The following is a 61,450-nucleotide window of genomic DNA, read 5'->3' as shown; positions in this document are numbered from 1 at the left end:
CTGTGGTTAAATGAATGATTTCATGTTTTGATAACAGTATCATTCGTTACAGAATCCTGTGATTTAAAGAATGATTTCATGTTTTGATAACAGGATAATTCGTTACAGACTCCTGTGATTTAAAGAATGATTTCATGTTTTGATAACAGTATCATTCGTTACAGACTCCTGTGATTTAAAGAATGATTTCATGTTTTGATAACAGTATCATTCGTTACAGACTCCTGTGATTTAAAGAATGATTTCATGTTTTGATAACAGTATCATTCGTTACAGACTCCTGTGATTTAAAGAATGATTTCATGTTTTGATAACAGTATCATTCGTTACAGACTCCTGTGGTTTAAATAATGATTTAATGTTTTGATAACACCATCATTCGTTACAGAATCCTATGATTTAAAGAATGATTTCATGTTTTGATTACACCATCATTCGTTACAGACTCCTGTGATTTAAAGAATGATTTAATGTTTGATACCAGGATCATAAGATACAGAATCCTGTGATTTAAAGAATGATTTAAGGTTTGATACCAGGATCTTAAGATACAGAATCCTGTGATTTAAAGAATGATTTAATGTTTTGATAACAGTATCATTCGTTACAGAATCCTGTGATTTAAAGAATGATTTCATGTTTTGATAACACCATCATTCGTTACAGAATCCTGTGATTTATAGAATGATTTAATGTTTGATACCAGGATCATAAGATACAGAATCCTGTGATTTAAAGAATGATTTAATGTTTGATACCAGGATCTTAAGATACAGAATCCTGTGATTTAAAGAATGATTTAATGTCTTGAAAACAAAACCATTCGTTACAGAATCCTGTGGTTTGAAGAATGATTTAATGTTTCGAAAACAAAACCATTCGTTACAGAATCCTGTGGTTTGAAGAATGATTTAATGTTTTGTTAACAAAACCATTCGTTACAGAATCCTGTGGTTTAAAGAATGATTTAATGTTTTGAAAACAAAACCATTCGTTACAGAATCCTGTGGTTTAAAGAATGATTTAATGTTTTGAAAACAAAACCATTCGTTACAGAATCCTGTGGTTTAAAGAATGATTTAATGTTTTGAAAACAAAATCATTCGTTACAGAATCCTGTGGTTTAAAGAATGATTTAATGTTTTGATACCAGGATCATTCGTTACAGACTCCTGTGATTTAAAGAATGATTTTATGTTTGATCGGTTTTTTTGGTGAGGGTAGCGGGCAATGTAATATCTATTGACGAAGCTGTGCAATAAAGAACATGATAGTATATTTGTTTGTTTGTTCAGATGAATGTACACGCTTCTCATTAGGACATACTTTATCAAAAACACTGACTTAAGAATAAAACATGCTCTCTCACAACGAATTACACACCTTTTAATGATTTCTTTACCGTAAAGATTAATGTCTGCCCACTTTATAGTGCATGTACAATTATCCTAACCTCCCCTTTTTCTCAACACAAAAAAGAAATAGTTCAAAGAGCTTGGTTAAAAAAGCATTTATTTAATCTAACAATCTATTCGATATAAACACCGACAAAGTACTGGTGCCATCGACAGTGTGATAGAGCCTTCTAAAATGTGATGAAACCAACACAAACATTCAATAAGTGTCGATATTGTGGAAGGCAAGGCACAATGTTGCTTGTATGATTAATTGGGCCAACAATAACTTTATGCTAGTGAAAATAAACACAAGGGTTGATCATTAAATAATAGCAACATTAGGTTTTAGCAATATCATTTTGAAGTTCGAGGGGCATATTCTAATTAACGAGGTGCATATTCTAATTAAACATGTGGAAAAAATATTCGTAGGGTCCTTTAAAATATTCACCATGGACCTCTACACACTTTTCCAGCCTCAGAATCCATTTAGAAAACGCATTTTGAACTCTTCTTTTGGGTATACTGTTTATACACTGGAAGAGAGCGCTTCCGACGGCACTACGGGTTTAAAACCGGCGACCGCAAAGACAAGATTTGATTATGAATTTAACCAAAAGTCACAAGGAGAGAGGTCAGGGCTATAAGTGGGATGTAGCACAACCTTAATTCTCTGCTCCTTTAATTAAGCTTGAACCCAGGCTGACCGATACGTAGGTGCATTGTCATGGAGTATTGGATACTGCGCACTCCGGACCTTAGGTTCTTTGTAATGTAGTGCTGAACTACAACAGTGAGAAAATAGTCACGGTAAAATTTTTCAGTGACACTACCCCTCACAGGCACAGCGACACGGGCCACTATTCCATCACTGTCAAAAATAGAGCGTACATAACTCTTGCTACGTCGAGCAACAACTGAACGATCGCTGTCATTTAGTTTATTGTTGGGCTCAAAAAATAAATCCACGTTTCATCCCCTGTGACAATTTCTCTAAGGCTTCTAGGGTCTCGATCTTTGAACCTTGTCAATAAGGCCGAGGCTTTTTTTCAGCTTCCTCCAAGGTATATCTTGCATCTTCATTAACTCTATGGCTTTGTCACTGCTGATATCTTTTTCAGCGATAGTGGAAATTGGCCGCCCAGGGCGGGGATCATCACCGTTCCTTAAACATTGACACCCACCTGACTACGATACGAAATGGCTTTTTCTTCATAAACTAAATCTAGGTCCGTGTTTATTTCTGAAGCGTATTTACCCAAAAACCCACGATTTTTGCAATAAGCTCTTTGCTTCTCTTTCGAATCAGGATGCAAGCCATGTTTACAACCAGTATACATAAATGACCTGCTCATTGTGCGAGCATTACGGTTACACGAGTGTTTTCAAAAGTGATCGGCCGGAAGTGTATCAAAACTATGGGCAATAAATTGGCCAGCTCTTCATTTGAGGATATTTTGGTTCCCTGTCTTTTTATCTCAAGAGCTCTGAAAGTAAGAAACAACCATATTATTATCGATGTTTTATAATATCAATTGTTGAATTGTATGTAATATATATTTGCCAATTTCATTTGATGTTTACAGATGTTTGATGTTTATGTGTTTTCCATACAAAATATTTTGCCATTTTCATTTACATACACTTTTATGTATTATATTTTCATTATTATGTAATATATTATATTCTGTTGTCTGTTCTGTAAGTGACAATAATATTCCCGATTTAGATAAAATCATAGAGTTCAAACTAAAACTAAATGTTTTTCCTATCCTATGCTAAGTTACTTTTTGATGATTTTTTTTTCACTAAAGATGCCGATAATGTTATAAAGTAATCCATCAATCGTTGGCACAATATTCTGGTTATTTAATGTATCATGCTTTTTGGATCCAGTGATAAACGTTGATGATATCAGAGTGTTTCTTGTGTTACATTTTATTTGTTTTGACGTGCATCATGTTCCACTGTCAGTTGTGTGTCTGATAAATAATGTTGCGGCGTCCTGACTCGGAATTACTTGGCGTTTATGCACCTTGATGTAGAGTGCAGATAAGAAATTCCTACAGTACGCTTAGTTTTCTGAATTTATATAGTATATCTAAATTTTCTTGATGTTTCATGTAAAGGATTTCTGTACGCTCATATAATTCTCATCTATCTCGGTAAAATATTAAATATGAGAACACCAAACCCCTTTTGGAACCTTTAAAGTACATTATCGCATGGTTTGGAGCATTTTCTTTGTTCTGTCTAATCCATATACTCGGTACACTTTCAATGAGCATTTAAGATATGAAACAGTACAGTTTTTTCATTGATTCATATAAGATAATATATAACAGTTGAGGGGTTTTTTGCACCTTGTGTGTATCAGTGTGTTTTTTTCACAGAGGTTCCAATGGGGCAGCAGGGGTTCGAACATTCCCAGCAGCAAAAAAGTAAATAAATAAATATAAATTTTTTTTATATAAACAAATTTATTCTCTTATATCACTGCTAAAATATAAAGGTACATCCGCAGAATGAATATATTATTTCCACTGAAAAATCCCTTAATTCTTGAATCAACATTACTTTCTCCACAAGCCATCACTAAACATTGGACGTCTTTAACTAGTATTCTAGGGTTGTATATCTTGTTTTTATTCCCTTTTTTCTCTTTTTTTTAGACAGCGAAAACAACTTCAAAAAAATGCCTTATATATATAGCTGTAAGGTAGCGTACGACAACATGAGCTGGTATTGCTTCATTTTATCTGGGTTTTCTATTTGAAACAAAAGTGAAAGGGCACAAGGGAGAGAGGTGCACACAGTATTTTTTTTTTGCTGATTTTTTTATGAAACTCGTTAGTTACAGGGCTTTAACACTGGCCGGGGGACATCTTGAGATATTTCTGCAACAGATTGTCTCGGCCTTACGGCCTCGCCATTTTTTTAGCAGAAACATCCCTCGTTGTCGCCTCGGCCAATGATATATCCTTGTAACTTACTCGTTTCATATACTAAATCTATTTCTATCTGCAGCAGGTGTAAAATAGTATAATAATATTGGACGGTAGATCCCAATTACCACTATCAATAAGGTACACTTCCATTCAAGTCGAGCTTACTTTTAAAAAAAATGCCGCGTTTAGCGATTTTTAAGGTTTTCATATGTTCTAATTAATATAGACAGAAACCACGAGAATCATGCACCATCATAATCAGTACGGACAATACTACTCTCTTTTACAAAATTACATTTTTTTGCCCTGTCTTTATATCGCATGTTATTTATGATTAAAGGTTTAAATGGTATCATTGTTCATGAATTTTGAGAGTCGAAAAAAAGGTAGCATTGAAAAGATATAAGGTAACATCTATACATGTATGAATCTTTCGCTCTTTAATATATTAACAAACGAGAGTTGTACAATTTAATTATGAAGTGTCTTCATGTGTTGATATTTCAGTCTAGCAGGAAATAAAATTATCCAAGTCTAGCAGTTCGGGTCATACACGTTTAAGACCGCTTATGTCGGGTCAAAAACTTTTATAATTAATATTATATCAATGCCGTGTTGTGAATAATTAACATACATGAATAGTTTTTTAAATGTTTGCAGTGAGTGTATTTATTTGGTATGATTTGAAATTTTTGTAGACAATGTAATTAAATTCATGAAAATATTGTATTTTCAAAATAATGGTAGATTTTACAAAATTCTTACCCCCTTTCTTTTACCAATAAGTCAACTCAGTTTCGGGTACTGCGTTGCTGATTTTAGTATTTAATTAAATGCGCAAGGTTTCCATAATTAACCAAGTTAATTTTAAGTCTACTGTATAAAAAGCTTTTCGTAAATTAATACACGTTGATAATATCAACCATCTTATTGAGTGTATACTACTAAACGTTATCATAGTAAAACCAATCTAGCAATAATAAACAGTTCAGTTCAGGTATATTTCTTTCATTGTACTGACATAATCCGCTGCGGCGAGATAGAAAACATGGAGCTCGAGTCGCTTGATAGTGAAAACAGTGCTTTTATAGAAAATGGACAAGTAATTGGAATTAATGGTGAACTTGGAAAGAAAGCGGGAAAAGATGGCGAAAGAAAAACAGAGCGTGATAATTGGGGGTCTCGTATGGAATTTCTGCTCGCTATTATAGGGTTTACGGTGGGGATAGGAAGTATTTGGCGGTTCCCAATTTTGTGTGCCAGGAATGGGGGCGGGGCATTTCTTATCCCTTTCTTTTTCTTTATGATAACATGTGGTGGACCGTTATACTATCTTGAAGTATGTCTAGGACAATTTACGGGACAGAGTGCTGGAGCTGCGTTTGAATTTTGTCCGCTATTCAGAGGTTAGTGTGAACATGTTTAGTTTATTTCATTTCTTCTTTCCTCTTTTTTGGCCATTGAAATTAACGTATTAACATTCGCTCGTCAATTTGTCCTTTCGATAAAAAAATCACAACTGAGTATTTTCATCAGCTATACAGTTTGCATGTAATTCACGTAATTGTGAAACTATAATTCTTGTCTCAGGAGTCGATGGAAGAACGAGATACATTTCTGCCTGTCCGTGCACTGTCTGGTCAGTGCGGTGATTTCGTTATGGCGCCAAAAAACAAAATGTCGAAAAGACTGTATAATTATTGGCTTTTGTGGAGCCAGAGATGTAGATCTATGTCCCTGGAGGGGCTTTGTCTGAGTGTCCACATATAGCCTGTATTTTTCCGGCGGTTTAGAAGTGTAAACCGCCATTTCACGGGGGTGAGGTCGGTGTTTCATTGTTTGGTACATAATTGAGTTGAACATCATGTATATATAAATCTACAAAGTGTAGCTTACAGTACTGCTTATGTCTTGATGAGCGTTATGTTATTTCAGTCAGTTTTTTTAAACTGCGTGTTTCAACGGACAATCACGACGTTTATACATAAAATTTATGAAGGGCTGTTGGCAATTTAAGAAGTTATTTTATTTTTTTCTGGAAAACGGACCAAAAATAAATTGCTATTGATTTAAATTAAGAGTGCTAGCTCCCTTTTTGCTGTTTGTTTGTTGTTCTTGTTGTTTTTGTTTTTTTGTTGTTTTTTTTTCAATTTTGTTTGTTTTTTTCTAGCTGTAAAAGGCTGAAAACCAAATTAAATTTCATTGTACTTATTCAAATTATAAAGATATAAATATATAATTTATACATATAGTAATAAGACCGCATCCTTTATTGTCAGGCTATACACGTCAATGATATCTGAGAATATCAAACCTTATCTATGTCTCATGGAAAAAAAGTTAAATTGACCGGAAGTCGTTTGTCATTTAAATGAATAATTTTAGGATTAATGACTCATATGATACTTTATTTATGTAAAATATGTAATTTTAAACCCAAAGTACTCAGAGGTCGTCCTTTTTGACATTTATTATCGTATTTTTTTCTAAACATCTTTTTTTTATTCGTTTAAATCGTGTACAAATTATTATCTAAATATAGGTAAGGTATTAATCTTATTTTGTTATATGATTTAAAATTATTTCTGTTAAAGACGTAATTAATTGTGTTCAATATATCTCTTTAGATATTTAAAATAAGTTTTTAATCTACTCATGTTAACCATTTAATTTAGAAATGTTGTTTTAAAGGTCAGGCATTTATGCTTTAAACCAGTCTTTATGTTCCTCCAGGGGCCCTAAACATGACTGTATCCGTTAAGTTTAAACCCCAAAGTGTTTGCTTACGATGAAATAAACCGGATTTAAAATAAGATTGAGATTTGATATTGTTTTATTACCTCTGTCTTTTTGTTCAGATCTCCTGAATCCGTACAGAAAAGAACATGTATAGAAAATGACAGCTGTAGGCTCTGACATGCTAATGCAAAGCTTATATTACATTCTTTGTGACAGCTGAATGCCCTAACATGCTTATGCAAAGCTTATACTGCATTCTTTGTGACAGATGAAGGCTCTAGCATCTTATGCTAAGCTTATATTGCATTCGGTGTGACAGCTGAAGGCTCTAACATGCTTATGCTAAACTTATTCTGCATTCTTTGTGACAGATGAAGGCTCTAACATCTTATGCTAAGCTTATATTGCATACTTTGTGACAGCTGAAGGCTCTAACATGCTTAAGCTAAGCTTATATTGTATTCTGTGTGACAGTTGAAGGCTCTAACATGCTTAAGCTAAGCTTATATTGTATTCTGTGTGACAGTTGAAGGCTCTAGCATGCTTAAGCTAAGCTTATATTGCATTTTGTGTGACAGATGAAGGCTCTAACATGCTTAAGCTAAGCTTATATTGTATTCTGTGTGACAGCTGAAGGCTCTAACATGCTTAAGCTAAGCTTATATTGTATTCTGTGTGACAGCTGAAGGCTCTAACATCTTATGCTAAGCTTATATTGCATTCTGTGTGACAGATGAAGGCTCTAACATGCTTATGCTAAGCTTATATTGCATTCTGTGTGACAGCTGAAGGCTCTAACATGCTTAAGCTAAGCTTATATTGCATTCTTTGTGACAGCTGAAGGCTCTAACATGCTTATGCTAAGCTTATATTGCATTCTTTGTGACAGCTGAAGGCTCTAACATGCTTATGCTAAGCTTATATTGCATTCTGTGTGACAGATGAAGGCTCTAACATGCTTAAGCTAAGCTTATATTGCATTCTGTGTGACAGCTGAAGGCTCTGACATGCTTAAGCTAAGCTTATATTGCATTTTGTGTGACAGATGAAGGCTCTAGCATGCTTAAGCTAAGCTTATATTTGTATTCTGTGTGACAGCTGAAGGCTCTAACATGCTTAAGCTAAGCTTATATTGTATTCTGTGTGACAGCTGAAGGCTCTGACATGCTTAAGCTAAGCTTATATTGCATTTTGTGTGACAGCTGAAGGCTCTAGCATGCTTAAGCTAAGCTTATATTGTATTCTGTGTGACAGCTGAAGGCTCTAACATGCTTAAGCTAAGCTTATATTGCATTCTGTGTGACAGCTGAAGGCTCTGACATGCTTAAGCTAAGCTTATATTGCATTTTGTGTGACAGATGAAGGCTTTAGCATGCTTAAGCTAAGCTTATATTGTATTCTGTGTGACAGCTGAAGGCTCTGACATGCTTTAGCTAAGCTTATATTGCATTCTGTGTGACAGCTGAAGGCTCTGACATGCTTAAGCTAAGCTTATATTGCATTTTGTGTGACAGATGAAGGCTCTAGCATGCTTAAGCTAAGCTTATATTGTATTCTGTGTGACAGCTGAAGGCTCTAGCATGCTTGTGCTAAACTGATATTGCATTCTGTGTAACAGATGAAGGCTCTTACATGCTTAAGCTAAGCTTATATTGTATTCTGTGTGACAGCTGAAGGCCCTAACATGCTTAAGCTAAGCTTATATTGTATTCTGTGTGACAGCTGAAGGCTCTAACATGCTTAAGCTAAGCTTATATTGCATTTTGTGTGACAGATGAAGGCTCTAACATGCTTAAGCTAAGCTTATATTGTATTCTGTGTGACAGATGAAGGCTCTAACATGCTTAAGCTAAGCTTATATTGCATTCTGTTTGACAGCTGAAGGCTTTAACATGCTTAAGCTAAGCTTATATTGCATTCTGTGTGACAGATGAAGGCTCTAACATGCTTAAGCTAAGCTTATATTGTATTCTGTGTGACAGCTGAGGCTCTAAAAGCTTATGTTACATCATGCTGTGTGTGTAAGGTGACAACAAAAAAAACACATGACATAATTTTGAGCTGAAAACAAGGAATGCATAATAGTCAAAACAGCCCATGCCCTGGAAAGACATCATATATCATACTACAAAGTTACGGAAGGGAAATTTTCTCGAAATATTTTAACAATCATGATCAAATTAATTTAAACTGAATTTCGCACGCATAAACCTTAAAATGATTGTAAATGTTGCTGTGTCACTGATATAATTTTATTTTTATATGTTCTTCTACTTCAATTTCAAAATCGAACGATTGTATTTTAGTTTTTTAAGGGAATATATTAATTATATTTATTTTGCGTGACAGTTCTGCTGTGAAGGAGATAGTCATGTCGCCAAGGAGATAGTTCTTTGGTTATGGGCTATGGTTTTATTTGAAGTATCCTATGTGACGGTTCAAACTCTCGGGCATACTGAATTTTTTAAAAGAATGTACACATATTCAATTTGTGATCTTGCTTTGGAAATGTTGCGTAGTTTTAAAATATAAAATTTCTTCCTGTATATCGAGGTGTAAGACTCTTAGCAATTTGTATATCTTGTAACTCATTTTAGAGGTTTTGACACATTACATAAAACAAAATCCATTCGTTTATGTTAGTCAGGTCTGAAGCATTAATTATTGTTAATCTAAAACAATCATATGCAAACATGGTCCAGACAAACGGTTATTTTTTTCTTGCGCCTTGTACCAATATCCCATAGATCTATGGCCCCGAAAGCTCTCTTGATCCCCGCCTTATGAACTCCTCCTATAGCAATACATTGTTGAAATCACCTGTATGTCCATGTTTATTAATTACTACCACATGCATGTCGAATTTCTGACTTTAGATCACGTACGTAATTTTAGTATTTATTCTTTCACACGTTTATTTCCCATCAATTGCTGGCTTCATTTAGTACTAACTGATAAAGAAAACACATCTGTGAGAGAAATAATAAAGACATTCAAATGACAGCAGAGCAAATAACAGTAAGAAAGTCGCGCATATGAAATAATTATGTAAATTTTAACTATAGAGCTAACTTGTTTGCGACATGACTACCTCCTTCCTGGCAGGCCAGACTTGAAGAATAGATGTCACATCTTATTTTGTCATATATTTAATAAATAATTTTTAGTTCTGATTTAGATTTTAATTACATTCTAGATAAAACATTTATTTAAAAGGTATTGGTTTGCTGACATAGTGAAAATATGAGGCAATACCAATTTTTCATGATGAAACAGTCCATTTTAATGCTAAACTTGCTAAGTAGGAAATGCCGCAACAACTACAGTTCAAACATAAATTCGTCAATTTTACGTTCACTTGAAGCTAATCAAATCTTCATGGTACAGTATTCTATGAATTTCGATGTTTGATGCAGACTTTACAAAAAATATATAATTAGTCAACGCTATACCTTCAACCTTTGTTGACGATTATAACGGCATTCATCATGGAAAAACAAGTGACGTTTTACTAATTTAGAGAGCGGAGCAGTAGATTCGAGGTATCCAGGGGATTCCTTATTGTTTATATATATTATTGTCGGTAAAAATTAACATATTTAAGCTTTAGAAAAGCTGAAGGTCGTTTTATATTCGACGAGCGGAAGAAGCGATAAGCAATTTACACCTCTGAAAGATGTAGCTGTTTTTTACCAGGCGTATATATTTCACGTTAAGTAAAACTTGTGTTTGTGAAAATGGAACACGATTAGGCTTGAACTCATGACCGCTCTTTTGTAGATGATTTTCTTTCTAGGCAGAGAACATTCTCAGTATTTCTGCCATACTGTCGCCGTATTTTTAACTCTAGCTTATACATGATATATATTTATATTTGACAGGAATAGGTTTTCTCATGGTAATGATATCGTTTGACATACTCTGGTATTACGTGTCTATCATGGGATGGATCCAGTACTACTTTGTTCAATCCTTTCAATCAGAGCTACCCTGGTCCACGTGTGGAAACTGGTGGAACACTGAAAACTGTAGAGGTAATTACAGAATTAAAATTAATCTATCGTGGATGATTTGTGAGAATGCACTGTTTTCATCTTGTTGCATGGCTTTGTTAGAGAGGCGAAAGAAGGACAAGGTGTCAACCGGTTTACTAGTATATGGCTTGTTGTTCTGTCGTAACTTTTTCTCTACCGACATCGCGCCGCGCAATAAGACGAAAACAAGTAATTTGGCGTGTTGCTGCCGAAGAAAGGACGAAAATTGATATATTCAGCCATGATACAAATTAGAATAACAGAATAATATAGATACTAATAAAAACTTTTGAACATTATAAGGTACATTGTTGAGTACAATACTGAATTCTATTGGACGAAAACACTGCTGCTATATTGGACATGGCGCGAGCAGAAACTGACATAGGCTTTGCAGATGTGTACGAGCCTAATAGAATCAGTGTTGTTCTATCCCATGTTTAATTACCTCTTTGTTTTACACCAACATTTTTTACATTTTATCAGAACTTTGTTACTTCATGTACAGTAAAATTTGATATGGATTTTGGATCGGTTATATTTTATAAGGTATGAAATAAATTGTCGAAAGTTACCCATGTACTTATGTAAATTTAAAAATATATGTTTAATATATACATTAAAGTCAGCGTATTATGTTCATGTCGAGAAATAAAGAAATAGTATTACATTAAAGAAGTAAATACTGGTTTGATGCAGATAAAACTAAAAAAGATTATATTTAAAGTGGATTGGCCTGACATGGGATTTTCGTTTAAAGTGGATTTGTCTACAATGGGAGCATTTTGTATTTCAAATACTGATAAAACAATTAATGAACAAATGAATCATTTGCCTATTCTTATAAAATATTTTTGGGAAAAAAATGTGTTGTTAGATTTTTAAGCGATTTAGTATGAGCATTCAAATTATGTAAGGTTGCTGTTGGTAAGTGTGGGTATCACATATCTATATGTAGCAGATTATGAATTGTTCTAGAACAATTATATAGATAGCTCATAGATAGCAGATAGTCATTTTATATAAACTTTCCTTTCTAAATGCTCATAGATAGCAGATAGTCATTTTATATAAACTTTCCTTTCTTAATGCTCATAGATAGCAGATAGTCATTTTATATAAACTTTCCTTTCTTAATGCTCATAGATAGCAGATAGTCATTTTATATAAACTTTCGTTTCTTAATGTAACTAGACGTCTACTTCATTTCTTACATAACACAGCAGATGTTCTCGTCACCCGTGACAATATTAATATAATAGCTTATGAGATTGGCCAACGGGGCAGACAACAATTAATTAGACAGAGAATTTGTACAGTCGTGTTTTACATTCGAGATAAATTTCTGTAACCTACAAAAAATGGTTTATGCAAATACAATGTATTGCAATTGACGCTATTGTTAACCTTTTCACCCCGTAGAATTGGCGATGTTAGTTCCAGTAAAATTGGAATAGCAAAATATTAGAGTCTGATCGCCCTAAACATGTAATTACTTACATGCAAATCGTTATCTGTGTAATTTACGTGCATAAAGTTATAATATTGCTGAGAAGGAACTATTTATCATCTCCATTATATGGTGTTCCGTTAGGACCATCGCCAATAAATACAGAAATATGAAACGCGAAAAGTCAAAAACACGGATTGACGAAGACGAAAACACAAAGGGACAAAGATGAAAACGCTGAAACACGAAAACACAAAGTACGATGTTAAGGAGACCACACATTTTAATTAAATATATACGTTCCTTAATTGAGATAGGCACAAAAATCTTACTGCAAAAAATATCTATAATACATGTACAGTTTAGACAGACTTGGTTTGTATTATGTTGGAAAAAAATCGAAATTTAAAAAGTTACCATTTTGGCGTGTTACAAGAATTTATAAATAACACATCAGTTTGACTTTTCAAATAGGAGAACAAAGTAGTATTAATATATAGTATTAACAAATTCGTACACTTTTCACCAATACTTCAAGTACTTTGATTCCGTATTACTTAAATTGGACAGCTATTCCAAAGATAATGCATTTACAACTAATTGACAGGTACTCGTCACAATAAATTGACAATGCCAGCAGAATAAACCTTATAAAATAACTTAAGCACACGATTACACGATTTTAGCAGATGAATCATGCAATTATAAATACGTAAGAACTCAAAAAGTACGTCAATTTCAAAATTGCATTCATGCCTCAAGATAAGTCAAAAGCGTAGTGGTGTTGGTAGTCACCTACATTATATGGGTATAATACTGCAAAATCTTTATTAAACTACAATAGAGTATAAAACAAATAAATGGTTCTTCCCAATCGTCCATGTAAATAAACACGTTTGTTTTTTTTATTTCGAACTGTCCAAGAAAAATGATATAGATAGTAGTTATTTTGCTCTTGATAATGAGGACTTGCACTTATCATCAGTGGTGATATTGACAAATGCGTGATAGTTTACAAACATTGTGTATGAATAAATTTGTCATACTAGAGACATGTAAACAACACAATTAATTAACATTTGTGCATGCAACAAATGCATGACTTTTTTTAGCGTAATATATCAAAATTAAATTCCCACAAGAGTACGATATCATGATAAATAATGAGAAGACTACCTTCACGAGATGAAATGATTTCACAAACATGTACTTTCACTGAGATGTAGGGAGACCTGGGCGAAATGATTTTTTTTCGATTATTGATATTATTTAAAATCGACTTACAAAATTTATTTATCTATTTTGCAATTCCATGACGAATACTATATAATATAACATTGCAAAATATACATCTGGTTTTAAAATTAAACAACCTTCAGCTTTTAATTTTTGTCGGAAAAAACAATTCTGTGTTGTTTCAAACAAAGTAATTCATTAACTTTATCTCGGAAAAATGCATCATATCACTGTTTAGCATTCTTCAACACGTGTGTTATTTATATTATATTAACAAGATTCCATTCTAAAGATATAAGATCGTTTACATAAAGAGAGAGGACTGGTAGATTAGAGGTATCATTTTTCACCTTAATTATTTTCATTTGACAATTATATGAAACGTTTTATCTAAAAATAACATATTTAACCTTTGAAATAGAGGGCGCTTTAAATATGTTGTTGTCAAAATCTAAATTTTCTTACAGAGTATACATTAATAACTTCTATATTTTTGCGGCCTGTGAAGTCTTTTATACATTGCACATGAGCTTTATATCAACTCCACTGAATGTGCTGTCATCAAAATTTTGTATGGCACTCCACGTTTCCAGTCCGACAACTGTTGTACCATCACTAACATTCTCTTGACAAATGGGAAATTTCTCCATCTACAACCGAACAGAGATTTCATATAATAGCAATGATTTGTCAACTTATAATACAGTAAAGATATATAATTTACAAATATAAACAAAGCCTCTGGCCACATTAAACTGCCGCTCACCTGCGTCGCCAACAAAATAAAGTGTGTCTCTACATTATGTTTTGTTTTTGCTTTAATATGGTCAGTCAAAAATATCTTACCTGGCAAATGTTTGTATGAACTTTTTACCAGATAGTATACAATATAATGAAATAAAATGTATATATTTATTTTCTAATATTTAAATGATGATTTCATAAATAACATATCATTACATCGGCAATGATATGATAGCATATTATGTTTCATTAGAAGCTATAATGGTTATAAACACAGGGTAAAATGTATACTTGCGTTTCTTACTTCTTATCACTGAAAGATTAAGATGATTAAAGAGACTAAACTGCAATGCTTGAAATAAAATATTTAATTCATTATGAAATATGTGAATTTTACATAATTATATAAATGTATTTACATGTATGCATCTACTTTATGTATAAAATAATTTCATGAAACAAAATAATGAAATAATGCACGGAGGGGCACCTCCACCAATAAAGCTGGAAAGTCGCCAAATGATCTTTCCTGCAGAGTAAAACCAAACAAGATGATGACTAATGATAAACTGATAATGGCTGATTATCAAAAACTTGTTATTTTTAACTCTACATTTTTTCCAAGAAAACAAAATAGAGGTGTTGTTACAGTCATGCCGTTTCCGTCCACAATTTTTTTAAACCTTTTGTTTGCTTTTAGAAAAAGTAAAAAGTCGAGCGTTGCCCCGCGCGGCCGTGGTTCTTGTTATGTTAAATTTCTATAACTAAATATTTACTAATATTCGTATGGTGGCATATTTCTGCCATCAGATAACCATATAACTAACTAGTTAATTAAGAGGTTAACTAGTTACTAGTTAACCTCTTAATTACTTAGTTAGTTATATGGTTATCTGGTGGCAGAAATATGCCACCATATATCCGTGCTTCTTATTATTTAAATTACGATATGGTCAAAGATTTCAGTCTTCAATGAAAATATAGTAACAATATATTTGTTTTATTGCAGAAGGAACATTTCTAACAACTTCCGGTGTTAATGACAGCGTTATTGTAAATTCGTCACTTCTGTACAATATTTCAAGTAACGCAACATCTTCGGGAATATTAACGTCACCAGCTAATGAATTCTGGTTGTAAGTACATGTACTACGCAAACATTTAAACATTCATCTTAAAAAAAGCAGTTTTATCTCAAAATTTTAATTTTTTAATGTAATACAATATTTTCTAGGACAAATTATACCAGAATAGATGGCATCCAAAATCTAGTTATACCTGACTTTTCAATTTAAATTGTCCCCGCCTTTTCGAAGAAAAAAGGGGGATATAGAAATAGGCTCCGTCCGTCTGTCCGGGCGAACATCCAATGGTCTATGAGCTTCATTCCGTCCATAATTTTAGTTAAAAAAGAAGGAAATCCCACAAACCGACTGGTTTATGTGGTAATTTTACTGGTTTATGGGAAAAAATGCCACACAAAGATCAAAGAAAAAGCACATAAACCCCAATTGTTGGCACGTCCGTCCGTACGTCCGTCTGTCCATCCGTCTGTCTGTCCGTCCATCCGTCACACTTTTGTGTCAAGTCCATAACTTTGTCATTTATCAAAGGAATCTGAAATAATTTGCCACAAATGTTTGTTATAATAAGACGATGTGTCATGCGCAACAACCAGACCCCTACCTCCAGGGTCAAGGTTGCACTTGCTCATTCAAGGTCAACATTGTCTATTTGAGGGTAAATGTCGTGTCCGGTCCATAACTTTCTTATCTTTGAAAGGCTTTTGTAAATACTTGCCACAATTGTTCACAATAATGAGAAGATGTGTCATGCGCAAAAACCGGTCATCACCTCCAAGGTCAAGGTCACACTTAGAGGTCAAAGATTTATATAGTCAGTTATAGGGTATATTTTGTGTCCAGCCCTTGCTTTTTTCATAGATCAAGGGATTTTAAAAATACTTTGCACAAATAATCACAATAACAAGACGATATGTCAGGCGCAAAACATGGGTCCCTACCTCCAAGGTCACACTTAGAGGTCAAAGATTAACATAGTCTGTAATAGGGTATATTTTGTGTCCGATCTATAACTTCTCCATAGTTTAAAGGGATTTTGAAAATACTTGGCACAAATAATTACAATAATAAGACGATAGGTCATGTACAACACCTGCACCCCTACCTCCAAGGTCAATGTCACACTAAGAGGTCAAAGCTTAACGTGATAGATTTTTAAATTTCCGTGTTTCATTTTATTTCTTTAATAAATTTATTGTTGCATTTGCAGATCTAGCATTGATCATAATTTTGGGCTGAATGTCCTGAGATCCATACCTCAATCTTTTGAAATAGCACAATTTTATGCTTCATAACTTCCCCGGGGCGGGGGACGTTGGTAACTCTGTTACAAATTCTTGTTTTATCAAACATTAAAAACAAAATTTTGAAAACAAACTACACGTATTTTTTATACATAAAATTATCATCTAATCGGTTACTAAGCGACGCTAGAATGGGTTTGAACATTCAGTATGTAATTTTCCACATTGTTAAGCATCTGTACGACTCCATTTTGTTTCTTCTTTCTTTTTCAGATATAATGTTTTGCGGAAATCGGACGGTCTTGAAAGTATGGGTGCGATACAATGGCATTTGGTACTCAGCAACTTTGTGGGTTGGGCGATTGTCGTAGCGGCATTGATCAAAGGCGTCAAATCTCTTGGAAAGGTAATATATATCAGCAATGAAGCATACATTTTATAGCATATTGTCAGACAATCAGAACTTCGAACATAGTATTAAAAATACACATAACGGGTCTAACCTACACTGAAAAACTAAACATGTATACAAACAGTATTTGTTGAGTGAGTTTATTCATTATATCGTGTACAAGTAAACCTAAATTAAGTAAATTCATAGATATAAAAGTAAAAAAGTATATCACTTATATACTAACTATTTTGTTTTTAGAAATCGAAAGAACAAAGTGTTTACCTGTTGACAAAATTTCGGTTTTGGTTTATAACTGGTTGCCAATAGACATTTTTCGGCCGAAAGCCATCTAAAATCAATTTTGACTTCCTGTAAAATTTACAGGGAAGAACTGAATATAAATAGAAAATTCATTGGTCATTTTAAAATACGTATGTATTGTACGTGGTAGCGTTTCCGATCTTTGCTAATGGGCCCAATAGTGAAATTGTATGGGGTTACGGGTTAACCATTTTTTGGAGGTGGGGGGGGGGCGGTGTACGTCAAATTGGGTTAAAATACAATTGATCATATTTTTGATACATTGTTTATCATTCTTAACAATAATAAATCACTTTCATCCAAGAAAATCACTTTCATCCAAGAAATGCTCATTTGAAACTTTGGTCGAAAAGTAACGTGTTAACGTTGAAGAGGGAAGATTTTGCCCCTACATGAAATAGTACAATACATCAGTACGTTGTACAATTTCTTGGACTAACTCTACTGACAGCCCTGCATAACTGTATGCAATTTGCACAAGTTTTTCCTGTCATTATTAAATCATTAAACAGGTATTGCCAACATTTCTTCGTGGGCATAGTTTTTGCAAGTAAAAGCCAAGTATTTTTTAAAGGTACTTCTTTTTTTTTAACTGATTCTGGTATAGTCAGACATATTTTTCAATCATAATTGAACCGAAATAATTCACCGTTGGATGTCAAATATTTACATGTTTATTTACTTCTCATCACGATAACACGCACGCTCTGTTTTGCCACATGATAGAACTTCTTTCAACTCTTTATGAGGTCAAAGGTTATTATGATTAATAGTCAAGGTGTTCCAATTGATTGTCAGACTATTTTTTACATTGTTTGTAATGTTGCATGTTTGTAACGTCGATTTAAACTAGACAGTCTCTTGCTTACTTTATTTCAAGTGTACTGCGCATAATTGTAATATGTTCTTGTTTCAATCTTTGTAAATCGGTTAATTTGCAGGCTGGCAGAATGACAGTTAAAATCATTATAAAATACAAGACACGATAAAGATGTATGTGATAAAGACTTCATTAACATTTCTTTTTTAACATCCGCATTTTATATTGATAATTTTCCGATATTTGGTTTCATTTTGAAGCGTGTTAGTTGTCCTCTTTAAACATTCGCATCTTCTCGGCGTTTTCCATCAAACTTCCGATAAAGGACCTCAAAACAATAGCAAGAATACAATATTTCGGTCTTACTTACCCTAAAAAACTTAACAAATGTAAATAAACGGTAATTTAATGCTGGATGTTGTTGACTTTAATTATTCCAATAAAGCGAATAAAGGTTCACCTAAATTAAGTAAATAAGTAAACAGTACATTATCTATATATTTATTATGGTGGTTGTAAAAACTGTAAGTACAAAATGTCTGCCTGTTGACATTAATTCGGATTTGTTCATAAATGTGCATCAGGGAGCGTTTTTGAATTGATTATGATTGTCAGACATATGCTTAAACATAATTTTACCGAAACATACTTTACTTTCCTTTTTGATGTCAAATATACATTCGTTATACATTATCAGAGATTACACTCTCTGCTTTTGTTTACATCTAAAAACACATAGTATACGTATAAGTCCGAGGCTATTATAAATATTAGTCGAGGAGTTCCGATTGCTCTTTATATTGTTACTTCAAAATCTGGAAACACTCCAATTTGTAAATCAAATTCTATAATTTGTACAGGTTGTTTATGTCACTGCCACGGCACCATACGTGTTACTAACGGTTCTGTTAATCCGAGGACTCATGTTGGACGGGGCTGTAGACGGAGTTATTTGGTATATAACACCAGATTTTGAAAAACTTGCTTCACCTCAGGTATAAATATTTACATGTTTCATTCTGACCGTGTCGGTGAAAGACAGACGTTTTCTTTTGAGAAATACCAGTTCTAGCTAATTAGATAATTATTACACCGCATTCTAGTTTTAATGATGAAGGTAGTTATTGTCCTCTCTTTTTAGAAGACTGAAATTCCAGATCAGTTAGAATAGTTGTGTTGCTGATAGATTTCACAATTTACTTGTTCTGAAACTGGAGCAACGTTAAAAGACAAAATGGATTTCTGTCCTCTTAAATTCAAATATTAATACACGAATAACATTGAAAATACTTCCAGTAACATCGCAGAGAAGTTTTTATTTAACTAAATCTACACATAACTTGTACGGACATTTTATTTTAACAGCCTGATTTTATAACAGATTTATACTTAACGGACCAACTTGCGTCTTTGCTTCTATTTTCATTCGATTTTAATTTATGTTTGCAAAGTAATTGACCAGCATTATAATATATTTGTTTGCATCGTCGATGAACTTGCCTAATATAAGCGCTTCAGAGTAATGGGTCATTACAGTTCACCGTGAAGGTCAAATAATTGATTTCGCTTTTCATTTAAGTGTCATTTCATGCATTATCTAATAAATGGCATTGGTTTATCAAGGACAGCTTATTTAACTTTGCTTTAAGTGACGCTAAGCCCATACAATTATAAAGAGTGCGTGTACATGTAAAAGTCATATACATTTTGCAATAAAGGATTTCATTATTATATTCTGCTATGCAAATTAAAGCAAATAGATAGTTGTTATTCAGTTTTTCCTCTTCCTATTGAGTAAATTCACCTCCAGATCTTCCCTCACTTGCAAATTCTATTTTTAGAAAGTAACAGTGTATAAAGCTATATCTGTGTTGCCTTGAGTTTTTAATTTGGAAAAAGAATAATTTTAAAATTTCATGTATGGAAGAAATAAGACTATGGCAGTATAATTTTGCAGTTTTTTTAAAATTTCTTTGAAAAAAAAAACAACAAAAAACAACAACAATAGCAAAAACAGCATTAGATATAATTTTATACCCTTAACATGGTGATAGCTGATTTTCATAGGGTTCGGTATTCCCGTCTTTACCATAATCCCTCCATCACCCTTCCCATGTTTCCAGATCATACCTTTTTCATGTAAAAATGAAGTGTCTAACAAACATTCCGTTTCTTTTGATAAGTTTGTTAACAATTCACCGTCTGTATTTACATAGAAAAGATAGCAGTGGGGAATCTGCCAGGACCTGTCGCTTTGATTTATTTACAGGCCATGCGTACATATTGATAGTAATGCTGCATGGTTTTATCGCGAACATTCACTGTACAAATTGGAAGCTAAAAATGCATTTATGATGCTTCAGTCTTGATCAGTACGGACGCAGATTACAGCTCGCGATGATTATAGTTAACCGATTTCCTTACACAAGGTTTTTGCGTGCCAGTGATATAGATTTGTAACAGGATCGGTATTTCCGAAGGTAAATCAACAATAGTGGAACCAAATATTACAAAACAAATCCTTTTAACAATAACAAATAATAATGAAATAAAATAAATGAATTTAATAAAAAAAATAAATTTCGGAAATAGGTCAATAGCGGCAAACTACAAATAAGGTTGTTTTTATTTCCTAGTATTTTTATGTAAATATTTAATTACCGTGTATTTCCAGAATGAAATACAGTTTATTACACAAAAGTACACTGATCAATGCTTTTTATTTGTTTGGGTCTTCAGACCAAACAAATAATGGTAGCGAAATTTCAGACTCTAATGCTGTTAATTGCAAATGTCGAAAGTAGTCCGCTTTTTTGAAGCGGTTACTTCCCTTTATATGTAACACTTAGGGCGAAAAAATCAGGGGAGATCACTGCGTAAATATGGTCACATGACAGACGGATTTTCAAGCAAAATAATTCCCGAATGGTCGAAGATTTCTAATATTGTTTTATTCTTTATAGATATACATGCTTATAGTAAGCGCCATGATTATTTACACAAGAGTTAAACAACAGTAAGCGTCGTTACAAACCCTAATTTAGAATAATATGGTTTTCTTCAGGCCGTTAACATATAAATACACCGTGGCCGAGGGGTTAGGAAGCGAGAGGTCTAGAGTTCAAATCCCATTTAAGGCAGCTAATTTTTTTTCAAATTGTTTAATTCAAATAAACATTGGATTGAATTTCAGTGTTGCAATTAGTTTTATAGCCAATCTACTGCAATTAAAACGCTGGAAAGCATTGTTGGCACTATACAAAAACAAAGTGTTTTATAATCTCACAACCTTCACCTTTCTGACATTCTGAGACCCAAACAAATTCAGCGCCTTCTGTGCTTTGATATTAAAATGGGACCGCACCTATCTATTAAATTAGTTTATCGGACTTAGCCAGTGTTTATCGGCTACTGTATTGCACCGGTTTATCGGTTATGTAATACCGGTTTGGAGTTTTGACGCGCATGAATTGATAACGATTGCCGTTAGTAATGTTAGCATTGTTGTTGTTACCATATTTCGTTAGTTTCGGATGGTGGTATGCAAATAATTATTAGTATTTTTGAGGAAAACAATATTAATTAATTAAAAAGAAATTAACGGTGGTACATGTATTCAATTAATCATTAGTATGTTTGAGGAAAACAATATTAATTAAAAAGAAATGGCGGTTAAGTACTAGAATCATTTAGAATGGAGTAACATGGAATAGTGCTATCAGATATTATTTTTTAAAAAAAGGAAATAAGTGATTTTTTATTTGATACAAATAACTCACAATGTTGCAATTTATAAACACGAAAAATAAACATGAAATCTTTTCTGGAAAAAAGGAGAGACGTCATAAAATATCTGCATAGCTAGCTTTCATGAGAAACATTTTTTTTACAAAAACAGATATGACAACAGAATGATGAGTATTACATTAAAGAGTTCCGATATCGGTAACCTACTAAACTTCTACAAAACGGTGATAAACGTTCGCTGGAATGATATACATCCTGGTATGTTTCCCCTGCAATTATCGTCTGCTAGTAATATCAGGTTTTATAACATGGTCATACTGACTTATACTTATTGTATGTCATGGAATACAGCAGGTGATAAAATACATGATCTTAGAGGTTTGCGGTCCTGAAGCAATTCAAATGTCAACTGTTATTATATTTTATTACCCCTCACTATTTTTGTAATGTTGATGTCCCATTAGCCAATTGGAAAAAGTCTTACTGTTAATGGACTAAGAAATATGCACTTTTACATGGGTATAACAATACTTTTTAACAATGAAGATCTGGTTACGTGGTTTATTGTCAGTAACGGTATTTTCCTCTGGATTATATTTTGACTGTTACCAAATAATCTATGTTATTAATATACTTGTATCATACTGTTGGGTTCAGTGATGTAACACAATAATCATTGTCAATGAAAAGATTAAGAGTTGCAAGAAATATTATAAAAAGAAACCATGGCAAACCATGTTTAAATCTGACCTAGAGTAGAGTTCGATATTATGTATGAAGGCGTGTTCCTTAAACAGAATTTTGATTGTTTGGTCATTGGAATAAAAAAAAAGAAACTGAAGTATACTGTACGCATTATATCGAAAGACCATTGGTGACATTTCAAGTTCTTGAATTCTCGGATTTATCTTCACAAATTCACAATTTTAACTTCATGAATACACAGAAACTGTGAATTCGTGAAGTTGAAATCGTGAATTAATTAAGTTGAAATCGTGAATTCCGTATGTTGAAAACGTGAATTCACGACGATAAAATTCACGAAGATGAAATCGGTAATTGATGAAGTTGAAATGTCCCTACCGGTCTTTCGTGCATTATACCCCTAGACTTCTCCACTCCTACTCAAATCACACCAACCAAACCTATTTGGCTTTCAACCATTTGGCAAACAGCTGTATTGTTCTTTGCAAAGAAGTACAAAAATAAGATAGTACATGTGTACATTCATATTTATTTCGGTGTTAGCAGTTAGATTGTATTACTTGAAGTTTATTAAACTTTTATATACTTCTAAATTCTAATCAACTTTTGAATTTCACAGACAGGCGGGAGAAGCCTCGATGTCCGACAGGGGGGCGACTCTGCCACCAGCAAAATCGCAGAGTAAGATTAAAGAAATAAGAAACAAATCATCTTTCATTTTTTATTATTAAATGTAGATGTAAATCAAATGTAAGCTCGAATTATTGAGCTCCATAAGCTTGCTTAAACAAACCTCCAATTTCAAAATGCAAATTCTTAGAAGGAATTTTTCCGTTTTAAATTTATATTGGTACATTTAATTATATATAGATATCATCACAAAATTATGTCCTTTAGTACAATTTCACCTTTGTTTAAGAAATGTTTATGGTTAATCAGTTAGTAGTTGAAAATCCATATGGTGTGTGTTGTATATAATTTGATAAAATTTATTTTCTTCATGTAATGAACATTTTGAATGGTGTATGCAGACTTGTCAAATGAAGATAGAAAAATGTGTTCAAGTAAACGTCGATAGGTTATTGTATCTTAATTAAATAATCTTTGTATGTAAATTTGCCTTATTTGTTAATATCTTGCCTTATTTGAACACATTTTATCTTCTTTTTTATCATTTCTTTTTACAACTTTTAATTCGTCTAATTGCCATTTCGCAGTCATGATATTTATTTAATTGATCATGACACAAATTCATTTTTACAGTCGCAAAATAAAAAAAGTAAAACTTTAAAGGTTGTATTTTTATATTTCGAACATTATATTTTTAGCTTATTTTATCTTTTTTTTTGGACTTAAATTTTCTACGTAGATAGAAACACTTGCAGATAATATCCGTTTTGAATTCCAATGTAAACAGAATACTTTCCAAAATCATGCATGCATTATTTACGTAAATGGAAACATATTTCATGCAAGTTGTTTTGTGTTGCCTTTTTTACCGGTAATAATGATAACACCATAAATGTTATAAAATGTTTATCTTTATTATAATTTGTGTCTGTCTGTAATTTGTTGTCAGGTTTGGTTAGAAGCTGCCATACAGGTATTTTACTCTCTTGGACCTACCTATGGAGGAGTTATAACAATGGCGAGTCATAATAAATTCCATCAGAAGTCGATTGTGTAAGATAAATAATTACATTTTCTATGCATTTTGTAGCTTTCTTTTGCAATGGATTTCAACGCAATTACAATGAATATGAGTGAACGGAAGCTCGAACGTCATGTCATACACTTGTTTTATCCCAGATGTCACATACACTTGTTTTATCCCGCATGTCATACACTTGTTTGCTACGAATGTCATACACTTGTTTTATCCCGAATGTCACATACACTTGTTTTATCCCGAATGTCACATACACTTGTTTTATCCCGAAAGCCACATACACTTGTTTTATCCCGAATGTCACATACACTTGTTTTATCCCGAATGTCACATACACTTGTTTTATCCCGAATGTCACATACACTTGTTTTATCCCGAAAGCCACATACACTTGTTTTATCCCGAATGTCACATACACTTGTTTTATCCCGAATGTCACATACACTTGTTTTATCCCGAATGTCACATACACTTGTTTTATCCCGAAAGCCACATACACTTGTTTTATCCCGAATGTCACATACACTTGTTTTATCCCGAATGTCACATACACTTGTTTTATCTCGAATGTCACATACACTTGTTTTATCTCGAATGTCACATACACTTGTTTTATCCCGAAAGCCACATACACTTGTTTTATTCCGAATATCATACACCTGTTTTATCCCGCATGTCATACACTTGTTTTCTCCGAATGTCATACCCTTGTTTTATCCCAAATGTCATACACCTATTTTATTCCGCAAGTCATATACACTTGATTTTATCCCACATGGCATATAATTGTTTCATCCCGCATGCCATACACTATAAGTCTTGTTTTACGCTTGCTTTATCCCGCATGACATACGCTTGCTTTTCCCGCGTGACATACACTTGTTTTATCCCGCATGTCATACGCTTGTTTTATCCCGCGTGACATACGCTTGTTTGATCCCGCATGTCATACGCTTGTTTTATCCCGCGTGGCATACGCTTGTTTGATCCCGCATGTCATACGCTTGTTTTATCCCGCGTGACATACGCTTGTTTTATCCCGCGTGTCATACACTTGTTTTATCCCGCATGTCATACACTTGTTTGATCCCGCATGTCATACACTTGTTTTATCCCGAATGTCATACACTTGTTTTATCCCGCATGCCATACACTTGTTTTATCCCGCATGTCATACACTTGTTTTATCCCGCATGTCATACACTTGTTTTATCCCAAATGTCATATACTTGTTTTATCCCGCATGCCATACACTTGTTTTATCCCGCATTCCATACACTTTTTTTATCCTGCATGTCAAATATGTTAAGTCTTATAACAGTTTTGAAAATGAACTGGTTTTCTTCTGTGGAACAAACTTAAAAAATAAATTACCCAATTCCATTATTCCAATTGTTACTTAGGACGGTCTTTCTGTTGATCTGTTGTTGTTTATCTTTTTTAATTATTTCAATTTTATCGATAATCCGGAAAAAGTTAGCTAATACATGTACCTAGTTGTTTTTCCTAACATGTTATAGATTTATTTCTAAATTTATTATAAAATGATAACATTTTGATTCAGTGAAACAACCATTTGCGTGGCATCCGATGCATTTACGGCATTCTATGCGGGTCTTGTGGTTTTCACGTGTATGGGGTTTATGGCAAAGGAAGCTGGAACGACGGTAGAAGCTGTCGCCAAGGCATCAGGTAACCTTTCCAGTTGTAATAAATTAGCAAAAATTATTTTCTAGTTTACATTTAACTCTACTCAGGACCATCTCTGAAATTTACTCAAGAATATATCGGGCCCGGTAGACATGTGTCTTTATTCAATTTCCTTATGGACGCGTACAAAATCCAAGAACAGTTGAAAGTTAAAAAAAAACCACACAAAAATTCAGATATAATTATAATAACTTACACAATACAGACATTCATTGTTGAAAAAATAATTAGTTCCGAAAACTAAGCATATTTGTAGAGTTACTATACACCGAGTACTGTACATTGTATTACTATTCTCCCGTATAATAAAGCATATATTTTCAGGTCCTGGACTTGCTTTTGTAGCATACCCTGAGGCCATCAGTCGGATGCCTTTACCACAACTATGGGCCGCCCTCTTCTTCTTCATGCTTATTACAGTTGCCTTTGATAGCACGGTAAATATTATTTCTTAAATATGACTGTAGATGTCTTCCCTGTTTAAGTCATAGTACTTCTGTTACAATTGATCTAAACACGCCAATCATTATACCCCCGTACAACGAAGTTACTGGATACTGGATACTGGAAGATTCCTTTGACCCAGAGTCTTCATATTTGGCATGCAGGTTAGTCATGACTAGTAGATGACCCCTATTGATTTTGAGGTTGCGGGGTCAAAGGTCAAGGTCACAGGGGCCTTGACTACAAAAAGCTTGTCCGCCCAATAACTTAAGATTTCTTTGATCCATAGTCTTCATTTTTGGCATGCAGGTTAGTCATGACTAGTAGATGACCCCTATTGATTTTGAGGTCATTGGGTCAAAGGTCAAGGTCACAGGGGCCTTGACTAAAAAAATCTTGTCCGCCCCATAACTTAAGATTCCTTTAACCCATTGTCTTCATATTTCGCATGGAAGTTAGTCATGACTAGTTGATGACTCCTATTGATTTTGAGGTTACTGCGTAAAAGGTCAAGGTCACAGGGACCTTGACTTAAAAAGCTTGTCCGCCCAATAACTTAAGATTCCTTTGACCCACAGTCTTTATATTTGGCATGCAGGTTAGTAAGGACTAGTAGATGATCCATATTGATTTTGAGGTTGCTGGGTCAAAGGTCAAGGTCACAGGGGCCTTGACTAAAAGCTTGTCCGCCCAATAACTTATGATTCCTTTAACCCGCAGTCTTCATATTTGGCATGGAGGTTAGTCATGATTAGAAGATGACCCGTATTGATTTTGATGTTTCTGGGTCAAAGGTCAAGGTCACAGGACCTTGACTAAAAATGGCTTGTCCGCCCAATAACTTAAGATTTCTTTAACCCACAGTCTTCATATTTGGCATGGAGAAGAGTCATGATTAGTAGATGACCCATATTAATTTTGAGGTCACTGGGTCAGAGGTCAAGATCACAGGGACTTTGACTTCAAAAAATTGTCCGCCCAATAACTTAAGCAACCTTTGACCCACAATCTTCATATTTGGAATTGAGGTTGTATATGACTAATAGTTTGTTTGTTTTTTGCATTTTACGCCTTTTCCCAACAGTATTTCAGTCATATAGGCGGGTAGTTTCCTAACCATCGTTCCTGGACAGTTAGACCAGTACTAGACTACCTTCCTCCGCATCTCCTTTTCTGCTCAAATGCTAAAGAATGCATGTGTGCACTGTATTGATTTTGTCATTTTCACATTTGAAGCATGTAGAATACATAACTTAGCAATGCGCTGGCTTCAAGTAACCTCAGATTTGGCTGGGAGATTGTCCTTGAGCTCTAAATGGCCACTGTTGATTCTGACAAAGTGGTATGCGGGGGTATTCACGCCATGACAGTGACAGATCTAGTTTTAACTAAGACATCCACGTTTGTTTTTAAACTACATGTAATTGGAATATGACCTTGACTTTTGAATGGCAATGACCGTCAATGTCACGTCATTGATTTTAAGCTCGACTCTTTCAAAGAAAAAATTCGAGCTATTGCTATTTACAGTCAGGTTGCCGCAACACAAGCATTATTTGAGACAGTATTGTCAAATAATGTGACAATCATTTTTTTTATTTAATTTTCGATTTTGCAGTTCTTATACGAGTATATTTATTATGTTTCAAAGCATTAGACTTTTGCCATGATAATTCATTTTAACACTGACTCTGCCATGACATAACTGATCGGCCACTAGTACAGAGCCAGTCATTGCAGTCTGACAAAACTCGAGACTATTAAAGCGGCCTTCAGAGTTTATTTTTAGTTGCAAAAAAAAAATAGTTCTGTGTTGTTCAAACTAAGTATTTCAGTAATTTTATCTTGGAAAAGTGCATCATATGACTGTAAAGCCTTCTTAGAATATAGAGGTATTAAGATGTTTCATTATAGTTTATGTATTCTATAGACGGGAAATTTCATTTTCCACCTTAATTCTTTTAATTTGACAATTATATGAAACGATTTATCTAAAGATAACATATTATAGATTATTGACTTTTAGAAAAGCTTTATAGCTTATTGTTTATATTTTGTTATTGAAATACATAAAAATATGAATGTAATGATCCAGCTCCCACGTTTGGCAAATCTATTACACAAATCAGGCAGGTTAAAGGTTGAACTCGTCTTATTTTCAGTTTGGTATGTTTGAAACAGTAACTGGAGCGTTACTGGATGTGTATCCAAAACAACTGTTACCACGTAAATATTTTGTCTTAATTGGAACGGCTCTGTTGTTGTTCTTGTTAAGTTTGCCACTCACAATGAATGTAAGTATTAATGTTTTCTTCTTTATGTTCTATATATTTATACATCTTTATCAGATTTTGAAAATTGTAAAGGTAGAATAAAGACTCCATGGCATGTCTTTAAGAATGGTGCCCTCTTTCTATAAAATACTGATATCCACAACCGCTTTAAAAATTCAGTGGTCATGTTTGTGTGCAGGCTTCGAAAACCTGTGCTGTTTTTACTTCTTTATATCATTGTTCTTATGTTTCGTTGTTCTAAATAAGTATAATATAAAAATATGACCGTGCAGTCAATATGCTGTAAAATATATTGAATGTTTGTATCATAAAGTCATAATTCTATAAAGTCTCTCCGTTACACCGACATGCTTGAACTTCTTCTTATTCTTAGTTTGATAGAAACAAAAAACTGGCATTTATTGGACCTAACATGAGATCTCATGGTATATGATTGTGATAACATCGCATTCGTCCAAAATGGTCTTTTAACTTTATAATAAAATATTTTCATCACATTTTAAATATGTAAAAGTTAAACAAAATTATCATTTTAAAGTTTTGTGCGAGTTATGTTTTTTTCACTTAATTGATTCATAAGCTTTGGCGTCATTGCTTGAAATGATGTTATGTTACTTGTGTAAAATTCTTGAAAACTACGTTATGGTAAAGCTTATATAATGTCTCGAGAAATAGGGAGCGTCATGTGATAAAAATTTATTAAATGCTTAAATTAAACATATGATAATATACATGAACATCAGTATGTAAAAGATAACTGACAATGGTGAGCCAACTTTGAATATGTTTATATGAGAAATATCTGGACGTGTAACCTACATGAGTAAATGTTCGGACAAAAAATGTGAAACAGAATGTGATCACTACATTAATAAACTGTTTCTATTTCTCAATCAATAACTGACATCAAGTACTGAACTATACTGACACCATAAATATGTTTTACTTTAATGGTTCAAACTGTATATTTGTAGGGAGGAATATTTCTGTTCCAACTTTCTGACTGGTACATATCCGCATTCGCTCTCTTGTTTGGATCCGCTCTGGAATGTATAATGGTAACCTGGATCTATGGTTTGTTTATATTTCTAATTTATTTTAATATATTTTTTATTCTGTTATTTCATTACTTTTTATCTAAATGGGTAGTAAATGAGTAAACTTTGCAGTTATTTAGGAAAAGAAAACTGTTGTTCCAAATACTTATGATGCTAATGTTTTGATATTCGTTTTGCTCGTTTTACTGCAAGTCATACTAAGCCTCACTTTTCAAATTGTTAACATATACATAGTATGTTTTATTTATTCAAATTATACAAATTTATCGATGTTGCAAATTTTAGGAGCTGACAGATTTGCCAAAGATATTGAGTTGATGACAGGGCGACAAGTATCAAAGATATTGAGGATATTTTGGTGTGTTGTCATGACAGGATTTCTCTCTGTATGTATTTTTATAATGACATTTCATTGGTTAATAACTATAGTGATAAGAACCAATCAAAACACTTTGCTGATTACTTATGATTCTTGGAAAAGGCCTAGAGGTTGCGATTTGTTAAATAAACTGATTTGTATCTCGGGGGTGGGGTGAGCAAAACAAATATTGACCTCCTTTCTCATTTTGCATACGTTTTGTAAAAAAGAAACTTACTGATATACCTTAAGAAAAAATATGTTAAGTTTAGTCAGTAAAACGTTGTATATTTAAACAATTCTATTTTTTTTAAAGATAACTGGGTGGTAATAAATCCACTTACACTTTTACTTTTTACGTGATAACGACCACGTATGATTTTAGATAGCATTCTTGATAACTCTGGCGACATACACAGCACCGAATTACGGGGACGGATATGTATACCAGCCATACAGTTTAGCTATAGGCGTGGCCATGTCTGTTATACCTTTTATTCCAATTGTTGTCATCATGGTGAAAGAAATTGTGAACGCTGAAGGTTCATTTCTAAAGGTATGTTCAAGGTCAATTATATTGTATTTTACTAAAACGAGCGACTGAACACCACCGCAATTTTAAACGCAAATAATCAGACTTATATAATTATGTTTGGCCCTTAAATTGTTTCAAACGCTAAACTCAACACGATGTTTTCTTTGATATATTGCATAAGTGTAATACACAGATCTCTGATTTCAATCATTTCGTTTAAACGATGAAACCCTAAATCAATACACCGTGATCAAATTGTTGTTGTCCTCTCTGTTTTATTACCTGTCTTTTTATTTGCTTGCTTGTCTGTTTATCTGCTGATATTTTTAAATCCCTCCACAACATTTTCATTCTAAATACTAGGCCTTTCTTCCTAGAACACATCATGATAATATAAGCCGCGTCACGACAAAACCGACATAGTGCGTTCGCGACCAGCTCTACTGTAAGCGAACAGCATGGATCCTGATCAGACTGCGCAGATGCGCAGGCTGGTCTGGATCCATGCTGGTCGCAAACCCATTATGTATGTTGGTTTTGTCATAGCGCGGCACATAATTATATTCTTTACGAAAGTTACATTTTCTTTTAGAATTATAACATTTACCATGGGATGAGATCGCTATTTATATACAACATTAAAGTAAAATACAGGTCGGTACTGGTACATTTGTGTCATAAATTTACCTTGTTTTTGAAATTGCTCTTTATATTGTTGCTTTTCTTCTTCAGAGAATAGTTTCCTTGCTGTCTCCATCTAAAAAATGGGGACCAATCGACCATCAAGCACGAGAAATATACGAATCTAAACCGTACAGATACGAAGACACGCTCTGCAAAAGGATTCGGGCAAATGTTTTGGGGGACAAGTCTACGTCCTGGTTTTAACACGTCCTGGCTTAAACACGTCCTGGTTTTAACACGTTCGACTGTAATCATTATATCCAGTGATAGTGTGTTCAAACACTGCTGTAAATAAGTGTTACTGTGAAAAATATCGATTGTATAGCTCAATGTAAATAATATTATTCTTTGTATCAAAGTATCAAATATTTAATACATGTATATCGGAGTATAGAAAATATGTTGTTATCGCTGCTTACTGCAATATGTAAACCAATAAAAGTACTGCTTTGTCAGTTAAGTGATGTTTTGAAAATTAAATCAATTTTAACATAAATAGCCTGTTGTCATAACTAATAAAACATCTCAGTCAGGTTGTTGTTGTTGTTGTTGTCGGGTTAAAGTTGCACTGACATTGAATGGTCACATGACGACTTTCCAGTTTTACTGGTGGAGGAACACCTTGTCAGTAATGTAAAATCTGAATCAGTCAGCATATACCTATTTAAGATGTGTTTTACCTCATTAATTAAAGTGCATGAAATATGATACTTTTGCTGATTTAAGTGATAAAGTATCACACTTCAAAGCATTCCTTTTCGATCTTTTCTGCAATCGTTTTCTCTATGCTAAGTTCCTAACTGTTTCAATACACTATTTCTGAATTTGTATCAATTAAAGGGATAATTTGGTTTCGGTCCGATCGGCACTGTCAATGTCATATAACGACTTTCCCGCGAAAACCTAAGGTGTCCCTCGTCACGAGCGGGCACTTCATTAAACAATTGACCTTCTATACGCCCCCTGAATAGCTTCTTCACATGAAACAGTTCAAAAGCCCCTGATAGGATACAATGCTACATGCTTGAGATTAAAACTGATTTTTCGAGTCAAAGACCTGAACTATTCGACTACGTGGACCATGGAGGAATAAAAAAACACAACACAAATATACAATTCATCCTTCTGTTTCATTTCTATTTTCTTCTTTTCTTTCTTAAGACACTCTGCAAAGTGATGAAGCTCGGATTTACTTTTAGTAGCTAGGATATTTATTTTTACATCAAAATACTCCGGTAATATTCCAGATTCCAAAGATTCCACCATATCATCTATTACATCAAGTAAAATCCGGTCCTTGTATTTTGCTGACCAATACCCAGGTGATCTCCGTCTCTCGCTTGACCAAAGTATTTGAATCTATAAAATAAAATTTTGATAAAATCTTATTCTTCTTCATAGAAAACAATTTGCGTTTACTTACATAAATTTCGAGTAAATTAATTCTTGTTTCGTATTTGATACCTGTCCTCTTTTTATGAACTTTGTTTTAAAAGAGAAAATGTTAAGGAACAGTTATATCTCACCATCACTACTGCACATGACTTTGTTCGTTCTGTTAGAACACTTGATAGATTGATTCATATTTGGTATTGTCACATCAAGATCAAAATTTATGTAATGAGTATTATTTAAAGAAAAAAACTCTCGCATTATCAAAATGTTTTAATGGCATCATTGAATTAGACTTGTTGGTTGTTTTATCATGAATAATTTATACCATATACAGTTTCAAACTTTTGAACCGAAACCAAATACCGCTTTCTTATCAAATCAATGGATACCTTCACTATGTAGGATGACAATCCCGGTAATTTGCTGGGTGAATCCTCTTTGCAGTTCTGCAAAAACTGCTTCAATAGCTTCATAGCACCACGTCTATATTCATTATTATCATCAATACCATCTAAAAGGGCTTTTTCAGCCTTGGAATAGGAAATGGTCCATGTCTCGTCGCCTTTAGGTACTAAATGCAGTCCAGCCTTCTTAACGGCTTCAACTTTCTTTTTGAATGCGCTTCTAGAGTCTTTTCTTGGCCAACCATGAATGTCTACTGGAAGGGAACACGGTAAAGACGGTACGATGTCTACATTGATGTCGCTATATTTCTCTTGTTTTATGGTTATAGTTAGTGCTGGTCCTTGTGCCGTTGGAGATAGTTTAACGTCTGAAGTATAAATAAACATATCGCTCGAGGACAACCGCATGAATTACACAAAAAATTAGTTTAAATCATTTAAATAAATATAGAGTATCTAATTCATATCATTTAAATTTTCTATCTAATTAAAGCAAGAAGAATGCGAATGATGAATACCCGTATATTATGATGAAGATTATGAATAAATTAACATTCAAATGTAAACGTATCTGAATAGATAAGAGGGCTGGTCCGCATTTTGTACGTAAATGTTTTTACAAGTCATAACGAAACGGTGATAGTCATAGATGAGTTATCAATATTTTGAGGTCTAATGTTTGCTTACTTATCTTATCTGGCATTATATAATTGTTTTTACTGTAAGTGGCCTGTCATTAACCCTTTCCCTGAAAAATGGCCGTTTTCATTGAAAAGGCTCCTGTTACAAGTTCAAACTGCTATGGAACTATGAAAAATGCCTCAATCCTAATCAAACTTGGCACAAATGTTGACTGGACCAATGCCTTTGTAACGACATGCTCAGCCTTAAATTTCCTGTTACTATGGCAACGAAACGAGGGGACATCTTAAAATTGCCAAAAATTACTATTTTGCATTGTTTTTTGTTTGTTTGTTTGTTTTTTTTTCATCAAAGTGCTGCAACTTCTCAATGGATTGAGATGGAGTAAAATGCTTTTTAGCGTTGGTTACACGTTACCTTACAATCGACCTGAGGCCATTTTTAGCCTCTCACAAGTCAAACATTTTCTCGGCGATGAGGGGGACTACCGCACCCCTTCAAACCCCCCAAACAGAAGGGGCACATCCCCCTTCTGGCAACCCCTGATATACTTTTTTGATAGGGCCGGCGCTGAAAAAGTGATCACTTTTTAGCAACATTTCTCAAACGAAAAACAGTGTTTGGGGTCTTAATAGGGTAATTTTTCACTGTTTGTGGCCTCAAAAAGGATGAGGGGGTCAAAAAGCCGTCAAAACACGTCTACATGAAGTAAAGGGTTAAAGCCACACTCGTTCATTTAATAAACAAATTTTCAACAACAAGGATAAATATAACAAAAATAGAATAAAAGTTCGACAAAATTAATGACATTTTACGTCATTTTCATGACTAAAGTGACATTTCTACTCCGCGGTCTATTCTAAACGTATTGAAAAGAAAATGTACTAAGCTAGCTTTTATCGTTTTTTTTCTGTACACTACACAATGAATATTTAGTTATTTGAACAATTCTTAAAAATTTCGGTCTAAAAATAGCATGATATATGCTGCTGTAAAACAGCAAAAATGATATTAATCTGATAGATACCAACTGAATGTGTAATGTAGGACCTACGTGAAAAGTTGAGGTCTTCAATAGCCTTTCCCACCTTTGAATGGAGATCTTGTAGTACTTTATGTGGAATCAAGTCGTCCTTGTATGTCAGATTATATAATAATGAAGGGTTTTTTACTTTAACAACAGCTTGACCATGTGGAATAGACGTCTCAGGTATATCTCTAAATTTACGATCCGGTGTCATTTCTCGTGGGACTGACCGTTTGTCCTGTAAATTAGAAAATATGACTTAATCATTTATCACTTTACAGATTAATGTTTAAAGTAGACTTGTCCTTGTAATTAACAAGTCACTTATCAAGTCACGATAGATATTATACTTCTGTTTGAACAAAGTACCCGTCGGGAGATAATAAAAACTGATGTTAATACTTACATCAAACGTATTCTTATCCTCGTAGATGTACGTCAATGTTGTATCAGTTAGAATATCTTCGACGTCTATTTTGAGTTTTATATTGGTATCAACCTCATCCGCACTCCCTACTTTCGTTTTAACCAAGTTACTGCCTGCTAAATGAATGTCTGCAGAGTAAATATCTCCCTTACTGTATGTACGCACGTGGTTTATGATCTTCTTCATAACATACGAGTATTCGGCATTGGCATTCTTCTTCTCATTCTTATCTATAGCTATTTCGTCTTTCTCCATCTCGCTGATTGATCTACGGCGTTCCTTTGTTGAATCAACCCTGTCATCTCTATCAATACTGTTACTTCTTTGTAACTTAGCTCGTTTTGGTTCAATGTTTTGTACTGGCTCTTTTGGTAGATTGTTTTCACTCTTTTGAGAGTCTGATAGCTCATGACCCTTATCCCTTATATGTTGTTGAAGACTCTTCTGCGTCTTGAAAGACCTTCCACATGTTTGACAAGTAAACTGCCCCGGCTTTACTTCTTGATCAAAGTTGGTTTCTGTCTTCTGTAACTTAGCTCGTTTTGGTTCAATGTTTTGTACTGGCTTTTTTGGAAGATTGTTTTCACTATTTCGAGAGTCTGATAGCTCATGACCCTTATCCCTTATATGCTGTTGAAGACTCTTCTGCGTCTTGAAAGACTTTCCACATATTTGACAAGTTAACTGCCCCGGCTTTACTTCTTGATCAAAGTTGGTTTCTGTCCCGCTGTTTTTGTTCTTACGTTGTTTACATTCAATATGTAACAGCAGTAAACAATGGACTGTGAGTAGAACAATTAATATCCTGGCGAGAGTACCCATCCTTCCTTAAATGAACACGATAAGATATCCTATACTTTCGGATTCTGAAAGGTAATAATTGTACACAGCGTTAGAAGACAGTCATGTTTAGAGGTATTATATGTGAAATGTGTAATAACTTCATTACCTTTTGTTTTCTTTGCATGTAAATGTTAACTTACCCAAATAACGATGGACGACAAAAGAACTCAGACATATTTTAAAGTTGTCGTGACATAACGAGAAAGAAACTTGGGAGAAACGTGAGCCACGTCCAGTACTCAATCTCGCGAATCTTAGTTCCGAAAATATAAAGATAATCACACCGTATTTAGTTTAGTTAATTACTGTTTAGTTATTGACATATGATCAAAACCTAAATGGATAAATGAGAAAATGTACATAAAAAGGTAAGTACAAGCGCCTGTGCCAAACAAAAAAATGCTAAATGTCTTTTACATTATTGGTGTATAAAAGTAGTTCAAGGATTATTTATTATTTAGGTGCAAATGTTTTCAGATACTTTTTAATACAAATATCAAAGAGCATTAATTATGTGTTCTATGTCTTACAAAAACAAAATAGCCTAAATCGCTGACCAGAGGATATGGTCTAAACGGACAAGATTTAATTACCAGGATGTTCCTTGTTTAACTGATCATAACGATTTGAGCAGTTTTTGTAAAACTACCAAATGATCACATTGCTGCACATTTTTATGAAAATCTACCAAGTGGTTGAGAAGGAGATGTCGTTAAAAGTTTGGCTTTTTTTCTATTTAGCTCTGGTACCCATCTTGTTCAGCTGAGCTGAGCCATTTAATCATTTAGGACCACCAAATTCCTGTATAGATTCATCACAATTGGACAAGTCTTTTGAGAGGAGGTTTTGTTTAAGTAAACATGTTACCGACGGACGACGAACATTGGCATATCGCTATATAACTTAGAAACTTTGTGCTGACATAAGAAAATATATTATATCACAGTATACCATATATTTTTGTTTGCTTTTTTTCTCTCGCCATATTTTAATTTTTAGGTAAAAAACAAACAACATTTTTATCACTTTTATCACTTATAACTCAACAAAACTCTATAGTATTTAACACATCTCCGCCTTTATTTCGTGTCGTGATTCATGTTTAGGGTCTTCGTAAGTAATTATATATAACATATCGACTAATACAACAACATATGTATATTTTTGTCTGGGACACACGTCGCACGGATACAGTATAGGTCATATTGCGACATTCCATATGTGGAGGGCTCCGTGCATTATATCAGGCAGAAACAAGCATCTGAGTAGAACCCTCGACTTTTCGTAAGCTAGCTGGATAGCTCCCTGACATGAAATAATCTAAACTCCCTGTAGGATTTGGACCAACAACGGTGTGGGGCAAGTGGTTTGAACCTTTACAACTCGGTGACGGATGCTAAGATAGATAACATAGATAGCTCTCATTTAAACAAATCGAGCCACTGTTTAGTATAGGGGTGAATTCAGGAATAACCTGCCTATTAATAATTTAATAGGAGAAAGTCCGTACAAACAATAAAAAAAGTACAATATTAGGCTACTCTTAATAAATTATTATGTAAAACTAATAATTGTAATATGATGAATGTTTTATGTAAAAAATGTATAAATAAACGGGCCTAACACGTGGTTAAAACAAAAGAAAGTATAAAAAAGAAGAAAAAGGGGTATTATATGCTTAACAATGGTTCGACAAGAGCTTAATACTAAAATAGATATCAGTAATGTACTGCATTTACATAACCTGTACACATAAAAGTTTGCGTGAAATAAATATCATTTCATAAAAGCATATAAAGAACACGTTGTTGAAACTGAATAATGCAAAAGTATTTTAGATCAGCAATGGTGCGAGGGAATGATTCATACAAAATGATGTGATTTGAGATACAATTTGGAAGACTTATGTGTAAACATTAAATTAAGTAAAGAATAAAAAAAATCGGGTAAGCCCATGTTAAAACCCTCATGTAGTTTTCGTTTCGCTTTCGAAAAATCGGGTAAGCCCATGTTAAAACCCTCGTGTAGTTTTCGTTTCGCTTTCGGATCTTTTGAGCTGCCTATTGTTGCTGTTGTTGTTGTTGTTGACGAATTGAAACGAAATTCGAAAAATCTAACAAAAAATCATTTAAGCAAATTTTTCATAAATCTGATTTTATAGTGTTGATTTTTCCAAAATACGAAACCACTTATAATTTTGCCCTAATAGTGCTTTATATATATGTAAACTCTATATATTCATATTAATATTCATAAGATAATATACAGTAAATAATTCGATTTTATTTGATATGATAAACTTACCTAACTTACCACTTATGTAGATCTTATCATATAAATGCATATTAGACATTATGTAGGTCGCACAATGCGCAGTATATACATGTATAATCTTAGATATATTCGAGATAAACAGAAATACCGCTTAATTTATTTAAAATGTATTTGAACAGATTTTAGTATGTAAAGTTGTCAAAAGCTAATTTCGCGAAACAGTTAAAAATGAGTTTTTTAATAAAAACATTAACCAAAAATAAAATCTACACACCTTTGAACAGCAATTGTAACCACGGCCACCAGGTTTTACTTTCGGTTTTAGCTTGAAAGGGAAGAAACTCTATATGTTTTCATCAGGTATTCCAAATATTATTATTTATTTATTTATTACCCTTCCAGATGTTTTCCATCAGATTTTAGGATAGCTTGTCAGTTATATTGCTAGTTTTGATCAACAATTTCTTTTTAGATATTTAACAATTGTATCAATTAAAAGAGTGGTACAATGTATTTTCTTCGCCCATGCATAGTTAAATTTTAAAATTATTCCATGTTTTTTGTTGTTGTACTAGTTAACCAGAACCAGTCATCTAGAAGTTTACGCATCACGGTGTTTTTCGAGGCCTTACAAAAATAAACAATGAAGACATTGATCAGCAGTAGGTAAAGCAATAAAATATTGACTTGTTTTGGTGCATGAATCATTTTCTTATCATTTCCAACAAACATTTGCCTATAAAACATATATTGTCATTGAATATAAATGAAAATAATCAGCAAGTGTTTTTGTCAGTAATGGATTTTACATGTCTTTATACGTAGTGGCCTAGTGGGTATGGTCTCAAAATGTACTTAATCAGTCAAATTGCTGTCACAAAATTTAATTAAAAATTAACTTTTACAACAATTTACTAAAAAAAAGTTCAAATTTAACACAGATTTATACCATTTTGTTTTCCTATATTTCAGAAGTTTAAGAATTGTTTTAGGACATGTACTTTATGAATAATATATTTAGAGATATTCCTCAGAGTGATCTCCATCTACCTATCCCATACTCCCCAAAGCTATCCGTATTTAACTAAATTATATGCAAAATACAAATGAAGAAGTATACATAGAATGTCTTTTTGTCTGCTGAGAGGTATTCATTTGATTTTCTTTATTGACAGAGATGTAAGCAAAATTTATCTCCTTAGCTATATCCTATACTGCCTAAACAACTGAATATGAGTATGATATATTGTTAAAATATAAACATCATTGTAACACGCATATTTCATTTAGCGATTCCATTTACATATAGACCGTATACAAGTCGATTTTTATGATGCACGGAAGACCAATAAGACCATTATATTCATCATGGAGAAAAAACATCGAAAATGACGGTTTTAGAATCGAGACATATCTAAAGAGTTTTTAGCCCGAAACCATACAAGTGCCTATGGTCGTATCCTACAATTTGTAAACAAACGCCGCCATCTTTGAAGGAAAAAGATATATTTTTTAATACTCTTTTTGATAGAAATGACTGAAAACCAGATATACGAGTATGTGTTAACTCGCTCAACAATTTTCCGTTGCATTTGGTATATGGTAAAGAACTGTATGGTAAAACAGAAGTTATACCGAACTTGGAACTCGAATTTACATGAGGTTTTGTGGCTATATACGACTCAGTTCTTTTGCTTTATACATCGTTTTTTTCTTCATATCAATTATACATGTATGCTCGTTTTAGAGATTACCATAAACTTCAAAATATAATTTTGCATCATTAAAAAAATCATTTTAAAGAGATGTAGATGAAGGCAGTATATATTCATCCAGAAAAGTGGAATCCAGAATAAAGCTACATTTATTTTCTATATCTCTGACCTATCAAGGATCTATGCATAAGTAGAACGAGTTTTTCTTAATAACACAATGCATGATTTTAGCTTAAGTTCACTATTAATAGTATTAGAAAAGATCATAAAATACACTCAACATATCTGATATATAACAAAAAACTTTTGGTATAGATCTATGATAGGTGGAAAATTCTCTATATGTTTAATATGACCTAGGCTTTTTTGAAAGCAATGTGGTATAGTGGTCAATTCCCGCATCTCCACACGTGTGTATATATCTAATACGATCCCGGCTTTCTAAATGCGATTTCCCGGGATCTATTTATGGGTATACACCCTCTTTGTAATAAATATGATCAAAGCCTTTCTACATTCAATATATGGAACGCTGTACAAGTTTATAATTATAAAAAAATCATTTTTTTTCACTACATATATAACACATCTGTGGCTTTAGATCTAATCGATAGTTTATAGTCTAAATGATTACGGCAGGTGGTCAATTCCCGACATTATACTATATATCTTATTTGATCCCGGGACCCCCAACCCACCAAAGAAAACTAGTATGTATGTTCACACACATCATTTGTGGCAAAAACTAAATGACTGCCAAAAAGGTAATGGAAATGAGTGAATGAGACCGTTTTTAAACAGTATCGATCAGAACTTGGCTGTTTTCCTGATGCATGTATAAATGGTATAGGCCTAGCTACTGATTTCATATCGGTAATGCTTAAAATACAATGAATTCTGGTAAATTTTGATTAAAACATTGGAATAAATTGAAAGATTTTCGAAGAAGAAGATACTTAGTAATTGTAGGTACATGAAATCATGGGAGCTTGATATTCTATCAATTATTTACAAATATAAGCAAATAATCAAGAAATAACGGCAAATATACTGGTTGGAGGCCATCAACCGGACAATTTTTGAACATTTGTCCCATACACATTTCAAAATTTCAAACTTAGAGACCTGAAAATTTGACACAATATAGCTAGGTTCTTAGTTTGTTTATTTCTGATTATATTGACACTTATATCTGAGGCCTGTCAAGGAGGGTATAAAAAAACTAAATTGTCCACACTACAGTGCCATGTGTCCGGACGTGATTTAATTCAGATAAAAGCTTGGGTGTTTTATTTTTTTTTATTTTTAACATGATGTACAATATTTCAGCAGCAAATGCTTAAGTTTTGGATATTCTATTGTTTAATCTGCAAAATTAATGATTATATATCTGCTGGTATATATATAAGGTCAGATGCCCAAATTTTCAACGCCAACATTCTTGAAACAGACATTGAAATATTACCGTTTATTGAAGTTGAAATAAATTTAATTAATTTTAGGGGAAACATGCATGTTGATGAGAAAAAAACAATGAACAAAGAAAAAAACCCAAAATTAAGCAGTTTCGGTTTTGGTGGTCCCCAACCAGTACCGTACCCCTCTTTACAATAAATAAACACTCCCTCGTGTTTATTTATTGTGTAGAGGGGTATATTTGCCGTTATTTCATTAATTATTTGCTTATGTTTTTAATTATTGATAGAATGTCACTTTCCTGTGATGTAATAAATTAATAGTTTATTTATTATTTACCATACATTTTGCAGCGTTCAATCTTTAATCTACGTGGCTTGTCGGAACTCATGATGTGCGGAAAATATATTGCACAAATAAACATGGCGGCCCCCAGGACAAATTCGTCCTGGAGGATTTGCCGGCGATATAGAGTCTTTTTCTATTTTTGTTTTATAGCTTTGTCAATTCAGTTATTTCTAGGATATAGCTTCTATTCTTTAAATCAACAAGAAATTAACAAACTTCATCAGTGGAAGTCGGATGTGGAAAAAATGTTGAAAACACCAGTTCCAAATTTTACGGCATCTTCGAATGATCACCCCAAATCACTTAAAGTAAGCATATCGGGTCCTTCAAAACACTGCAAAATCTAGCAAAGACTGTTATTTTATAATTTCTATCATTATTTAACTTTGACTTTAATATACAGCAAAGAAATATGTTGAAATAAATTAGGCAGCGATAAGGACAGAAGTCAACCCAGCAGGAATGTATGAATGCCTATAATTCATATGTATCGGATATGGTGCAACATTTTTGAACATCACAACATACTTACTGACTACCAGCATGGATTTAGGAAGAAGCGATCCTGTGTCAGAGTCCCAACTGATAACAACAATCCAGGACCTTGCCATCGGTATTGTCTATTGATAACAACATTCAGATTGATGCAGTATTACTGGACTTTTCCAAAGCATTTGACAAGGTCCCACTTGAAAGGTTGCTCACCAAATTAGACCATACTGGTTGGGGACCACCAAAACCGGACAACCACCAAACCCGGACGGCCCCGAAAATGCTTAATTTAGTATTTTCTTTGTTCAGTGGTTGTCAGTCACTTTTTTATCAACAATAAGTGCATGTTTCTTTTAAAATTAAGTACATAAATTTATTTCAACCTCTATAAATGGTAATATTTTAATGTCTATTTCAAGTATGTTGACATTGAAATTCGGGGGTCAAGAAAGCAATGCCTGACCTCATATACCAGCTATAATCATTTGCAGAGTGAATAATAGAATATCCAAAACTTCAGCATTTGTTGCTGACATATTGTATATCATGTTACAAATCAAAAATCAAAACACCCAAGCTTTTATCTGAATTAAATCACATCATGTACATATCTGTCCGGATACATGGTACTGTAGTGTAGACAATTTAGGTAATTTTGATACCCTCCTTGTCAAGCCTCAGATATAAGTGTCAATACAATCAGAAATAAACAAACTAGTTTGTTAGTTAGGAGAAGAACCTAGTTGAACTATGTCAAATTTTTTAGTCTCTAGGATAAAAATTATGAAATCTGTACGGAAAAATGTTCCAAAAGTGTCCGGTTGATGGTCTCCGACCAGTAGACCACTATGGCATAAGAGGCAATCTGCTCCATTGGATCCGGAGATTTTGTCTGGACGAACACAACGAGTACTGGTAGAGGGCCATTTCTCACCAACCGCACCCATTACATCTGGAGTGCCCCAAGGAACAGTCCTCGGTCCACTGCTCTTACTGGCTTACATCAGTGACCTGCCATCCAGAGTGAGATCCAAGGCCAGATTGTACGCGGACGACTGCCTTCTTTATAGGACCATATTTACAGAGGCCGACACCAGGCAACTCCAGACTGGCTAATGCACTTCAACCAAGACAGGTGTGAGATTATCCGTATCTCCACCAAATGAAATCAACACATTGTCCCATACTACATTCATGGTAAAAAGCTGGCTGTTACAACCAAGGCCAAGTATCTAGGGGTCAACATCTCCAACAACCTAACATGGAACCATCACATCGATAGTGTCTGTAAGAAGGCAAACTACACCACTGCCTTCCTACGGAAGAACCTCTCATCCTGTCCAAGTAACATCAAGGACAAATGCTTCAAGACTCTGGTCAGACCCCAGTTAGAATATGCATCCACTGTCTGGGACCCCCACACCAAAAAGAACATAGACAAAATAGAAGCGGTGCAAAGAAGAGCAGCTAGGTTCGTAACTAACAACTACAATACCACCAGTAGTGTCACAGCAATGATTGACAGATTAAAATGGAATAGCCTACAACAACGCAGAACCAGAGCCAAGGCCACAATGATGTATCGTGTTGTTAACTCCCTAATTGCCATACAACTGCCTCCCCAATTCAGCCAATCAGGAGCAGCCACAAGGGGCATCAACTCCGGTACAGGATCCCATTCTGTCGCACCACAGTGTACAAGGAATCATTCTTTCCATCCACCATCAGGATATGGAACCAGCTGCCTGAAGACATCATCATGGCCCAGTCCTTGGAATCCTTTAAGTCTGGAATCCAGGGATACATCGTACCTTAAGGAAACAGGACATGTTTTTATCAGTTTTTAAATTGTATATACAGGCGTGGACTCCCCCTTCCACACACACAGCAGCGGCCCTTCACTATACTGGAAGAAGAAGAATGCCATTATGGATGTTTACAAATAATTTGGGACACAAAAATGTTAATGTTAAAGACAGTGAAAAGTAATGCTGACCAGTGCTAGTGATACCAAAGGTGTATACTAGAAACTCATTTTATATTTCATTATACTGTTTATCACTTTTATTATGGTGTAAGTCAACATGTCTACGTCCCCGCGAGGGGTTTGACATTAATAGATATAACATGGCCCCAAGGCCATTTGATTCTGAAATAATAATGATTCGCTCCACTCACGATTTGCCCAATATCAACTCACTTAACTTGAAGGATGATTTGGACTACTTCAATATAATCATTTAAAACATCCTTTAAATTACATGCCTGGTATTAAACAACAGAGCTACCTGACCTCTTTCGGAGGTATACTAGTATTGTAGTATGGTACAGCACTCTATAGCTACTTCCGAGCTAGTGCATGTCTCAACAAAGGTATATTGTTGTTTTAGTATATATTTTTTGTAAGCTCTGCAAGGACATGTAAAGTTGATGAATTCTTGTTTGAATTGTAGTTGTAGTGGCGTTCTTAGATTTTGACAACTTTAAGCATATATTTGTATGCACTAGTTAATTTTTGCACTGGTTTCCCAAAGTTAGTAAAACTGTAGATTATGTAATAACAGGGTGTACTCTATATGTATTCCTGCCTTGTGTTTACTGTCAAATCATTATTATTCGTGGGGCAGGAATTTTTGTGGTTTTCATGGGTAGGTTAATCCATGAATTTAAGATTCGACATAATTTTATCCCAACAAATACTTCTTGCTATGTCTCTATTCTATATATTACAAACATGATTTGGCGCTTTTCCGCCGATTTTTGTGTAATGAATGCCCAGAGGCAAGGATTAAATTTACTGACAAGCACCGTGTGATATGCAATGATATGTTAATGTACATCGGGTAAGTAAAATGCGGGGCGATTAATATATTGCATTAGGTTATTTATTTTAATTTGAAATTTAAAATCCACGAATTTAAGAACCCACAAAAACACCCGTTTTGATAAAACCACAAAATTTCATGCCCACGAATATAAGTGAATTCACAGTAATTTCTATAATTATGTTTCAATGAGATTATTTATTTTAGAAGTAAAGAAACAATTTTTTTTCAGAATCAACCGTCTGAGACTGAAAGAAATCACGCAAGGTTCCATGGTCAACCATTTGTCAAAACTACTCTGAGAACTAGTTACAAGCTGGTAAAGACGATTTATAAGACTGATAGTAAAAAGCTGAACTGTAGTAAGGTGTCAACAAAGGAGGCAAGCTCGGCACTGTCACGTGTCAAAACAGACTCGTGTAAAAAAGAAATACTTGATGTAGTATGTAGAAATGAGCACCATATGCTGTACCCCTCTTCCCTTCCTAGAACATGTCACCTCAAAGGTTTGTAGTGTATTGAAACTTTGATAGATTTAACCTGTATCCTGCTAAATTTGAGTAATGGGTTTGGCCTCCTTTGAATTAGTATCTGTCTATATATAGTTTAAGGGATTTCAAAATTGAAATACAAAATTTACCAACAGTGTAGCAGCTGGTCAGACTGTACAGATATGCAGGTTGCTATGGCTCTATACTGGTGACAAGTGATATATCACTTTCACTTCCAGCAGGTTTAAGATTAATGAACATGTAAGTACATAGTTCTAAAATGAAGTAAAACTTATGATAACAAAGCAAAACTCGGTAACATAATTTATTATGAGAATTTTTGTTATGCAGGTAAAGAGCCACGTGGTAAATACTTTGGGTGTTTTAAAGACAATCAGAAGGAGAGAGATTTGACAAACTTCAATGTCATATTTGCAGTGGATAATTGTCCAAACAAGTGTATAGATTTCTGCCTCACTGGGAGTAAGTTTGTTTCACTTTTCAAAGTTTTCCAAATTAATGTTACAGTATAAAATATAATCAATCTTTATTATATAACTAATCTGTTTTTAAATGGTAATTAGAATGAACAAGTATTTCTGTTCCGAATGCAAAAAAAAAAAATGTTTTAAAATGCTGATAAAGAATTCACATTATTTATTTTTCTGAAAATGTGGTTGCGTTTATAAGTTGTTTTTTTTTTCAATTTTCTCATGGCAACATGAGTCATGTTTAATTTTCATGCCCCCACTTTAAGGTGGGCATTTAGATTTGCCCTTGTCCATCCATGCATGTGTGCATATGTGTGAGCATCTGTCTGTGTGTTCTCATGTTGTGACTCATGTAGATCTTAAAGTGTTTGACCTAGAGTAAACAAACTTTACAGGAATGATGATCAGCATGGGAAGTGAGGCACCTGGGGGTTTCATGTGTGGATTTACCATTAATTCAGTTTTGCCAGAGTTATTGCCCTTCATTTAGTGAAACTTGACAATTTTCAACTTGTGTGGTGCATACCCCTGTCATACTGCATTGCTGTACGTCAGTAGACTGACAAAAGCACTAGTGGAGGGTGGGGGCATCTGTGTCCTATGAACACATTTCTAGTTAAATTGGCAGGGATTGTTACAGACTTGTATTTCTCATAATTAAACATACTGATTATCATTTCAGGTTATATGTATGCTGGTGTACAGTACAGGGATGAATGCTGGTGTGGTAACAGTTATGGCAAGTATGGATCTCTACCTGAGACCTCATGCAGCACTATTTGTCCTGGTAACTCTTCAGATACATGTGGTGGTTACAATGCTCAGAGAATTTTCAGTACAGGTTTACCAGGTGAAAATTATACTTGCTTATAAATAAGTTACACAATGTAAAACATATCTTACATGGATATTGATGCGTATAAGTATTGATGTTAAGTGTTGATGCCTACAGCCTTTGTTGTCAATTCCTACACATCAAAACTCCAAACTGGTGTTAAATAGCCGATAAACACTGCTGAGACCAATATTATTTCTTAAATATACTCTGATAAAATTTTTAAAATATATGTTTATTCACTTGACAAAGACTTTAATGACTAGATGTGTGACAAAATATGTCATGATTCTGTGTAGCAACCATCTTAAAGGAAGTGAAATTGTTTAATTAACACCAATTTTTAAATCCTCTCATTGGTGTTGGCATTGGTTAACCTTTTTTGTTAAGGTTCAATTTTTCAGAAACTATAACAGCTATTCACTTCAAACTTGATATATACGTTTGTAGTGATAGATGGACGTCATTTCAAAAGGGCAGATAACCATATAACTATTTTATACAAAATTATGCTCCTTTTTCAACTTAGACTTTTAGGTCTGATTAACCTTTTTGCAAAGGTCCATTTTTTCAGAAACTTTCAAAGTTATTTACCTCAAACTTGAAATACATTTTCACTATCAAAATATAACACCATTGAAGAATCGTGTCCCTTTGGCCAATGTTCGCCCCACCCCTTGGGGTTATTTAGTTTATAAAGTCTTGTTTGAAAAAACACATTTCAGTCTTGTTTTGTGAAACTTCAATGTTTGAATAGCAAAATGCTGCCAGTATGCACCAGGGCACTCAATAAACTCTGTGAAACATGAATGTTGAAAACCTTGTATTTGAAATTTTGTTGCATTGAGGCATTTCTTGTTATATTTACAGAGAAGAAAACCATCAAAGCCGAGTTGGTATATACCGCTAATTCTGTAAAAGATCTGACACCAGTAAGAATAGTTTTTGTGCTAACAGTGAATGGTCGTGCCGTTAGGCAGGTTCGCAGGTTGATAAATATATTGTTTGATCCAAACCATTATTTCTACATCCATGTTGACAGTGTAAGTTTGTTTTCTTTATCTCATTATTAAGGATTAAATATTCATCTTATAAATTTGTGAGAAACTGGCAGCGTTTGTCACATTCCATTATCGTATACACTGTACAGAGCAGATAATCTACTCTTTCATGTTTTTAAATAATGTTTATGTAGCGTGTATTTATTGTTTATATCAGATTTAGACCACAGTCAAAGATTTATATATTACATTGTCTCAAGAGTCTTGCTTATATGGAATGTAAAAAGAAAATATTAAAAAATAACCAAAGAAAATTTAATATTAGAATGCACTTAGAAATCCATATGACTTGGAAAATATGCAGCACATTAGCTAATCTAGTACCAACCATCAATGAAATAAAGATACATGTACTGACATGCATGAAAAGGTTTAATTTCTTGAATGATTTCTTTAGACGCAAGTGGCCTCCAGCTTTTATTCTTTGTTTGAAAATCAATTCTGTGTTGTTTCAAACTAAATATTTCAGTAATGTAATCTTGGAAAAGTGCATCAGAAAAAATAGAAGACTGGTAGATTAGAGGAATCAAGGCGTTTCCTTATTGTTTATGTATTTTTACGACAGCAAATTTCATTTTCCACTAATTCTTTTGATTTCACAATTATATATGAAACAATTTATCTATAAATAACATATTTAACCTTTAGAAAATTTGAAGGCTGCTTTAAAGCTACATTAAATAAATATGTAAAAATATTTTTGCCGTCGGCCTAAAAACCAAGCATTCTACGGTTTCATTAACCTTTTTAACAGTATCGTTATAAATCTCATCAAATACTGTTCATAAATTAGGATTTTAAATGGAAAACCCCACGGTAACACTAAAGTTCGTATACTAATTTTAACATGCAAATGAAGACTATAATCAGCTCGTGTATGCGCTATGTCACTGTGTTATTGTTGCTATCCGGAACACAGCAAATATAAGCTTTTCTTGTGCAAACACAATTTAACCGTTTAAACTTCACGGTGCACTAGGCCTGGTGTTCAGAAAAAATAATCATCTCATAAAAAAGATTAAATTTGTATGAAAATATCCGTTACAATGCGGAAATATACCGTTAAATTAGGGCTGCTACTTATAGTCATGTTTGTTGATTTAACATTGATGTATGAATGATCTGAAGGCGGAGTTTCTCATGAAAACAAAAATTGTTCTTCCGAATTCGCCACAATGAGGTTGCACATTTGTATGCTCATAAAACTCATTTTGGTTGTCTGGACACCAAAATAAGACCTGGAGTCGATATGGAACCCAATTTATAAATGAAATGTCGCTATTTCTGTTTTTATGAAATTTATTAAATGTAACTTTAACCAGACTATACTTTAACTGGCTTTATAAAAAACTAGGGATGTCATTCGGAGTCCGGATATCCGAACGTTCGGATCACGATTCGGTGTCCGGAGCCGATTTTCTGATCCGGATGTTTGTATAAAATATTTTAGAATATTGTGAAAATGTGATAAATACATGCGTTGAAATAAGCGTAGACATGGTGTTGACAACCATATTGTGTATTGTACCTTAGTTTGACAATACACATCATAATCTCTGCAGACCACAAAAAATCAATAATTACTATAATAATTACGAGTCAATTATGACACATGTTGTTAATAAAATCGGCAACGATGTTACATTTTTTATGTCCAAATTTAAATATTTAATTAGGTTATTATTTTTATATATATTTCGGCTTACCGACCCGTCGCTCCTTATTTTGAGACAATGAAAAATCTGCAGAAATAAAATAATCAAATAAAGAAATGCACTTAAGGAATAATATGTTAATCATCACAGCTTTTATAGTAATTGATACGAAAATTATCCGACAAAATAACTTTCTCCTTTAGTATTAATCAAACATGTGCATTTTTTTTAAAACAATTTTTTTCACATTTCTTTTTTTACTTATGAACACTTAAAATGTATGTAATTCATGTAAGTTTCGGCACTTTCTTTGATAATTCGAATCAAATAGCCAGGGCTACATGATGGTAAACATCAAAGATTGGCAGATTCATTTGAAAAGCCGGCTACACGCGTGTCAAAGGTCATCGTGTGTAAATTGTATGCGTGTTATTGAACAATGGAAACATTATATTTAATTTTTTACGGGTATTATTTTGTTTTCACAAATGTGAGCGAATTTTATTGCGTATTATAGCGCTAATTGAGGAATTCAGAATATCGGCGGCGAATTTCATTTTCATTTCATTTGAAATCGTAAGTACCACACGCACTAAATTTATTGATAGATTTATTTACAGATAGTCATATTCTATAGAAGAAATAAAATCAATAACGGAAAATTTTTGATATGTATCATTCAATTAAAAAGGAAGAAAAACGAAATACTACACTTTGAAAAAGGTCGCGAAAAAATGGTTACGTCATATCTAAGAATATAACAACGATCCGAACATCCGGATGTATCCGGATGTTTGATTTGGTTATCCGGATGGCCATTTCGGCTCCAGATGACATCCCTATAAAAAACAAGACAAAGTGTCAATTATTAATGCAAATTATGAAACAAATAGGTTTACATCAGATTTTATTTAAGTTTTCACATACAATGTACATGTATTTGCAAAATTTAGTAATTACCTTCAATTGTCATTGAAAATTTAAAATGGTTTTGAATAAAGAATTAAAAAAAATTCAGGGAGAATGTGAAAATCATGGAAACAGATTTTAGCTGTGACGATCAGTTTTAGTATGACATTGAAGGAGCCACTTTATTGTCTCATTAGTTGCTAAGCATTCTAAATGTATGATATATATACCAGTACTTGCATACCTATTTACAGAGATCAGAGTACATGTACCGTGAGTTGTTGCCTCTGGAAAAGAAGTTGTTGAATGTGAGGTTTTCTAGAAAAAGGTTTGCTACTATTTGGGGTGGAGCAAGTCTGCTGCAAGCACATTTAACTTTCATGGAGAGCCTTCTTGAAATGGCAGACTGGCACTGGGATTATTACATTAACCTTAGTGAAAGTGATTATCCAGTGAAGTAAGTAGTAAACCTGTCAAATTTTTATTTTTATCCAACTGGCACTGGAATAAGAACGTAAACTTCTGTGAAAATGATCCATGCTTCATTGTTTTAATGAAAATATTTTACATTATGACCAGTACTCTTTTCTGTTAAATAATGGTAGGCAACATTGTTCCAAAGGAAATGTACTTTTCCCCCAAAAATATTAAAAGTTTAAATTTAAAAAGAAAATTGAGTATTTGTAAAATAGTTTTCTATTTCTAAATAAATATCTTGTATCCCATAAACTGTTGATTTAAAAATACAAATGTACCATTCAGCTGTGTTTATTGTGTAGTCACTGTGTCATTTTGATCTCTGATATCCTTAAATGCATGAAAATTGGCTTACATAAAGAATATAGACAATGCTGGTTCTGCTATGATCATGCTTAGCCCTTAGTTACAATCACTCTTTCAATACTTTCATGAACAAGACAGCCTCTCCACCACTACTTCATCACCGTACTAAGCCCCTAGCTTTGATTATTCATAGATTTAATTAATTTTTCAGAACTGTTGCATCACTGACAACTTTTCTAACAAGATATAGAGGAAATAATTTCTTGAAGTCCAATGGAAGAGAAACACCAACGTAAGATATTTTAGAAAAATTAAGATATTGTAATTTATGGGAAACATTTGTTTATTCACCAACACAGGGAACACATTTCCAAGTGGTAAAGGGTACTGACTTGCCCCTTATCACTTTGGGTTCAAATACTGCTAGCGACTTTGAATTCTTTCTTGTGAGGAAGTTATCCAGCTTGCTTACAAAAGGTCGATGAAAGTTATCCAGCTAGCTTACAGAAGGTAGATGGAAGCTATCCAGCTCCCTTACAGAAGGTCTGTGGCTCTGCTCATGTGCCATCCTGTGTCTGCCTCAAGGACAATGTCTTAAAATAGATCAAACCTGTTTCGACATTGACTTGTAAATGAACCTGACCTTGAAGGTCAAATTATTGTAATTTCACAGTTTTTTTTAGCTCACCTGAACCACATTTGTTCGTTAACTCTCTAGTGGTCACATTTTTGCCTCAATCATTGTCAGAATGCTTGTCTAGGTGTTAGCTCGGATGAGTTTGAACATGGGTTATCTCGGATGAAAAACTAGATCACAGGAGCTTTTAAAGAAAAATCTTGTTAACACTCTAGTGGCTACTGTTTTGATCCAAATATCCTGGAAATTGGTCTGAAAGTTTGTTTTGATGATTTCTAGGTCAAGTTCAAATATGGGTCACCTGGGATCAAAAAATAGGTCACACCGGCCAAATATGGAAAAACCTTGTTAACACTAGTGGTCACATTTTTGACTTAATTGTCATCAAACTTGGTCAGGATGCTTGTCCTGATCGATCTTGGGGAGCATTTTAGGGCCATCTTGGCCCTCTTGTTTACTATAAGTGGCTATAGATGTAACTTTGTAAGTGTTTTAGGGGAAATAAAAGTAGATTGAATTGAACTTGACTATGACCTTGATTTGACCACGACACTAAAGGTAAAATTAGTGAATTTCGCAACAATAGGGCATTACTTATATAATGTTATAGGTTTGATTCATTCTTGGTCAAAAGAACACTAATGAAAAAACTGGCAGTGAATGATGATTCATTCAAATGTAACCTTGACCATCAAGGTCAAATATTAAACTTTAATTATAATTTGAATTTAAATATATTACAGTTTTGTTTTCTAGGAATTCTTTACTGCAATATTCTTTCTTCAATGTTTTTGTCCCTAGAAGTAAGAAAAAAGTGAGCATAATCACTTCTTTGCAGTGGGGTTGTTCTTGCTGTGGGAAATTTATTCATATCTTGATTAAATCATTTCATTACTTACGTAAATCTTACATTTGGCGATATTAAATGTATACTAATATAATTTCAGATTTATCAAGAAGCAGGGATTGAACTGGTTATTTCATGAATGTGATAACCATTTATGGAGATTGGGTAAATGTGAGTTACCAAGGGGTATAAGTTATGATGGTGGTAGTGACTGGATTGGACTTTATCGTGACTTTATAGAATATTCTGTAAGGTCAAATGATGAGCTGAATACTGGCTTGAAGAAGTTTTACAAGTATACCTTACTGCCAGTAGAGGTTGGTATTTAAAGTTATTGTTTTATTATAAAACTGGTGTCTGCTGTTCTTATATTAATTTTGTTTTTCTTTGGGTAATCATGAGGTTTATATAGTTTTATAAACACAGCTGCTATCAATTTATGAAGAAATTTCATTTTTTTTTTCTCTTAAAAAGGAAGTTTGATGTATTATGATTTGCTATAATTATTCCTGACAGGTTATATGGCCGTATATAAATGATTGTTTGCAATATATCCCTCGCAAATAATTGTTTGCAATGCAATTCTCACCTATTCAATCGGGTTATAAAATCTTTGATATAAATAAAGCTGAAAATCTTCTTGAATATTTGTCTTGCTGAATTTTAATGCCTACATAGCTTAGTGTAAGGGATATAGATTTGCCCATGAATGTCTGTATGTCAGCCAGTCCCACTGTCAGATTCCATTTCTGACATTGACAAAACAATGCAATATTTGGGCATCTGTGTTCTTTGGACACATTTCTAGTTGAAAATAATTGAGTTACGAACAGTATGAAGCCTGGTATGACTACACATATGTGCAGGCTGGCCTGGGTATGACTACACATATGTGCAGGCTGGCCTGGCTCTATACTGGGTATGACTACACATATGTGCAGGCTTGCCTGGCTCTGGTATGACTACACATATGTGCAGGCTGGCCTGGCTCTATACTGGGTATGACTACACATATGTGCAGGCTGGCCTGGCTTTATACTGGGTATGACTACACATATGTGTAGGCTGGCCTGGCTCTATACTGGGTATGACTACACATATGTGCAGGTTGACTTGGCTCTATACTGTGTATGACTACACATATGTGTAGACTGGCATGGCTCTATACTGGGTATGACTACACATATGTGTAGACTGGCATGGCTCTATACTGGGTATGACTACACATATGTGTAGGTTAGCCTGGCTCTATACTGTGTATGACTACACATATGTGTAGGCTCGTCTGGCTCCATACTGTGTATGATTACACATATGTGCAGGCTGGCCTGGGTCTATATGTGTGGCATAGGCTAATCACTTTTAGGTACAGAAGGATAAGTGTTCAAATGGTTTCATTGAATAAAAAAACACTTTCCTTAATTTTTGGAAAAGAAAAAGGCTATTTAAATCTCTATAAAATAAAGCTACTTAAATAAACAAGTATATTAAATTTGGTTTAATACAATATAAATGTGCAAAGTTTTCTCTGGTCAGATACAACTTTACCTTCCTTATCTCAACACAAAATAACTAGAATACATGTAAATATAGTGTAAGGACTCCACTGAGGTTTTTTTGACATAGGACTTGAAATATTTTCCTGGGATTTGTGGTACAATTGAGAAAATTCTAGACAAATAACTTGTGTGCAAATTTAAATGTCAGTCCCTGAGCCTGTTTTTCCTGAATAATCATTTTTATTGAGGAAAGCCACCCCAAAATGAAAAGTGTTATAAAGCTTTTCACTCAAGTCCAGCTAAGAATCACACTAGAATAAATTTTCAATTAATTGTAGAGTTGTTTTTATTATTCTTCGTAGAGTTTTCCATTTTAAGTGTTTTACTTGATTTTTGCAAGATTTTCAAGGTTTAGGTTTTGAGGCCAAAATTGGTCATAAAATGTTTTCTGAGACAGCCCATTTTTAATTTGAGATTATTATCTTTGGTTTTATCACATACAGCAAAGGCAATTTTGAGGCAGCCCAACATACATTTGACACAGTAATTGTGACCTAACAGCCACCTTCTAATGTCAACCCTGATTTAACATTAGTATATTGAGCCATTATAAATATGTATATTTAGCCATTATAAATTACTCATTCTGTACATTCTATCATAGTTTATAGACAAACTACACAGGTTATTTATACATTAAAACACATAATTTTCCAGTCATTTTTCCATGTGTTACTGCTGAACAGTGAATTCTGTGAATCTTGGGTGGACAATAATCTTCACTTGACCAACTGGAAACGTAAACAGGGTTGTAAATGTCAACATAAAAACCAGGTAGATTGGTGTGGCTGTTCTCCAAATGTCTTCAAAATAGAAGATCATGACAGGCTTCAGGTAATTGTGATGGAGATTTTCATTGAATATTTTAGCTCACCTGAACACAAAGTGCTAGATGTGAGTTTTTGTGATGGTAGTGTGTCTGTCATCTAATGTTCATCACGATGTCAATGTTTATCAACACTGTCATTTAACAACATTTCCCTCTTAACCATTTGGTATATTGCAAGCTGATGTGGAGACCTTGCTTGGAATTTTGGACCTCCTCAAAGTTGATGTCACTGTTGCAAAAAAAAAAAGAAAAACGGTTTCTGGACTAGTTAGGAATGAGGAATTGTAATAAAACTTCGAATTTAGCAAGTTTATGAAAAGACCTAGTTTGGTATTGTTTTTGGACCCCCTAAGTTACTAACAGTATAGAAAAGATTGATTGCAGGCTTATGTTAAAGTCATGTTGATACAGCTTAAATGTAAATGTAAAGTTACATAAATGTCTATTTAATTTTCATAGGCTAGCCTTCATTTTTATATAATTTACATTTCAGACATACAAAGGGAAAGTGGCATTCTTTGCTAGGAAGTTTGAACCAGTGATAAACCAGGAAATTATAAATGATGTGGACACTATGATGGGGCGTGACCTGATAGGTAAAATATCAGATGAATGTGAAGTAGTAGAAATTTACTTGTTGGCTAGTGGTTAAAGCAGCATGCCTCCAGATTCATGCTAATTTTCATAAAAAAAAAATTGAAAATGTTTTTTAAAAGTAAAATATGGCAAAATGAACAAAGAAAGTAATTTACATATTGCAATCCACAAAAATTACAAAAAACAGGTCAAAATATGCAAAAATAGCCCTTAATGCGTTAGTAACGCAGTAGAAATATGGTGATAAATACTGCAAAATCAATCATTAATCGCACATAAGATATTAAGTATTACTTGAATCTTGAATCTATTTACCGGTACTTTTCTTACAATCTTAGTGCATTTTCCCAAAGTTTGATTTTCTTAATATGTTGGCTCATCTGAAGGCATGCAGCTTTAAGGTGTCTGCTCTAACTGGTGTCACAACAGTAGTGCTACTTGGTTGTTCCAGGAAGGAGACCCAAGAAACAAAGTACTGCAAACTTAGAGTTTTCATAAAAAAATGTTGTTTTTTCTTTTTTAATACTTCTTTTTTTCTTAATGTAGTTACTTCAAGTTTCTTATCATCACCCACATCATATGTGGCAAAGTTCATAATTCTTGCACCTTTATTATCAGAATTATCATCATTGAACTTAGAATATTCATGGAAAAATGTTGTTTGATTTCTATAACTTCTTTTCTACTTAAAACTTCAAGTATATGTTCCTTATTATCACTCAAATCATTTATAACTCAAGCTTGAATATTTCTAGAATTATCTCCCTCTTGACAGGTTTTTTTCTAGAAATTATTATTTTTTACTTTATCTTAATCTTTTTTAAAGGATTTACTTCTAACTTCAGACTCTCACATCATAATAATAGGACAAGGTTTTAAAAGCTAGGATGCTTATTTTCAGAATTATATCCACTTTGAATTTTGCTAATTTGTTCTATAACTTTCTTATTTCTTCATGGATTTACTTTAAGTTTCAAGTATATGTTCATTATCAACACCTACATCAAATTTGAGGTATCATTTGGTTATATTTCATCATCCAAAAATTTCATTTTCCAACTTATTTCTTTTGATTTGACAATTATACAAAACAATTTATCTAAATATTACATATTTAATCTAAAGAAAACCTGAAGGCTGTTTTAAAGTACAATTTTCATGTAGCTGACCCTGTCATCCTACTTTGTCATCCAGAAAGATTATCTGTCAACTGTTATTTTTTTACAGATTTACCAGGCCTTAACCGTCACTGGCATAATGATTACCATTTCAAAGATTCATTTGACAAGAGAACTGATCTGTGGTTGACCTTTGCAAAGTCATTTGTGAGACACAATCAAGAAGTTTTAGGATCAGCCACTTCAAATTGTATCATGTCTAATGTTCGCATCTTAGAATCTCATGTGCTGAATTTAGCAGATAGCTTTCATAGGTAGTATTATAATGAATATTGTATATATTTATCATATACCTGCACCAATTTTATAACTCTATGAAAATATCTGTGCATATAATATGCAAATGAACAGTTTCTCATGAAATCTATTCTCTAATGGTCTTACAGCTTTCTAAGGCAATGTTCTACATAAATTTGTAAATTTAACCTGTTCCTGCACTGAAATGACATATCAAACATAAATTGTTGTCAATTTGGAACTGCCTGATGTCAGTTGCTTTGAATTGAAAAATCAAAAGACTTGAAAAGCATATGAATTAAACAAAGTTTTTTTTCTTCAGACTGCATTAACTTTTAAAACAGATTGAATTTTTTAAATAGACTAGGCTAGCTTCTTTTTTCAGTACTGTTTATTATCAGTATTAGAGATATCAAGATGAAATTTTAAACTTAGTCAGCCAACAGTATAGAATCTGGTCAGACTCAACAGATGTGTAGCCTTGCTTTGATCTTAATACAGGGGGTAAATACTAGTCACTCTCAGTTTCTGAAGGGTAATGGTTAACAATGTTATTAGTGATTCCTGTATTAGTTTGTGGCATTCAGATGTTAGTTTGAAATATACTGACTTGTTTATTAAACTTTGTGAATTCCAAATGTGTGTTTGTAAATTTGTGAATTATTGACATGTTTATTTTAGAGTGTGAAATGCTGATGTGTTAATGTTTGTGACATACAGTTGCGTTTATATAAGTTTATGGTATATTGTTGTGTGCTATGTTACAGATATGTGATCAAGTACAATGTGTCATTACCAGGGAGAAGTGTTCCAGTGACATTAGAGAGTCAGTTTAGTTACAAACAGCATTATAACATCATAGATCCTTTAGGACCAATCGGACGACTACAAAATCTAGAGGTATTACTTCTTTGTAACCCTTGATGTAGAACTTTCTTTCATCATTTTGAGAAAGTTTGTGTCTACTGTCTACATCACACATTTTGGCTCAGCATAATTGAGGGTTGTAAATCACAAGTTAAATATGATATTTGTTTGTTTCAGTGAAGATTGAGATATTTTGCCCTGAAATAACACCAGTTGCAATATTATTATAGATGGTGTTGCTTCAAGTATAAAATGTAACCACTGGTTTTCCTAAGTCGAATATTTGATCACGTAAAAAAAGCAGGCTAATTATTTCATTTTAAATGGTTTTAATATCTTTTACTTGTTTATGATATGATGTCATGTACTGTATGACATCATCAAATTAAGACGTCAAATTTTCATTTTGAAATTATTTGTTGACATCTGTTAATATAAAACTGCATATTCACTTCACTTTATTTATGCATTGTTTAATAACATTTTTCTGAAGCATAATGCAAAAGTCGTAAAAATAATAAAACTGAGAAAATTTCATAGATGTATTTACATTTTCAGGTTGGTACAGATTTTGATCTGAAAGAGCTTGTGTTTAGAAATTACCCAAAATTCCTTGGTCCTAACAGTGAGGTAGCATTACGTCATGTTTGGGGCTATGGTACTGAAACCACCTTCTCTGTGGCGTGGATAGATCCTGCAGGGATTGTAGCAGCCTATCAGGATGTCACAGTGACTAAAGAAACTCATATAGATGCCCATAAGCCTAAGCTTAAAACTCCACTGAGACCAGGTGTTTGGACTGTTAAAGTGTTGTATAAATTGAAAATTTGTGCAGAAATTCAGTTTATAATTCTTCCATTATCTACGCATAATAATGTGCCATTGACATTAGATGATGTTATTTCATTACATAATGGCCCTTCAGGGTTGTATTCTCGCGCAGACTATAGTGATTTTACAGAAAAGCTTGGCATAAAAAATCCTACAAAGTTACTCCAAGAATCTGTGATAAATGGACATAAATTTGGTCCTGATTTGGATGCCTGGATTGATGAGTTGACCGCATTTTCATGGTCAGTCCAGGACACGTGTACAGTTTCTGACCTAGATCAGAGTTGTCCACCCCTTGATCTCTGTTCTTCCACTAGATGGAGCTCCATGTCACCAGATCCAAAGTCAGAAATATCTCAAATTATGTTAAGTAATTTACAGATTTAAGAAAAAGCTCTTCCAAATATAATATTTATCTATCTGTGATATGTTAATGTTACAGAGAATTCTTGTACATGAACTATGTTTGTGAGAGTACAAGATGACACTGAATAGTTGTAACTGTTGTATTTGATACCACAGTCAACTTGTTAACTTCTTGCTTGTAAATTTGTTTTGCAGCAGACAACATTGACATAAATGTTATTGTTTATATAAACTCCGGGATTGATCTGAAGTTTTGTGAAATAGATATTAGCTCTAATTATTATTTTGAATTTTGAAAGGTCCTAATAAGATTTTCTTTATGTTTTGTTATAAAGTATTGTATAACTTCAAGTTGAAGCAATTGAAACAGAAGTACTACAATGTGCCTTTTGTACATTTATATTTAAGTTGAACTTCATTTTTATGCTAAAAACAGCAGATGCTGCATTTTTTCATTATTTTTCATGAGCAGTCTCAATCAAACTGAGTCTTAAATTTTCAAAACTTGTAGCCCCTTGTTCTATGATATCACAGTAGAAAAGACTGAAATATAAAAATCAGTCATGAATAAAAATTCATGTTAATTCATTTAAATAAAAGATCCTTTTCCAATGCTAGTTGTTCAAAATTTATTCCTAAAAATTCAAAGAAAACTACTGTTTTTCACCTATTTACATTATCGTGTGTAAAGGGAGGTAACTAAGATATCTCAGTTAATCTCCAAAGTTAAAAGTATAGCCAGAGATATATGTCAGAATTCATAAAAATGTAGTGAATAGGTGTCAAGAGTTAACTTGTTTAAAAAGTAAATCTTCAATAGTTGATCAAGTGTTCTGAAAAATAAAATCTGTGCTGAATGAGTGGACAGGATTTTCTTTATGAATTCATGATTTAATTTGTTTTGTATTTATTAACCATGTATCATTAATTTTATTTTATTTCTTTATAGATCTTGTTTCGATCGCTCTGGAGGGATCTCTTCTTATTCCAGATATTTTGTTGATTTTAGTACATCCGTCATAAAGTATATGTTTCTATTTGTATTTATTATTACCTGTATGTTGTTGTGTAACCACCAGATTTTTTTCAATTAAAATGTTTTTGGCTCACCTACGCACAACATGGTGAGCTTTTGTGATCCCCAGATGTCTGTTGTCATGCGTCATCAACAATTTCTTTTTCACAACCTCTGAAACTAATGATTGGAAATGAACCAAACTTTATAAAAATAATCCTTAGGTGGCACCCTTCAATTGTTCAAATGGGTCTGTTGCATAAGTAGGTCACAGGGCCAATAGAAAGTTTCAAACTGCAAATTAGGAAAATCTTCTTGTCTGAAAGTACATGGCTCAGATTGTTTATATTTGGTATATGATATCTGGGGCTGGGGCGAGTATCCGAGTACTTGGATAATCACGAATCAAAGTGTAAAATCAAGTTTAAATATTCGTAAGCCCAGAGATCGTGGATCGCGATCTTATTTGTTTATATACATTCACTGTGGGAACACTCTAAAAGTCGAGAAAAATTCGATTTGAGTATAAATTATGGCAAGTTTACCTAAATACAATTTGCCGGTTAAAGACCATGTACCATGATGCTGAGCTAGGAAGTACATGGTTTTCAAAAAACAAAACAAAAATACTCACCCAAAAAATAAAAACATAAACCTAGTTTATATTTGCATATATGTTTAATGTTTAGTATTTTTTTAATTAACATGTTTTAGAACTAATGTACATGTTTTTATGGGTGTCTTGATAACAAAAGATTTGTGGTTCGATTTGTGAATCGTAAGTGCTGAATTGTGGTTTGGATCGGATCGTCACTTATCCGACGATCCACACCCCTAATGA

At 33.4% G+C, this 61,450-nt stretch overlaps 3 protein-coding genes across 3 annotated transcripts; 2 read left to right on the top strand and 1 right to left on the bottom strand.

Moving 5' to 3' along the window:
- The first annotated feature begins 5,279 nt into the window (after window positions 1–5,279).
- On the top strand, window positions 5,280–32,145 carry LOC132747110 (sodium- and chloride-dependent betaine transporter-like). Its single transcript, XM_060736425.1, has 13 exons — window positions 5,280–5,751; window positions 10,966–11,118; window positions 15,558–15,684; window positions 17,148–17,280; window positions 19,270–19,404; window positions 24,441–24,544; window positions 26,095–26,222; window positions 26,565–26,677; window positions 28,847–28,978; window positions 29,953–30,052; window positions 30,322–30,422; window positions 30,780–30,950; window positions 31,662–32,145. Exons 1-13 carry the CDS (start codon window positions 5,394–5,396, stop codon window positions 31,815–31,817), a joined length of 1,911 nt encoding a protein of 636 aa, XP_060592408.1. The 5' UTR covers window positions 5,280–5,393; the 3' UTR covers window positions 31,818–32,145.
- A 137-nt stretch (window positions 32,146–32,282) lies between these two features.
- Window positions 32,283–39,025, bottom strand: LOC132747111 (uncharacterized). Its single transcript, XM_060736426.1, has 5 exons — window positions 38,900–39,025; window positions 35,488–36,374; window positions 35,109–35,319; window positions 33,398–33,780; window positions 32,283–32,972 (listed from the first exon to the last, which is right to left on the bottom strand). Exons 2-5 carry the CDS (start codon window positions 36,328–36,330, stop codon window positions 32,676–32,678), a joined length of 1,734 nt encoding a protein of 577 aa, XP_060592409.1. The 5' UTR covers window positions 36,331–36,374; window positions 38,900–39,025; the 3' UTR covers window positions 32,283–32,675.
- A 3,118-nt stretch (window positions 39,026–42,143) lies between these two features.
- On the top strand, window positions 42,144–61,242 carry LOC132747109 (xylosyltransferase oxt-like). Its single transcript, XM_060736424.1, has 13 exons — window positions 42,144–42,412; window positions 45,654–45,927; window positions 46,264–46,395; window positions 47,086–47,253; window positions 48,109–48,281; window positions 51,118–51,320; window positions 51,858–51,938; window positions 53,231–53,447; window positions 55,347–55,523; window positions 56,012–56,114; window positions 57,343–57,547; window positions 58,298–58,430; window positions 58,956–61,242. The coding sequence occupies exons 1-13, from the start codon at window positions 42,146–42,148 to the stop codon at window positions 59,613–59,615; spliced, it is 2,793 nt and encodes a 930-aa protein (XP_060592407.1). The 5' UTR covers window positions 42,144–42,145; the 3' UTR covers window positions 59,616–61,242.
- Window positions 61,243–61,450: the final 208 nt, after the last annotated feature.

Source organism: Ruditapes philippinarum, unplaced genomic scaffold (assembly GCF_026571515.1).
Source record: "Ruditapes philippinarum isolate M1 unplaced genomic scaffold, ASM2657151v2 ctg1391_1_1_1_1, whole genome shotgun sequence".
Classification (NCBI taxonomy): Eukaryota; Metazoa; Mollusca; class Bivalvia; order Venerida; family Veneridae; genus Ruditapes; species Ruditapes philippinarum.
The sequence above is the reverse complement of the archived record's forward strand: the minus strand, read 5'-3'. Positions and strand labels throughout refer to the sequence as shown.

Coding starts and splice junctions, on each gene's coding strand:
- LOC132747110 (XM_060736425.1), top strand. CDS start 5,394: ATGGAGCTCGAGTCGCTTGATAGTGAAAACAGTGCTTTTATAGAAAAT. Junction 26,223..26,564: donor AGCTGTCGCCAAGGCATCAG/GTAACCTTTCCA, acceptor ATATATTTTCAG/GTCCTGGACTTGCTTTTGTA. Junction 30,951..31,661: donor CTGAAGGTTCATTTCTAAAG/GTATGTTCAAGG, acceptor TTTCTTCTTCAG/AGAATAGTTTCCTTGCTGTC.
- LOC132747111 (XM_060736426.1), bottom strand. CDS start 36,330: ATGGGTACTCTCGCCAGGATATTAATTGTTCTACTCACAGTCCATTGT. Junction 33,781..35,108: donor TGAAGACCTCAACTTTTCAC/GTAGGTCCTACA, acceptor TTTATACTTCAG/ACGTTAAACTATCTCCAACG. Junction 32,973..33,397: donor TGTCATCCTACATAGTGAAG/GTATCCATTGAT, acceptor TTTATTTTATAG/ATTCAAATACTTTGGTCAAG.
- LOC132747109 (XM_060736424.1), top strand. CDS start 42,146: ATGATGTGCGGAAAATATATTGCACAAATAAACATGGCGGCCCCCAGG. Junction 46,396..47,085: donor AGATTTCTGCCTCACTGGGA/GTAAGTTTGTTT, acceptor TTATCATTTCAG/GTTATATGTATGCTGGTGTA. Junction 51,939..53,230: donor AATGGAAGAGAAACACCAAC/GTAAGATATTTT, acceptor ATATAATTTCAG/ATTTATCAAGAAGCAGGGAT.